Genomic DNA, 71,650 nt, shown 5'->3' on the forward strand with positions numbered 1-71,650 from the left:
TTCGCACCAAGCCAACCGAGAATCTTAGCTCAACTCTAGCATAGTACATGGCAGATCTGGCGTATGTTGGTTGTCAAATGCGAACACACACAAATCCGTGGGGTGTTTTTCCCTGATAGCGTGGATCCAGTCGCCATCTTCGTTGGCAAATTTGTAATTTCAAATTTCTGGCCAGAAGAAGGACGAGAAACAGGAGATCGGAGATTCACCTGTTTTTAGCTGGTCGTCTTAAAGGGCGGGGTTGGGGGTGGTTAGCGGTGGGAAGGCGCTGTGGATCTGCTCTGATTGCCATGGCAACCAGAGAAGAAAGGCGATGGAGGTAGGGGATCGAGAGGTAGGAGAAGATGGCGGCGGGTCGGACTGGGGATCGAAAGGAGGGCGGGATGACTGGCGTGCTGGGTCGTGCGGGCAGTGCGGTCGTTTGCCCGGACATGTGGGCGATTTTGCCACACACCGGACGTGCGGCCTGTGGCTGCGCGCGCCCGGACGCGGTCGTGCGGGCGGGATCGTCTCCGTACCACACATGGCGTGCGGCACAACCACCCGATACACCACACGTGTGGCAGTTATCGGTGTCCTAGTAATAAAAGGCAGAGACAATATAGGAGTGAAATACAAGTATGTGGGCGGCTCCATCTTTTCGCGGCGGCGTGTTCACGGCTGAGTACCCCGGTTGCTCTTGTAGTGCTTGGAATGATGTTGTTGCGCTCAACGCTTACGTATCATGTCTTGGATGTGCGTTGTGGTGCCGTGTGTCTATTTCAAATTATTGATGATCGTTGCTTTATATATAAAACGGGGTGAAATTCTTTTTCAGTATAGAAGCATGTTGGAATTTATCATGTCACAGGGTGGGTATCACGATCAGCGGGAAAGAGATCAAAGTAGCGGGCTCTCACCTTCTTCACCGCGAGACAGATGTACAATTTTGATTTTCTGTTTGTTTCTTTGGGTTTTTTCGTTTTTTATCTGTTTTCTATGTTTTCACCGTGTTTCTTTGGGTTTTTTTTTTCATTTTCTGTTTTATTGTGTTTCTTTACTCTAGTTTCTTTGGTTTTCTGTTCTTTTGGCATTTCCTCTCAGGTTTTCTTCGGATTTTTTCATTATATCTTTTCCTTTTTCTAGTACATGTCTACTTTTCTAAAAACACATTGTACATTTCATATACATGTGAAACTTTTTTGATACACATTGAGTATTTTTCAAATATAAGATGTACATATTATTTCAAATACATGCTTCGAGCATTTTTTTTCTATACATGTTAAACATTTTTCAAATACATATTGATTTTTTAAGTTGGCATGAAACATTTTTTAAACCACACGAAAAATTCTTTACATTATAATTTTTTAAATTTCATGGCCAGCTTTTTGAAAATGCGAGAATATTTGTTTAGAATGTAATGTACATTTTTTTTTGAATGGTACAAAATATTTTTTATACTATGCAAACTTTTTTTACATTGTATAAACATTCCTAAAAATGCCACGTACATAATTTTAAAATATGTGAATATTTTTATAAAATATCAAATAATTTTTTAATGGTATGAAACATTTTTTTGTATAACACAAACATTTTGTAAGTTCCCCATAAATTGTTTTTAAACTAGGGACATTTTTTGTTTTCACGATTTTTTTATGCTATCAACAATATCTTAACACCGCGTTAACATTTTTGGAATTTGTAGTGAGAATTTGTATAATTTAATAAAAATTATTTCCATTTTTGTTATATAAATAAATTTCATCAGAGAAAAAAAAAGGTAAAGAGAAAAAAAAATCATGGAGCACAGGTGTTGCTCCTCCCGCGCACTGGGCCGGCCATTTACGGAGTACTGTAGGCGACACTGTGTTGTGTATCGCAGCAAGCGATACATAGCCACGGTCCTTCTTCGCGTCTGGAGCTCCATGTTCCCCGAAAGGCACCAAAAAGTGTTTGTATCGTGTAGCATTTTTTTTAAAGGTCTATTATAAAAGTTCATCGAAAGTATAAAACGCGTGTTTTATACTTATAATGAACTTTTCTAATAGACCTGAATCCTTTAAAAAAAATGCACCCCGATCATAATAAAATTTATATCAAGGTCTCTAGACCATCGAATGACCACTACCGCCGTTAGAATGAGTCACTGACACATCGTTGTCGCCGCTCCTCTACGGAAGCCGGCTTAACCTTGTTGATGAAAACTAGAAAATCTTCGTGCACGTGCCACTAAGGACCAGCACCCTGGAGCCGATGTCATCGTCATTGAACCCTTAAATAGAACTGAAGCATCTGGCATCAAATCTCACCTTCGTGTATGCACGACGAGAAACCCTAATCTCGCTGACCCAAGAAAATGACATGATTCTATGTCGAGGCTTCGTCGACTACATCCAGATGGACGAATGCGGGAAGGATTGAAACTCATAAGACAAATTCAAATAAGAAGCACCGCCATCCGCCTGGGTGCGTCACTTGGACTAAAAAAACCCTACTAACCTAAAATACTAGCTGGAGCGAAGGCATCGGAATCCCCTTCCCCACCACCTGTCGCCAGAGCAGCAGGTAGAGGGAAGCGAATCCTTGGGCTCAACAGCAAAGCCTGGAGGCACATTTTTAGTAGCCAACAACTACTATCATATTCAGATGAAATTTACAACGAGTAGACCATTTTTTAGAACGAGCTCCTTGGAGCCTTAATTTTGAAAAATTCAAAATTCAAACTTTCCAGTTTAAAAATAGACACGGAGAATTTCACATGTATACAATTTCAAAATAGACATGTATACAAGGATGTAAATGTGTATGTGTGTAAAATTTCAGGGTGAAATACCTTGAATTGTGAGCAGCACAAAAAAATCATGGACTTTAAGGATGAACAATGTGTATGCTAAAAGCCCTAGTTATTTTTCTTTTTGTGTATCTCTCATTTTAACTTATTTCAACCTGAAAATTTGCACAAGTGTACATTATGTATCCAGGCATATGTGTTTTTCTTTAGAATTTTGTAAGTCTGAGAAGTTTGAATTTTGAAGTTTTTAAATTACAGCCTCCATGAAGCTCGGTCTTCATTTAACATTTTCTATTTACAACGGGATTCAAAGCTGACTAGCTGAGGATATATTATCTACTTTTAAATTGCACAAAACTTGTCTTGGCTGCAAAACAAATAGTAGTAACTTGCACGTTTGACCAGGCACAGTGAACCAAATTTCACCGTATATCGCATTTCACCAGAGTCGTTATATTCCTTAGCGTAAGCTATTAGTATAAGTTTTTATAACCAAATGTGCCAACCAAACATAGGCTGCTACAACAAAATGAAATGGACGGCGGAAAGAAGTAAAGGCCATCACTCCCTCTGACCCAGCACTGACCGACCAAAACCAACTCTCAGATTCCCCACTCGTCTTCCTCTCATTTTCTGTTGCTTGGCCTCCAAGCATCCTTTTTTTTAATGTGACGTGGTTCAAGCGCCCCCTATGCTTTAGCAGCGGACTAATTAAACATCTCACATCCTAATGATTTTTTGATCAAAGCAATGGTAATTAACATGTACCGACATATCCTACATGGGTACTACGTGCTGATTGCTCCGAGGATTGGCGTTTGCTAGCTTTCGGCACGTCGGCTTTTGTTCGCCTTGAGGAGTACACGTAATCAATAACTAATAATTCGCGGGGCAGCTGAAATTCTAGAGAGCACTCCTGCACGAGACGAGCGGTATCGATCAGATCTGCTGATGGAGTATCTAAACGACGTGCGAGTGCAATGCAAGTCGCACGCGATCGACCCGATGCGATGATACGTGTTTGATGGATTGGTATCGTCGCGACCTCAGTCACCAGCTGGTTTAGCAGGCGTGGAGGTGTGGCTGATCTGCATCGTCACCCAATTTTGACCAAGACCATCGACGTGGTGGTGTTTGATTGATTCTTCGGTGACTAGTCTAATTTTAGGAAATACGTAATACTGTAGCACACACAGCCACGTCGAAGTTGAAGAAGCTACCAATATATGCACACCTTGCACGAAAATTTGATGGTAAGACTGAAATAAATCGTAAAATTGGATCTCTAACAGTCGACCAGATTACGCAAACTCTTCAGAGCCCAAGTGGGTAGTGCCAAAAGTAAACCAGAACAGTACTTCCTGGCGAGGAACATTTAGAGCAACAAAACAATAAAGTCATCACCTCTAGCATACGGAAACTCTTGGATTTTTGATCCAGCTCAAATAGTGGAAATTTGCAGGACACGCACGTGCCGGAGCACGCTCCTGTCAAGCTCTACCGGGCCGTTCGATTGCCTCGCGATTCACGAAGTAGCGTGATCACGCGCGAAGGCACAATAAATCTTGAGTTTCAATCGTTGAAACTTGCGATTTTCTCGCTTATTCTTACCAAGTTTCATAGATAAAATTTTAAGACTTTTTTTTTGTCGGTCGTAGGCACAAAAAACATGATTTTATTGCTCGCTCATACTACGTTTCAAGAGTTGACACTTAACATTTATTTTCAAAATTTGTCAAAACGTATTTAAAATGAATCTTGTTTGAAAGCCCTCATCACGGGAAATATGAATACGGAAAATAACTTAATCTAGATTTTTTATTCAAAAGATATAACAGTTTAAAAATAGGAAGCCAAAAATAAAAGCACATGCGAGGGACTCGGTGCCTTAAAACATACGTGCCACAAATCCTTGTGCCTCAAATAAGACACAATATCCTTTCAAACCTAGCATGGACGAGTCCCCCTTATGAGGCAGAAGCCCAAAAAAGTCTTCGCACATGGGCCGAGCATGGCGACAAAGAGGATCCATGTTGTTTCCAAAAACTAGGACCCAATGCAAACCATTGTTATCTTTCCACTCATGTCGTGGATGTGGATAAGGCGGAGGTTCACCGCCACCTCCTACTTAGACTGGAACAACTTTAAGATGGCCTGGTTTTCGGCCACAAGAATGAGATCGGCGACAAGGTTCGCAAAGGTGGTAGCGCCCGCATGCTCGACCTTCAAATGCGTTTCCGCGGCTTGGGTGAGGTGGAACTCTACCTCCACCTCCTCCATGCCCGCCTCCTCCTACACGACGGCCTTGTCCTCTGCTGCCACCACCTCCTCTTCCTCCACAATGCGAGCGGCGCGACATGCATCGATTATGCGCATCTCGGCTACTATCTCTGCCTAGCGCTCCTACTTCAACAGTTTGTAATACATCACCTTTTGATGGACTAGGGTGGCCGGCGAGGTCAGATCGGAAGGGGATGAGGACAAGGAAGCGGTGGCGGCACAGACAATAGGAAGTGGGAGGAGGGCTTGCCCTCGTTGTCTAGCTTAAATAACCGAGTTCTTGACCCCTCGGGCGGCACGCCAGAGCGGCGACATGAATGTGGTCTTCGCACCGATAACCTTCCCGGCGGACCAATGGGTTGTTGCTGGGTCTCGCCCGTCAGTCTGACATGGTGAATGCGTACGAGCACATACAAGCGTCTCGATACCCGTGCCACATATGAGCTGGGTTTGAGAGGTGCCAGATAGCGCGAGCATATTGACTGACTTTAAAGGAGTCGGTTGGGTGACGTTTTTGGTCCTGGGCGGTATCCGATTTGTCTACCCCGATGTTTAGATCTTTGCTAAAAACCACAAAATGAGCCTAACTCAGATGGTTAGGTTTTGGTTTTTTGTGATGGAATCAGCTCATCAGTATTCAAGTACTAGACTCACTACTGCTCGCATTTTTTTAGATTTATTTGAGGCTTTCCGGTGATGTTCGTTTAGCTGAAGGAGACGTTCCCATAGACTCGAGATGCTAGCTCAGTCTCTCAGAGATGCTCATATGGTATGGTGTATGCATATGTATGAGTGCGTCTGCAGTTGTTTTAAGAAAAAAAGATCTTTGCTAAAGGGCGCTCATAACCGGCGAATGTTTGCCGGAGAGGGTGGCACGGGTGGATTGTTTTTTTGTAACATCAGTACAGACACAAGTGCTTATATACACGGACTGGTTTTTTCAGAGCGACATGACAGCTTCTTTGTAAAACTACCGTTGTTTGATTTTATTTTTGACAACTAAAACTGCCGTCAAATGACGTTCGCTTGCGTCCCCTTCCCCAGCTGTTTTTCTCTTCCTTTTTTTTTGCTAAAAGCCTTCGCTCACACTGCTTGTAACCGGGCCCCGCACCAGATCTGCGGCGTGCCGCGGGGAAGGCAGGCAGGCAGACAGCAAAAACAACGCCGCGAAGACGATACGCTACGCGCAATAGTGAAGCAGACGGTTGTTGCGCGCACGACTTCCTTCCTTCCTTCCTCGAGAAGGGGGAGGGGGAGCCCGCCCGCCTGCCTTTGCCTGCCCAGCCCAGCTGCCTGCCTGCGTCGCCGCCACCGCCACCGCCTCCTCCTCCTCCTTCCTCGCCCACTGCCGCCTCCGCTCAGGCGACTCGCCGCGGGGAAGGGAGGCCGACCGGGAGGAGGCTCCGATCCGGCCTCTGTCTCCCCAAGGTATTCATGATCTTCGCGCCAGTATCTCCTGCCTGCTTCGTTGGGTGTGGGTTTGATTCGCGTGCTTCCCCTTCCGCGACCGCTTATCTGGATTCGGCCATGTGTGTGAGTTGAGGTTCGTCGGGGGCTGGTCAGGTCGAGCCAAACGTGTCGCGGGCAAGAGGGGATTTCGCGTTGGAGAAAATATGAACGCGCAATATTTGCATTGACCGGTCTGTCGATCTGTTTCTTCCCGTTTCAGCTCACCCCCTTCCCCCCACGATTACAATGGGAACCTGCAAAACCTATGCTTTCTTCTAGAAAAAAATTTAGATCATCTTCTTCTAGAAAAAATATATATTCTGTTCATTTGCTGATTACACTTAATTCTTCCTAAATTCCCAATTAAGTCGCCCTTGTTCCCAAATTTCGCGGTCGCGAGGAACTGTTTTGCTCCAATGGTCTGATTATTAACTTGCTAATCTTATTACTGTCAAATGCAAGATTACAAGATTCCGTCGAAAAGGTGTCAGACTGTCAGCCACGTTTGAGCTGACCAGCGTAGGTTTCTCTTCTCTCCGTAGGGGTTTTGGTTGGCAGCTTGTGCTTTTTTGTCCTCGCAGTTCCTAGCTGGAAAACAGTGGGGGTGGAACTGTTGGATCTATGCCAGCTTGGCTAGAAAAAAGCTGGTCCTGTTGTTGTTAATGATCAGTAATTGGGTGCGAAACGTTTGATGGGAAGTGGGATCCTGGGGATTTTTATTTCCTTGGAAACATAGGAAGGGGTCTTGGAGGGCAGCTTAAGAATAAGTACAGTAAGATACATATAATCATTGCGTATGGACTTTTTGGTTGTCACTTCTGCTCTTGTATTTGTATAGTATACTGTCATTAATATATTTGGATTCATTCAGTATCAGGCAAGACAGGGGTAGTTGGTTTTTGGAGTTGGATCAACTCTTTTGTTCTACTATTAGACATGGACAGTTGAACTTGTAATTCTTGATTGCCCTTCTGTTATATCAAAGAAATAGGTGTTCTGTCATACTCTGTTCCATTTCCATCATTTCAGTCGTAAGAGCTTGCCAATATCTTTATGATCGTCCTTTTCTTTTCATTTTTATAAAGAAAAAATTCAGTAGTGCAGCTGGTACAATAACAGTTGGTGAGGAAATAAATGATAGTGCAAGCTAGTTGCGAGGATGGGCACTTTATTGTTCTTTATACTCAATTAATATGTGAACAGTGGATATTGACATTATTGATGCCAAAATGACCTTGTCCCCTTGCACTTTCAGGCCTATTATTTTCCTCGGGAATTGGATTTGGATACACTCTTCAACAATTATTGTCAGAGGTGTGAACATCGAACTTCTCGATATCTTCTTTTGGGAGGTAATGCTACCCTGCTACTCATGTGACGGCGTTTTATCTAGGTTGTGCTTAAGACTTTTTTTTCTTTAATCTTTCAGTTTGGCTTCAAACACTTCAACCTTGTAGGAAGAATTTCCATTTGCCTTGTTATGGTACTGTTTGCCCCCAACAACAGCAGCAGCATATCAATTGTCAGGCTATAAATTCTTTTGAAAGTTAATAACTAGGATGAGGTGGAACATGTTTTTTGCATACAAAAAAGTTCGATGCCAGTAAGCGGTTGGGATCAACTCGCACACATGCTATTCAGATGACCATAACTGTAATTTAAGATGATGCATACTTCCTTACTCTAGAGCGTGCAGTGTTCACAGATAAGATTAGGTATCTCAAATTTGTGTGGTTATTTAAGTGATTGGATTTGGTACAGTTCTGTGATGCTAACTTTTTTTTAGAATTACCTTTTTTTCTATTTTTTTGTTGACTCTTTGGATGTGGTTATGCAAGTTCTGATTAATAACACATGCTCTTTATTACAGCAGTCTAGATATTCTCCAATTCAAAAGGAATAACACTCAGCTGAGACAAGCGCTATCTCAGCTACCGGGAGGCCTCGATGTCCAAAGTTTTGGAAAGTAGAAATTCATTTGGTACCACCACTCCTACGAGCTCAGCTTCAGCTTCATATTCTTCAAAAAAGAACGAGAAGACGGTATCACGCTACCTAAGACCTTCTACAGGCTCATGCCATGATTTATGCAAGCATGGACACAGGAATCCTTCTGAAGAAAAGCTTCTGCTTTTAGGAGGGAGAAGAAAGAAACTTCCAACTCATCCAAATAATTTGACACTGCATGGATCAGTTATCTTAGATACACCCAAGGATGTCAGGAACAGAAGAAATGTTTCACTAGTCAAGTCGAGTATATCACTGGGTGAAGCTGATCGTGTTGTTCACAAGATAAAATCAGCAAATTTGAGAGGCACTGAATCATCGGAACACTTGGTCCCACGTATTGCTTTATCAGCTGATCATAAAAATGTGAACTCTGATGGCAGAAAGAAACATCCAATGGTTGCACAGAGGACTTTGGCTAATCCAAGGTATTCCAGCGGAGTACCCAATCTTGATAAAAAAGCAGCAATGCCAGTTAAGGGTTCGAAATTGCCAGAGAAGACACTGCAGGAAAAAGCTAGAACTGTGGAGAAGGACACGACTGTCAAGCAACCGTTAGTTAAGAAACCAGCTTCACTTCCTACTAAACTCAACTCGATTAAGAAAGTTCCTGTGTCATCTCAGGCTTCTAATAATCTTGTATCTTCAAAAGATAAAAGTACTCTGAAAGGAAAGCTTCCTTCTTCACCAGCAATTATTACTGGCAAGCACACAAGCAATACTGGTAAGACTGGAAGAAGTTCGATGAGGTCCAGCAATGCAAGTATCAACGGCAAGGAACGCTCAGATGTGCCCAGAACACCATTCTCCATTGAAGACGAGTTTATTGCCTCTGTTGAATTACAAGAAGATGATGTGCAAAATTCATGTGTTACAAGCTATAATGTGGAGTCAACAGTAGTGGAGCTGTTTCCAGATGCCACAGAATATGGAGACATTTCTCAAACAGCACCAGAAGAAGAAAGCAGAATAAGTTCAGATGATGACTTGGACATGTCCTCATCATCGTCTGTCCAATCTGACTTGACTCCTGTTGAAACAGACGAAGAGGATGTGCAAGGTTCATCTATTACAGGCCATCTGGTGGAGTCAGCGTTAGCAGAACTATCTTCACATGCCACAGAATATGTAGAAGAATCTCGACCAGCACGAAAAGAAACAAGTAGATTCAGTTTAGAGGATGATGTAGTGGGAAGTAATGAAGTGAGCGAACCATTGGTCTCTGAACTCCCCGTTGCTGTTGAATTGCAGCGATCATTTGATAATCAGGCACTCAAGACTATGCTCAGTAAACCTTACCTAGAGCATATGCAACCGGAGAAGAATTCTGCTGATAATCGAGCTTCAACGGATGAAGACATCCGAGCAGATGCTGCAGCTCTCTGCCAGCTACCTAAACAACTGACAGCTGTGCAAAATGCAGATGTATATGATTCTGTATTAGCTGAAAGTACGCCAGAAGTTGAAGCTGATGGAGTGAAAGTCAATGCTAGTGTGGAGTCTGTAATCACTGAAAGTAGGGAGGACATGGGAGCTCATGAAGACCTTCAAGGGCCTCCGGAGTCTTGCCTTGATTGCACTACAGGAAATGTAGCTGAAAATGTCGAGGCTGCTGAAATTGACGATGTTGAGAATATTAATAGTACATCTCATTGCCAATCAATTTTAGAAGCTTCATCAGATGGTGAACTTACGGAGCAATCAAAGTCTGTGCTAACTGATTCTAATCTACAAAATGATGAGTTAGCAAGTGTCCATAACAATGGCTCCTTTCAACAGGATGAACTGAAATCAATGATTGTTGCTCAACAGTTAGTGGAAGAACTATCAGATGATGAAAATTATGAAGAATATGATTATGAGTTAATTGAATTAGATGAGTTTGATGCAGAAGATGAAGGAGAAGCAATCAACCCAAATGATGACTCTTCAAAGGCTAAAGGCCAAAGGCTGCAAAGGATCTCATCACTTCACCCAGATGATGCTAGTACCACACCTTACAAATTGAAGTTTAAAAGGGGTAAAATTGTAGAACTCACCCCAGACAGTAATGGCCCGAGAAGACTCATATTTAGAAGAAGAGCTGCCAATGAAGTTGCAAATGGTGAAGGTCAGCTAGTGAGAAGGATTTTTAAGAGGAATACCAGAAATAATGGTGTTCCTACTGAGCCTGACTTGGAATCTCCTTCAGTGAAACTGAGGCATCAAGATACACAAGACAAGAAAGATGCGCAGGGGCTATTCAACAATGTAATAGAAGAAACTGCAAGCAAGCTTGTGGAGTCTAGGAAAAGCAAGGTAAAAGCTTTGGTTGGTGCTTTTGAAACAGTGATACTTCTCCAGGACGGCAATCCCACTACACCACAGGCAGGTAACTCACCATATTTAGCTCAAGATGAAGATGAAAAGGCACGGGATGAGCCATTGTAGATTATATATGCACATATTACGGAATCGCCAAATTTTCTCATTAATGTTCTGGAATCTTCTTTCTTTTTCCTCCGAAACTGGATTTAGTGAAGAGTATTTTTGTATAGCTTGCGTGTTGCATCTCTTGTGGCGAGAAGTAACATTTGCCCAAAGGTTTGGATTATTACAGTGCATAGCCAAGGGGCTTCATGCAGATAGTGCTTTCAATTATATTTCAATGTAAATCGATTGAGACACCAAGAAAACAAAACCAAGTGTGCTTTTGTTGGCTTGGATTTACGAAGTTCTATAATACAAGAGTGTTGGTTTGAAACTTGTTACAAGCATGCTGCTCTTAATCTTGGGTTTGAATTTGCTATCCTGGTGGGTTTATTTGTATGTTATTGGCCTTGGATGCAGGGGAGCTCCTAAACGTGTGCTGTTGCAATGCTTATTTTCTTACAGTCCCTGCTTCATCTTGAAGATGCATGCACAGATAATTCCATGGTACTTTTCATCATCCACACCCTTCAAACTTTCTTATGTTGATCCTGATACAATGCAATTGCATGTTGGATGCAACTCTACACTCTTATCACTCATCAAACCAAATACATTTTATAATACGATACAGTACATGGCTGTTGTGAGACTTATATCACATTCAAGTCATGCCGTCCATTTCGTTTCAAATTTTGTAGAATGGCAATGTCTCAAAAGCAGCATCCACGGGGAGACTTTCCTGTTGATCGTATCTTCTTGGCCTTCTCTCTGATCTTTTTCTCATCCTCGTATTTCCTTTCCCCTGCCATTGACCTTGCTCCTCCAGCGATTTTGTTGATCCTTGTCATTTCCTGATTGTACTCTGCCAGTTGTTTCGCTCTCTTTCTGTCCAACGCAACCTGCAATTTAGCAAATTCTCAGTTCCTTCAGCCCCGTCATTTTAGTAACTAATTGCATCATGAATCATGATAATGATTTGGTTTTGCACAAAAGGATTATTATACCCCCGCAAATAAAATAATTAATAATAACAATGAAAAACACAGTGCCCTATTCTTCTGAAAAAAGAGAAACATGCTGCTCTGCTCTATCAAATTATGCTTTCGAATCAACAAAAACCTCTTTCTGTTCTTTTTGGCGCTTGGCCTTCACCTTCTTCTCAGTCTCCCACTCGGCTATGGTTTCCATCATCTTTTCGTACCTAAATTCGGCGGTTATGTTAGGTGTAGCTGCATCAAATAATTAGCAAAAACTAAAATATTTATACTCACTCCTCCCTGACTCTAGCAAGCCTTTCCTTCTCCCATGCATCAGCCTTGCTTTGTGTGCCGGCAATAGCAGTTACTCCTGCTGCGCCATCGTCGTTCCGCCTAGACTGATATGATGTTGCTGGCCTGACAGCGGTTGGTACCCTCTGAACTGCCTGCTCCTGCTCAAACCTCTTGCTTCCTTTCTTCTCTGGTGATTTTCTGGAGGATCCTGGAGCCTTTTTTGCTCCCACAGAAGAATCATGCATCTTTGGTGGAAGTGGCAATGGCACCTTCTGGTCTGAACCCGTGCCTCCGGGCTTCCTCTGTTCTGGTTTCAGCGGCCTCCTTACCGATACGTTGGCTGAAACGATAACACGATGCGACATTGTTATAAGAGGTTTTGGTACAGTAGAGGTGACAAGGGATTGTGTTAAGTGGGAAATAGATAAGAATACCTGGTCCCTCGTCAGCATCTTCTGCACGCTCTTTGGCACTGAACCATCTTGAGATCTTGCTGCCTCCTGTAGGCTTTCTTATGCTTTCACCTCTCTTGGATGGCAGCTGAACAGGGCTGGCCTTCTGTTTCTCTTCTTCTGCTGCGATTGCGTATGCCGCTGCGGCAATTGTGGCTGCGAATATAGCGTTGTATTCGTCTCCGCTATCCATTTGCGCTGGAAGGTGGGATGCCAGTCAGATTCTTTGTACCTTTTTTTTTGTTTGTTTGGTTCATCATGATGGATTTGTTTCTTCTAACAAAAATTCAGTTCAGCACGAATTCAATTAGGAAAAACCTATAGCTGGTTTCTGACATGAATATGTTTGAAGAGTAGTTTCCTTGCTCATAGCATCTGAATATCTGACGGTTCCATAATTTATGTTTTACAGTGTGGATTAACTGATTTGATCATAGTGCTATAGGATAGGAATATAAGTGGAATGTACTTCTTACTGAACAAAAATAACATAACAATCTATTATTATTCTTTTGCAAATTGTATGTTTATTAAGCTGAAAGAACAAATCTGGTCACATACCTCTTCCAGGAGCCGAGTTTTCTTGTGGCAGTATTGTAGAAGCTTCCCCACCTTTGTCTCTCTTTTCTACTCCAGAAAACTGAACCCTACAAAAGGATGATTCTAAGAACAAGCAAACTAGTAGAATAAAAGGGAAGGATCAACTAATATGTTGGCCTGGAAAACTTTGAAGCCCTTGAAAAGACGAAGAACATAAAATATTTTTTTGAGAGCAGAAAGACATAAAAGTTATTGTTCCGAGAGGAAATCAAACTTAAGCATGGAGAAGATCAGAAGAAGCTCACAGTTAATCAACCAAGCTTTTAGCAGGCCCGGCTCTAGATGCCGCAGTTCTTTACCTCAGCGCCTTCAAGTCGCCGTCCATGGCGCGCAATGTATTTGTAGAGAAGCAGCAGCTCCAAGGGGCACCAAGCCTTGCATTAACTATGGCTTACTTGTACCTGGAGGTGGTGAAGGGAGGAAGACGAGAGGGGGGAGGAGATGGTTGGAAGAGGGCAAGGGAACTGTTGTCTTGGAGGCAGGCAAAGAGCATATGTATTGGAGCCTTCGAGATGGGATTGCTTTACCTTCATGGAAGCCTTCAAGAATCCATCCCCTTTTGGGTTTGCGCTGCCCTCCAAGAAGAATCCCACCTTCTGCCTTCGGCTCAAGTCAAATATGACAGCTAGCCTGGGAATAACAGCTTTCCTTAATGCAAATTAGCATCTTCTCGTGCATTACCCCTGCCTAATTATGCATGATTCTCGTGCTCTGTACATAGCTAATGGGACACTTTCTTTGGATAATGGATTCTAATTTGCTGGCCAGTTACACGTGTCAGTTCGACGTTGAGCCTGTTCCTTTCAAGTTTCTGTTTTTTTAATTGTTTTATCGTCAGTGCTGGATCTGTTCCATGGATGCTAGATTTGCCACTCTGCTCTTTCTTTAGTGCGGTAGGATCCTTTCTTTAGTACCTTCTGTCCGAAGAAGGGGCTCCGATTTCCAACTTCCAAGATTTTGTTCTCGAAAAAGAGCTACCAGGTTACAAAATGCAGAGCAAACTCTCGTCACCTTTGCACCAGACGATGCACGCACACGACCAGTAGACCAAAAGAAAAGCGACAAGTCACGACAGTTGATGTACCCTTGTAAGTTCTTCATATTTTTACTTTTTAAGTAGGAGATGAAATTAGATTAAGATACACTGCCAATTGTAATCAACAATCTCTAAACTTTGTATAACCGTAGTAAAATATCACACGACAATTCATAGTATAGTCGAAAAACGAGCTCTTTGCAACTCGTCCCAGCAGATTATCTATCTAAACTTATCTGACAAGCAAGTTCGAAGTCTTTGGATTAGGGATGCAGGAGCGGAGCAGCTCTGCTCTGTGCGCTGAGGCCAATGATACCACCTCTCTAGGATCCAAAGGAGTGTCTAGAGGGGGGAGGGGGTGCGGGGGGGGGGGAGGGGTGGGGGGGGCGTGGGGGGGGGTGAATAGACAACTAGCGCGAGCTAGTGACCAATTTTAACATGTTTGGCATTTAGGTAGATTTTGGCAAAGGCTAGGATAGTACAAGCACACCTTACACATGCATTTCTAGAGTATAGACAGTGGAATGTAAAAAATATGCAAGTGCAAGAATGTAAGGAGTAGAGTTTAGGAGATTCGAAACGCAGTGGTGACACGAAAGGTTTTTGACCTGTGGTTCCAATAGATGGTGATATTGTACGTCCACGTTGATGGAAGACTTCGATCTCAAAAGATCACGGTTGTGAGATTCCATGGAGGAATCGAGTCCACGACATTTAATGCCCTTGTAAGTCATTGTGATATTTTTATTTTGCAAGTAGGAGATGAAATTAGCTCATGATACACACTGACAATTGTCATCAACAATTTCTAAACTTTGTACACCATAGTAACATATCATCAAATACCCCCCCCCCCTCCGCATAGCAGAGTTCGAATGCGCGACAGTTCATACTATAGTCGGGAAACGAGCTCTTTGCAACTCGTCCGAGCAGATTACCTATCCAAACTTACCGGAGAAGCAAGTTCAAAGTCCTTGGATTAGGGATGCAGGAGCGGAGCAGCTCTGTACGCTGATGCCAAATCCAAAGATATTGATGCCATGCATGCTACCACCTCTCACCTAGGGTGGAAGTGGAAAGGTGACAACTCCAATGCCCATGAGGAGAAAGAATAGAGAATTTAGCAACTTCTAATTTTGTGGTGAGTCCCATCTAATTTTGACGTTTTTGACTACGTAAAAATTTTAGCAATATATTCTTTTTGCATAAAATTTCCTATCTATTCATCCTCAATCATGACAGTACAAAGAACACTAGAGGTAATAAAAATTTCAACCAGGTCCGTGGACCACTAGCGACGACTACAATCACTGGAGCGAGCAGAAGAGCACCGCCATCATGGCCCCTTCCTCGCTAGAGCCGGGCAAAACTCGTTATAGTAGACAGTAAGTTTTAGCAATATCACACTAGCCTACATATTCTCGTCCAAGATTTCAAGGGTAGTTCAAAATCAGCATGAGTGACTTGGCGTGACGCTAGGCTTCAGGCACTATATAACTTCTTCAAACCACCTTAAGCCAAAGTAAAGGGTCGACGCCCTAGAGCCGTAATCATCGCCGTTGAACCCTTGAATAAATCTGAAGCATTTGACACCAAATCTCGCCATCACACACGTGTGACGAGAAACCCTAACCTCATCACCTCAAGGAGACAATAGGTGTTATGCTATGATCCAAATTCAAGTGTAAAGATAAAGGCTAACTACTGACCAGCAGCGAGGCCCGTCGCCAGTAGGCTTGGGTCTACATATCAGTATTGACTTAGGTCACCTATGTTAAATATATCCTTTGTAAACCGCTGCAGGGGATGAGTTGATCAGTTGTAAATTCGCCGACGTTTGTAACCTCCCCCGATATAGTGAAGTTTTGCTGGTTGGCGCCCGTGGTTTTTTCCTCTTCGTGTTGGAGGAGTTTTCCACGTTAAATCTTGTGTCTCCTGCTTGTTTTCATTCTTCGTTGTGTTGTTTTTCCCATTGTATCCCTAATAATAGGAATCTTCATCGGAGCTTAGTGGACTACATTCACGAGACGAACTTGAGGAGGACCGGAGTTTGGAAGACAAACTCAAAGAAGAAGCGCTAAAAAACCCTAACCCAAACTACTAGAGAAGCGGAGGCGTCGAGATTCCCCTCCCAGCGATGGGATATCAAAGCGTCAAGCAAAGTGGAGGCGAATCCACAGACTTTTCGATGAAGCTTGGAAGGGAGAGTTTCTCTAGCCGTCGAGGGAAAGGTTTGGATACTATATACTATCCAAGGACTTTGAAGTTGTTTGCTGGAGAAGTTCAGATAGGTGGCGTGCTTCAGTGCTTGGACAAGCTGTATAGTTTTTCTTTCATCAAGTATGGTACAAATTGCTATGCATTCAAAGTTTACTAGACGAGGGACATTTATTGGATGATATTTTGTCATGGTTGTACAAGTTTCAAAGTTTGGAATCTTACAATATATATGGAGATATTGGGAGGCTCTTAAATCTATAGGAATAAGCGAAGATGCACAAAGGTTTCAGAGTGATGGGATGTCACCATTGAAGACAAAGCCGGTGTTTTCATAACCACAACTACCAGATAAGGCGGGACGTCGCCGCGATGCAAAGAGGAGCTTTATATTTTCTCAACCCACGCTTGGCTTTGACATACCTTTCGATAGCTCCCACTCGACCTTATCCCATCAATAGTCTTCCTCGGTCGTGGTGAACAACATGGCAACCTCTCGTCATCCTTTTCCTACCTAAGTTGTAGCCATCGTTGGTCCTATCTCCGTCCATGGTCATCCCACTTTCGGTGGCCGACAAGTCATCACTTCAATGAGTCTAACCACTCTGAAGATGACATCTACCTTGACCGGCGACTCCGGCTCGCAAACAAATAACATCAGTAATTGCCTCCCTCAGCTTCCGTGCCATTGCCGCTACCACACTGTCCACCTCGTTTCCCTATCCATTCGGGGCAAGCTTCGGTTCGAATTTAATATAATTACAATTGCATGTACTATGGCAGATTCCAAATATCTCAATGTATTTGTTCTGGAGAAATAGTAGATATAAAGCCTTCTTACGCTGCGTTTGGATGTCTGTATTGGAAGCCTTCGTATTGAATTGGTTTCAATACCAATTCAACAAGGAAATTGTAATGGACATGAATACAAATTCGCTTGTTTGGATGCTCATTGAATTGGCTCATGGAATCTTGGTGAGGTTTCAATACCAAATCCTGTTTGGATGGCAAACTATGGAATTACATAGTGCTTTGTTCTTTTTGCATCAAATCAATGTTTGTACAATGTGTGACTATTGAATGAATCGTCCATCTGTACGCGAGCATTTTATCGTCTCTCCACCTGAACTAACCATGACCTCTCGAGTGAGCAATTACAGGAAGTAACTTGTACAGAACTATGTAGAACAGAGTACAAAACAAAAGTTGCAGATTTCACCAAAGAAGAACACTTGTACAAAACAAATTTCAAAAAGGAGTGGGGAAATATGATAAACTCGGGTGCTGACAAACTACTTGAATTGTCTGGGAAAGAAAGAGGGAGAAGTGGAGCAATGGAAGGGGAAGAAGGAGAGGGCATAGGAAGGGATCTGGCGGCAGAGGAGATGGCAACGAGCATAGGAGATGGGAACTGAAGGCTGAGGAGGAGAGGGCCTGGTGGCATGGGAGGGACGCCGGAGCAGGGGTAGAGGAGGAGGAGCGGCGGCAGAAGACTAGGACTAGGTCGTGGCGTCCATGGAGGAGCTGGGGCGACAGAGGAGATGGGACAACCAAAGGGATGAAGAGAACGAGCTGCGGCAGCGGGGATGCATGTGCCGGAGTAGTAGTAGTAGGAGGAGGAGGAGGAGGAGGAGGAGGAGGGCCGACGAGGAGAGGTCCCAAGGCGCCGTCGCCGGCTGGCTTGGCGCCTCCTCTTTTCCAGGTCAAGCGGCGGAGCGGGGGAAAAGAAGGAGCGAAGCATTACCTTTTGCGGAAGGGGAGATTTTCAGCCAAGTCAAAGCCGAAGGGCTCGGAAACTCCGTGCGTGCAAACGATTTCGTCCCTGTATTCGTGTGATTTCCGGCGACTGTTTCAGTGCGCATGCCATACAACCGAATTGGAATTTAGGGGATACCAAATCCAATTCAGAACCTCGTTTGAAATGGAACCAAACGCAGTGTTAGAGAACTTCAAATTCTACTCCTATGTTTGAAATGGAATCAAAAGAAACCCGAGGTAAAAGGAAGATATATGTTCGGGGGGGCCCACTGTAAAGCGAGATAGAGAAACGGAAAAGGGGATAAGGCACACTCCCCCTTCTCCGCCTCCTCACCGGAGGCGCCTCGCGCGCGAGCTTCTCTGTTGGGACGGCGAGGCCTCGGCTTCGATTGATTCCCCTCCATTCCCGCAGCTTCATCTCCACCCATCACCCCAGCTACGCGCATCGACGTCAACCTTTTCTCTGAGCCCTAGCGCGGATTCATTCTCGGCGCGGCGGCGCTGCGAGCCCTTCCGGCCGGAGGTTCGCCAGCGCGGCGGGCGCGGCTGCCGGGTCTGCCCAAGGTGCTCCGTCCACTGCTCGAGTCTGGTGATTGGAAGCCCTGTATCCCATTTGCATTTGGCGCGGGTATGGCTGCGGTTTGGAGCGGCTGCAGCACAAGCTGCGGTTCCTTCAGCCAGGAGCTGCCTCGCCGTAGCGTGAAGGGCGGCCAGGGCACGAGAGTCCGTCCAGCGACCGGCGGCCGGAGCAGAGGTGACGCCCGTCCGGTAAGCGGCGGCACGGTGACGGCGAGAGGGGCGTGTGTTTGCAGAGCGGCCCCGTGCGTCCTCGAATCTGATGTCACCGGCAAGGAAGAGGCCGGCCTGGGGATCCGGGGCGTGGAGGACGAGCGACCTGGTGCTGCTGGTTTCGATTACCACCAGAGGCACGGGCTCCGGCGGCGTCCGGCGAGGCCGGCTGCCGTGGAGAAGGACCCTGTGGGCGCGAGAAGCGTGCCATCAGCGTCAGCTTCAGAGCCGGCGGATAAATTCGAGCGTGAGGGATCAAGGCTGCACTTCCTAGAAGAGAGGGACGAGGAACTGCTGTCCAGAAGGCTGATGAAGCTGAGCCAATCCAACAAGGTCAGGAGTGCCATAGAGCTGTTTGATTCAATGCTTGCGTCAGGCCTTCAGCCCAACGCGCACGCCTGTAACTCCCTTTTGGCCAGTTTTGTCCGCAGAGGTTCCTCCGTGGACGCAATGAAGATGTATGAGTTCATGAAGGGGAAAGGGTTGGCAACTGGCCATACATACACCTTGATACTCAAGGCTGTTGCCAGGACCGAGGGCTATATCTCTGCCTTGCAAATGTTCAGTGAGATTGAAGAGTGCAATGAATCGAGGGAAACCCTTGATGTGATTGTTTACAACACTATGATATCTGCGTGCGGAAGAGCGAAAGACTGGAGGCAAGTGGAGAAACTGTGGGGAAGGCTAGCGGAGAACTCTTTGAGTGGAACCTTGATGACTTACGATCTGTTGGTTAGCACATTTGTGCAATGTGGACAGTCTGAGTTAGCAATTGCTGCTTATGAGGAAATGCTCCGCGGGGGGCTTGATCCAAGTGAAGACATAATGAAGGCCATCATTGCCTCGTGCACCAAAGAAGGGAGGTGGGAGTTTGCGCTGGCCACATTTAGGAGAATGTTGAGTGCTGGCATGAAGCCCAATATCATTGTGTTTAATTCGGTTATCAACTCACTTGGGAAGGCTGGTGAAGACGAGCTCGCCTTTAGGATGTACCATCTTCTAACATCTTCAGGACTTGAGCCTGATCAATATACATGGAGCGCATTGCTGTCAGCACTGTATAGGTCTGGTCGATGCTGGGACGCCCTAGAGCTTTTCCAAGGAATTAAATCCAAGAATCCGTCTGTCTTAAACAGTCATCTCTACAACATAGCTTTGATGTCTTGTGAAAGACTTGGTCAGTGGGAGCATGCTTTGCAATTGCTGTGGATGATGGAAAAAAGCGGACTGCAAATTTCAGCGGTCTCTTACAATCACGTGATACGTGCTTGTGAGGTTGCTTGTGAGCCAAAAGTCGCTCTGAAAGTGTACCGGCGTATGACTCATGAGAGGTGCTCACCGGACACATTCACGCATTTATCTGTTATAAGAGCTTGCATTTGGGGATCTCTTTGGGACGAAGTAGAGGATATACTGGAGGTACTATTTTGTTCTTTGTTGTTTTATTTCTGTTGAGCTAGCTGGTAATGATTTTGAATTTTCCATAGCATTACTATGGACTACTCTAGTGTTCTAGTATCTAAACATTTGGTGCTTCGATTCTCAATTCTTCAAAGCTACATTACCATTATGGAAAAGTTGCAATCTCCAGGGTCAATTGACTAAGAAAATCAACACTGTTAAGCTGAGATATAAGTCTGTTGTCTGCTGTAGTAAGGTTCTTCCATACTGAGAGTGAGCAGCAAGTTTCAGGAGTATGGGTTATATCAAATGAAAATCTTAAATAGCTTCTTGCCTAGGCTTTGATTTTCTTAGTCTTCATTCGCAATATGAAAGGAAGTCCTCTCGCACATAACTGTGTGAGTGCTTATATTTCTGAATTTGTTGTTCCAAGTGGACTTCTGTTCTTTGCACAAATGAAATTCACTTCGGCACACATGGCTTTATTTTCTACTTGACTTTTTGGCATTCACATTTGCTAGCCTAAAAGAACTGATAGATTGCATGGTCGTAAGCTACAATTGAATTAAACCTTTAATGAAGTTTAGACTCGACATTTTGGCTATGCATACTGGATATCAGCAGTAACTGTCATATATGTAACCATTTAAGCTAACTGTTTGAGATTTGGCGCTCATGTTTTTGATTTTGTCAAACTTGGTTCTTTAGAATCACCATTCATTTCCATACTGAAAGTTTCTGAACATTGCAGGAGGTCGCTCCAGATTCTTCGATCTACAACACGGTCATACACGGGCTTTGTTTGCGTGGCAAGATCAGATTAGCCAGGAGGGTGTACACAAAAATGCGGAGCATTGGGCTAACACCAGATGGCAAGACAAGGTCGTTCATGCTGCAACACATCGCGTCAGCAGAGTAGCCCTAGCACTAGCTTGTTGCTGTACATATCTGAACGTGCAATGCAATCACAGATGTAACCTACCTACTGTCACTACACTTAAACAAGCATTTTCTTAATGTGTTTGAAAGAATGCTGGCACATTTTATGTTCACTGTAATGTGACCAATATGGTCAAACAAATGCGAGGAATATGCTGTTTGATATCAACAGCCAATGGGTCGGTAGAATTCTGTTATAGTGCTCTATGCTTCTGTCTTGACTATCCCAATGATTTCAGTCGAACGAAGCAGTGAACCCAATGTGTGCTCTGTAGTCGGAAAATGTACTGTCCACCTAACTGGTTTTTTTTTGAACAAAAAGTGGTTGCTTTTGTTCGCTTTCATATTTTGGGAAACTACGAATTTCTTTTACATGTACATCGGTGTACGAAGTGTGTGTCTGTAATTTTTGTTCTAACCTTATATAGATTACTATGATGTGCAGAAAAAAGGAAAAATTAGGTTTGTGCCACTATCCATCTCCTGTTCAAATTATGGATGTACCACCAACTCCAGCGAAGAAATTGGACTAAAGCCCCTGCGCGACGATAGCCTAAGTATTTGTCAAGTCTTCACCTCGTTGTCGCCTCCCATGGCTCATTTCTTTCTATGTGCGACCTGTCACTTTGCCACATCATCAACAATGGGGAGGAGACTTGTTTGGCCCAATTCTATCCATGCGGGCCTTACCAATTGGGGGTGGTTGAAAGAAAACTCACTCACGTCCATTCCATCAAGTCCATTGAGGCGCATGGTGACATTAATTAACAAAATCCATCTAGGGGATCAGGATGCACTTTCAATCTTCCTCATTTTGGTAATCGATTACAATATAGATCAAATCTTCGCACAAAATGTAATCATGATCTTGAGAATCATGTGCTATACAAGAGCTCCCTTTAAATTTGTGCATTATTAATAATTTTCTTGTGGAATGTAAATGCATGATCATTTGGGTATATTAGAAACTCTTCTATAGTGTGCAAATCCGGTGGAGTGCATAGAGAATAAAAAAATGGGTTTTTATCATTTATGCCACTAGTTATGTCTCACTATTCAGTTTTGCCATTAGAAATTACAACTGCTCAAAAATGCCATCGTTCCGTGAGATGTTTTCTCAAAAATGCCATTAGATGTCTCAAACATGTCATCGTTCCATTAGAAGTTTGCTCAGAAATGCTATTAGACATCGTCATTGTCAGGTCAAACTCGTTGACCATGTTATATGACAAAAATACCCCTATACCCACATGTCAGCTCTCTCTATCCCACAATGACAAGTGTGGACCCCATTTGTTAGGAGTAAGCAAGCGAATAATTTTAGAGAAAATAAGAACGCTGTTGGGATCAAGTGGGACCCACACTTTATTGTACTGAGATAAGAGGGGGAGCCGACATGTTGGTCTATAGGTATTTTGGTCATTATGACATGGCAAACGAGATTTGAGCTGACAATCATGGTGTCGAGTGGCATTTTTGAGCATCACCTAACGAAGATGGCATTTTTGAGCAGTTGAAATTCCTAGTGACAAAACTGAGTAGTGAGATACAACCAGTGGCATAAATAATAAAAACCATAAAATAATATATATGCTCATTACTAACGCACAAACAATCGCAATGTACATGTCAATGACCTCAAAAGATGCAGTAAATCATAAACATGAAACGTAAATGCAAAAGTAGCATACATGTTTAGGTGACCACATGAGACTTATATATTACATGCCAATAAGATAGGAAGCAAAGTAGTTGGTCAATGTAACACAAGAAAATACACTCCTGGCGCAAAGCTAGTCTAGACCCATACACCCCCCGGCATCAAGATACCAAAAAGCGAGAGGTCTACCATCTCCCAAGACTAATTGTGGTTGATGGGTGGCGACAAAGAAGTCTTGGCGGCGGTGTCATTATAGACCGTTAAGAAGGGAGCCCCCATTGTTGGGGATCGTAGCAATAATTCAAAAATTTCCTACGTGTCACCAAGATCAATCTAGGAGATAGTAGAAACGAGAGAGGGGGAGTGCATCTTCATACCCTTGAAGATCGCGAAACGGAAGCGTTACAAGAACGCGGATGAAGGAGTCATACTCGCAGCGATTTAGATCGCGGTTGATTCCGATCTAAGCGCCGAACAACGGCGCCTCCGCGTTCAACACACGTACAGCCCGGGGACGTCTCCTCTTTCTTGATCCAGCAAGGGGAGAGGAGAAGTTGAGGAAGAGCTCTGGTAGCACGATGGCATGGTGGTGGAGCTTGCGGTTCTCCGGCAGGGCTTCGCCAAGCGCTACAGAGGAGGAGGAGGTGTAGGAGAGGGGGAGGGGCTGTGCCAGGGGAAGGGTGCGGCTGCCCTCTCTCTCCCTCACTATATATAGGGGAAGGGGGTGGAGGAGGTGCCCTAGGGTTCCCTAGGGGAGGGGCGGCGGCCACAGGGGAAACCCTAGATGGGTTTGGGCGCCCCCACCCCTTGGAAACTTGCCCCCCAAGCCGGGAGGGGTGGCTGCCCTAGGGGAGGTGCCCCCACCTCTCCAGGTTACGTGAGATGGGGTGGGAGGGGTGCTCGGCCCCTTAGTGGGCTGATGTGCCCCTCCCCTTGGCCCATAAGCCCCCCCAACGCTTGTCGGGGCCTCCGAAACCCCTTTCGGACACGCTGGTCGTCACCCGGTACGCTCGGGACAATTCCGGACTCCAATACTCTTTGTCCAATATATCGATCTTCACCTGCGGACCATTCCGGAACTCCTCGTCACGTCCGGGATCTCATCCGGGACTCCGAACAACCTTCGGTAACCACATACTATTTCTCATAACAACTCTAGCGTCACCGAACCTTAAGTGTGTAGACCCTACGGGTTCGGGAACCATGTAGACATGACCGAGACATCTCTCTGACCAATAACCAGTAGCGGGATCTGGATACCCATATTGGCTCCCACATGTTCCACGATGATCTCATCGGATGAACCACGATGTCGGGGATTCAATCAATCCCGTATACAATTCCCTTTGTCCATCGGTATGTTACTTGCCCGAGATTCGACCGTCGGTATCCCCATACCTCGTTCAATCTCGTTACCGGCAAGTCTCTTTACTCGTTCCGTAACGCATGATCCCGTGACCAACTCCTTAGTCACATTGAGCTCATTATGATGATGCATTAACGAGTGGGCCCAGAGATACCTCTCCGTCATACGGAGCGAAAAATCTCAGTCTCGATTCGTGCCAACCCGACAGACACTTTCGGAGATACCTGTAATGCACCTTTATAGCCACCCAGTTACGTTGTGACGTTTGGTACACCCAAAGCATTCCTACGGTATCCGGGAGTTGCACAATCTCATGGTCTAAGGAAATGATACTTGACATTAGAAAAGCTTTAGCAAACGAACTTCACGATCTTGTGCTACGCTTAAGATTGGGTCTTGTCTATCACATCATTCTCCTAATGATGTGATCCCGTTATCAATGACATCCAATGTCCATGGTTAGGAAACCATAACCATCTATTGATCAACGAGCTAGTCAACTAGAGGCTTACTAGGGACATGTTGTGGTCTATGTATTCACACATGTATTATGGTTTCCGGTTAATACAATTATAGGATGAACAATAGACAATTATCATGAACAAGGAAATATAATAATAACCATTTTATTATTGCCTCTAGGGCATATTTCCAACACTCATGAGGCATTAGCTTTGACTTCGGTGGTGGCTAATGAGGTGGTGAGATCTCTTCATTCACACAAACTTCAAAAAAATTGTGAGTAGGCCAGTCCATAAAATATGAAAAGAGGACTTATAGAACAAGACAATTCTAAATTTTTTGTACATATTAGAGAACCTATAATGTTAGATTGTACGATTTTTTATGATTCTATCATGTTCGGTTGATTTTTGATAAACAAAACATTAGCAACATGCAAAACTATTATTTCAGCACAACACCACAAATACTTGCAAATTGAACATGCTAAAGGTAAATCTTGACATATTATTTTTATAATATATTGATTTATAAGGGGGAAAATTATTTTTATGAGAAGCTTCCATGATAAAATATTTACATTGTTTCCATGGGCAAAATGTTCAAGGTCAACCCCCATTTCTATGATGCCCATCTTTCCAATAACTTCTATTTTGAAAGAGTTTTTAGTTTTCCTCTTTATTTTAAATTTTTGGAAACTTTATAGAGTGAAAATGACTCTCTAAAGCTTCCGAGTTGCCTATCTGGCAGCTCTTTCTTCAAAGTCATATAGCTAGGCATAAAGTGCTCATTTAGCCATTCCACCTGGATCTCAAGATATATCAAATCCAATTATAATTAATAAAGATTCGGATCTAAGTAGAGAACACAAAGTAACATAGAGCATGTAATATTGAATTCTAACCCTCACCCTATGCATTCGCATGGCATACAGTAACAAACATTAACATAGAGTGAAGTTCAATGCATGGTAGAAGCAATTGCTTGCAATTTTAGTGTATTAGAGACATAAAGTGGGTCCTTATTCCTTCCTCTCTCATAATAATGGCAAGTAGTAGCAACAAGGTCAACAATGTAATTTTCATTAGAATCACCATGAGCACAAGTAAATTTCAAACCACAAACATACTCCTTAATATAAACAAATTTCACCTCTAAAAGCGTAGTTGAGAGAGCTCGAGAACAAGATAGGACTATCAAATGTGTGAGCAACTTTATCAATTGTATTCTTACCATAAACCATAATATCATATTCATCTCCATAAGTTTCTTCTATAGGTGCATCATAATATTCATCACCTCAAGCAACAAAGTCATCAAAAAGGGATTTTTCATCAAATGACTTCAAAGGATCTTGTATTTTAGTAACATAGTCATCCTCTAATAAGCATGGAGGGTGATAAAGCATAGCTTAAGTTAGAGAGTTACTATCATTATGAGGTGGTCATGGGTAACTAATACGGTCTTACTCATTTTGTTCTTCACTCTCCTCATCTTTTTCATCTAATGAGCACATCTTTTCAAAATTTTCTTCCTTGATCTCACTTCTTGGTTTCTAAAAAACATTAATCTCTTCATGGGAGGCAGCGACTCTCTCTTTGATCAACAATGTAAGCATTGCCACTTACTTTTTTAAATGTTCAAGACTCTCATAATTAGAAGAGTTAATAACACTAGAAACATCATCAATTTCAACTTTATCAACCATAAAAGCAATTAGAGGGTGATGCGTGCTTTGCCGCCCCGGTCCTTTGTAGTGAGTTACGTCTTCTTTTTCAAGCTATTTCAGTTAGAGGTGAGAATTTTTACATTGAAAATCAAAGAACCAAACTGAATTGAGTTGACTGATATTCTTGGTTCATTATTTATGGAGTTCAGTGTTATTTTTCCAAGACTAATTGATTGTGTTAGGGTCTATCGTCAATTTTCATCCTGCATAAACCGACTTAGCCATCAGACTATATACATTGAAATAGACCCTTTTTCTCCAACTTCCCTACTTTGTTGGCATGTGTAGGCATGGCACCAGGCGCATGTTCGATGCACACAAACACACAACCCCATTCATTCATGCTGCCGCCTCTCAGAATCACTCTCCTTGCACTGGTTTTTATCTCCAAAAGAACTCCAATCTCTCAACCTATTGACCTCCCAACCTTGAGGTTAGGTCTACTGTCACGGAGCTTAGCTACAATAACTCTTCAATGTGTGCTCATGTTGGTTTGGATCTCCAACATGTGGTATTTCTGTTATTATCTCTCCCCCAACGCTAGCACGGCGTTGGTCTTCCACAGTGAATCGACCACCCGAGGAGCAAAATAGGAAAACGAACATAGCGGCGACCCGGTAGCTCGGCATAGAACCAACAAGTTGGCTGACACCCCGTCACGAACGCATGAAGTAGAAAACCAGTTTACCCTTCCCCGACTGTGAAATAACCCACATGCGGGGGAGGTTCTATTGAGCGCGCAATGCATCGAAAGACGACCAAACTCGCACGCCCAGGACGCTCACTTCAGTTGGCTGGCCAGCCACCCTATTGGTCCTTAGCCATCCGGGGAAGTGATGAAAAAAAAACATAAAGGAAAGGGATTTTAAAAAGCGGAGGGAATATTTGAACGTGTAGAAAAAATAAAAAATCTTCACAAATTTTAAAGACATTTTAAATAATAAAATTGTTTACATATTTGAACAAAAAATGTTCATGAAATTCGAAAATGTCAGCAAAATTTAAAAATCATCATGAATTTAGAAAATATTTGCAAAATTCAAAAAAATGTGAATTTCAAAATATGTTTGGTAATTTAAGTAATCTTCATGATTTATAAAATGTCTTCGAATCTCGAAAGAAGTTCCTCGAATTTCAGAATCTGATAAGCAGTCATAAGGAGAACAAATTCTTCAATTCATTCTATACCATACCATAGTATCATAATATCCCTAACATGTGATGCTAGTGTGTCAGTACATTCGTGCGAACATTGGAATGCAAAGTGCTCAACACGTTTTCAAGAGCAACAAGTTATATCATACTTTCAAACGAAACACTAGGATGGTCATCCAATTCTCTTAGCAAATCCTGTAAGTGTTTTATTTTCGAGACAAGCGGTGTTTTACAAAAAAAATCATGCTCTCCCATTTATTTTATCGTACTAAGCTAGTTGGAGTTTTAGCACAAGCACAAATTGACTCAAGATAATGCAAGTAGTAACTTTCTTCAACAGTGAGGATTTAGGAGGTTCCTCAACTCTTTTATTGGTAAGTACAACTTTTTTGTGTGCTTCTACCCATATTGGAAGATAGAAAGCAAAGCAAGAAATAAAGAATACTAAAAACTACTTAGTGATAAAGCAAACAAATGCACAAGAGAATATTCAACCTAGCGCTATGCTTCCTGGGAACAACACCAGAAAAGAGCTTGATCATCCCCAAGTGTAGGGAACTATGTAGCACTTTCCAATGTGGAGGTGGAAGTATCGAGCATCGATATCCCAAGGGAGCTAAAGGTAAGAACCTTATTCTCTTAGCCTCGATCTGCCCTGATATAACCTTTCGTACACCAAGCGTTTGCTTTACCTAGACTCTAAAAAAAGATAATTTGCAAGAAAAAAGATAATTTGCAATGCAAAATAGGCAGTGTGCAAGATTATGAAGTGCAGGTAAATAAGCTTTAGGTACTAAAATTTAAAGTTGCGAACAAAATAAAAGAGAGCAAGTGTGGAAGTAGTGGTGATAGGTGGTGTGGAATTGATCCTAGGCCATTGGCTATGATAAAATAATAGATAGCCACACATGCGGTTTTATATGCTAAGATGCTTAAAAATTCATTGACTAACATGTACTTATGATTGAAACCATTGTAAGCATCCCCAAGTACTAAGAATTTATTAAGGTAAACCTAACCATAGCATTAAGTTCGATGAGTCCTTTTTTATCCCGTATGCTTGACTCATATACTTAGGCCCCGTTTGGTTCGATTGTGGATTTCTAAAAGCAGCTGTGAAAAAGCTGCTGTGGAAAAACAGCTGTGGAAAATCTGATGTGAAAAAGATGTAGGTCATTTGGCAAACCAGCTGATACAGCCTTTTCAAATTTTGGCCCGCAGCGGAATCAGATTTTAGAAAGCACGTCCTGGGTTGCTTCCGCTTTTGGTTCAGATTTTGGCAGCGGATTTCTGAAATCGGATTCTGTTGGGTTTGCCCTTTGGTTCAGATTCTGCTGCACGGCAGCGGAATCCGTCGATAAAAGCTGAACCAAACAGGGCCTTAGATGCGATAATATCTATCACTCCAGCCACCCTATGTATATATTCATCGCAACACATTACTAACCCTCAAGTGTGATCCAACATACATGCATGCTTATACATTAGCACAATAGCATAACACTCACATGCAATTCATATCAATCATAATAGATCACCAGTGCCATAGGACAAAAGACAAAACACAGACATAGCGACAACAAATCTTTGGATAAAAATTCATCAGATAAAACACCATCTTCAAGTAGGGGGCTACAGTGATTTTTGGGTGAGTGGACCACTTTGTAGATGAGGGATTTTGCGGAAGATGATGGTTCAGTCAATGAAGACGATGACGGTGATGGTTCCCCCAGCAGTGCTCTCGCGCCACCGAAAGAGAGGGGAAGACAACCGTCCTCCTTCTTATTCTTCCTCCCCCTAGGTGGGGGAATGGTTTCTTCTATGGTTTTTGGTGGCCATGGATATGAAGGACGAGAGTCTCCCTCACATTGGATATATAAATCTCGGTGGAGCAATTTCTAGGTGTTGTTTTCTGAGTCTCGGACAATTTATTTATTCCCGGAGACCCATAACTCCAAAATAAAATAAAATTTAAGGCGGTGGAGAAAACTTTGATAAACGTTTGCATTAAAAGGAGAGGTACAGAGGCTGCTCTAGGTGCCAATCTAACCAAGGCCAAGGATGCATGTTTCCATTGCATGGAGCCCTAGTGGCCCCCTCTAGGTGCCCTTATAGTGCAGAGTCTCCTATGGTACATGTATCAACATTGTATTTCTTTTAAAAAAATTGCCCCCCCCAAAATGGATGTTTCTGCTGCACCAAAAACATTAAAACAATAGCTGACGCTTACCATTGGATTAATATGTAGCCTAACAAGAAATTATGCCAAAATTATGTATAAATAATATGAATTAGCATGAACATAACCAAAATTATAGATAAATCATTGATGTATTATGTGGCATTAATGTGGTATGTGCGTCCCCACGGGTTGATTCGACACCGTCGTGTAGGGCAGCGCACAGGCGGCCTCAACACATGTGTGCTTTCAGGAGACAATGTGAGGGCAGGTGACAATGTCAGCGTGTGTGTTACCTATCGGGGTAGAAGGGTGATTCGCTCTCCTAGGACCGGCAATGACACCCTCTCCGAGGACGAGAACGTTAGCATGTTCAACTTTTTTTAGTTGTTATAGGTTGTGTCTTAGTTGCCATAGTTTGCTATACTTTATGTTTGAGTAAGTTTTTACAGGTAATGATACTTATTTGCTATAGTAATATGAACTTAATTAAAGTTGCTAATATTTGATACAGGTGTGTTTTAGTTGCTATAGAATAAATATGCCTATAGTTTGCTATAAGCCATAGTTCAAGAGATAATAATTGCTATTGTAAAAAAATTGTTATAAGATACACTACTATTTAGTAATGATACTTAATACTATAGTTATTACCTACTATTTCAGTAATGATAGTTAACACTAAAGCTATAAGCTACTATTTTAGTAAAGATACTTGATATTAAAGATATTCATAAGTGCTACAGTTTTTGGCGAAAATAATAATCTTTGTTCGGTTGATCGCTTCCGATTTGGGAGGTGTCATTTCCTGAGCTACCATTCAAATGAGAACCTTTAGTTGCGTGTTGCACCTAGCTTATCTCTTTGCCTTCAGTGGTGGTGGGGGGAGGGTAGAGTTAAGGTTTCGGTCGATCCCTTTTCCTTCAACTAGCAACATCGGTCTAGTCATAGTGGGTGCCTAAAGCGTGCTGATAATGTGAAGAGAGGTCAGGGTAGACTGAACTTGATATGGAAGAAGTCCCTAAAGAGACATCTGAAGGACTAGAATATCACCAAAGAACTAGCAATAGAGAGGGGTGCATGGAAGCTCGCTATCCATGTGTCAGAATCATGAGTTGGTTACGAGATCTTATGGGTTTCACCTCTAGCCTACCCCAACTTGTTTGGGACTAAAGGCTTTGTTGTAGTTGTTGATGAAATGGAATGAAGTTTTTATCTGTGTAGTTTTGATAAAATAGAGTGAAATTTGCATTTATGTTGTTTTGTGCTCTTAAGTTTACCTACACATTGTTCCAAACAAAAACAGAGTGACAAGTGTGAATGTAGGCGCACATCAGAGGTAAGGCCAGTAGGCTTAGCATGGCACGAGAACCAACGACGGGTGCCTTTAGTCCACGCGTCATAGCTATTGCGTTATTAGTGATGAGCAGCTTGTCTGCTAGTAAATACTCCCTCCGTTCCTAAATATAAGATTTTTTTAGAGATTTCAATATGGGGGAAAAGGCATATTGGCTTGCTTCAGCGTTATTTCCTTATTGAACGTGGAGACATATTTCATTGTAGTTACATTACATAATGGCAAAGGTGGGTAATTTTTTTCTCACTTAAACCATATCGATGGTTATGAAAGTTTAGCTCATTAAATAAAGGGTTGGATGTTTCTGATTTTTGTCGTAATTTTTAGCATAATTCTCTTTTTTCTGGTTAACCCCTCAAATATTTTTTTATATATAATAAGCGCGTCCTTTATTTGGAAAAGTTCAGGAATTTTAAAAAAAATCGCAAACTTAAGAAAATCACGCAGATTTCAAAATGTCTGCGAACTTGAAATAAGTACATTGATATGGAAAAAATTACGCGAATATGAAGAAAGTATGTGGGTTTGAAAAAATTCCATAAACTTGAGAAAAGTGCACCAATTTGAAAAAATCGCACTGTAAACAGATTTAAAAAAAGTTCACATATTTTTAAAAAGTGTGCGGATTTAAAAAATTACATGAATTTGAGAAAATTATGCAAACTTGAATAAAGTGTGTGAACTTGAAGAAAGTACATGAATTTCAAAAGGAAGCTTACAGATTTGAAAAAGGCACGCTAATTTGAGTGAGCATCAGTCAAAACCAGGGTGAGTTAGCACCAAAATGGGTCAAAACCGAGACCAAGGACGAACCCTGTCCAATTCGTTGATGGGTTCTAATTGTTCGGTTTCAGAGTTGGGGGATCAAATCTAGACTCCCCCAAAAAATGAGGTACGGAAAGTATACTTTTCTCTTTAATGAGTCCTCATTTTCCCCTAATTTTTTTCACTCCCATATGTTATTATGAAGTATTGTATGCAAAACAAATTGAACATGGCTAAAGATGTGTACCTCAAAACTACTCCCTCCGTTCTAAAATAAGTGTCTCAACTCTATACTAGCTCTAGTATAAATTTATACTAAGCTCAAGACACTCATTTTGAGACGGAGGGAGTATATCTCTACCTAATATTAAAGGAATGATTATTTCTCCAATTTTTTTTCGTTCATGGTGGGACCCACATAATTTTCGTACGTCCCAGGCTTCATACGTCGCAGGCGTTTCTTTTCTGTCCAAAAAAATCACAGGGCGCACATAGCCGCATTGGATCGGCCCATTAGCGTACAAACAACTCGCGTCAGTAAAAGAATTTTCATAAAAAAATACCGCAACGCGAGGAATCGAACCTAGCCGCTCATGCTAGACCACTCAAATGATAAGAGCATCTCCAGCCGTTGAGCCTCCTAGGAGGCATTTTTTTTGCCTCCTGGGGGGGCTGCCGGCGAGAACTTTAGCCCGGGGGTGAAAGAATATCCAGTCGTTGCCCCCCCCCCCCCAGCGCACGTACCCAGGTGAGCGAGAGGAGCAAGGTAGCCCGGCGGCAAGTAGGCAGCGCGGCGAGAGGAGCAGGCAGCGCAGCGAGGCCGGCCGGGTGAGGCGGCGAGCGGGCAGAGCCGGCACGCGGGCGCACCCACTTCTGGCCATACTTGGCGACGCAGTACGCACCGTTGCCGGCAAGCAGCTCGAGCTGCAGAGCGTCGTGACGGACGCGAGCCGGGCCGCCGCCGTGGCCCCTCTACGTGTCCTCCGTGTCCGTCGCCCCTGCACCCCGGTGTCCCGCAAGGTCTCGGCTACGACGAGCGGCGCGGCCCTCCGGCGCGAGCTCATGCAGGTCTCGACGGAGATCGCGTTGACCGTGGAGCCCGTGAAGCGCTGGCGCACGAGCAACAACGCGAAGGCGGCCGTGAAGGCCAGTTGCATGGAGATGAGGATGGAGGAGGTGGACACCGGGAGGTAGGCCTGGCTGTATGCGTAGAGGAAGTTGTCGGCGCCGGTCATGAGGTCGACGACGGCGGACGCGGCCAGGAGGCGGGGCATCATGAGGAAGGCGCCGCTGCTGGCCGTGGCGTCGTCGCCTTGGCGGGGGCCGCGCCGGCGGCGGAAGGAGTAGGAGAAGCCGAGCGGCACGAGGAGGAGCAGGCAGCCGGCGTTCTGGAGCAGGCCGGAGAGCCACTTGCGGGAGCCGCCGCGCAGGAAGTAGAGGCGGAGGAGGAGCGGGCCGCAGGGCGGCGAGGCTGAGGCGGCCGGGCGGCTGGGCATGGGCGGCCCTCCGGCGACGGACACGAGAGCAGAGCGACGTGCCAGGCAGTGGGGACGGGAGCGAAGGGCTTCCATGCCGTGTCTGTGTGTGTGCGTGGAGGGAGAAAGAGAGGAGGAAGCACGTGGGTGGGTGGGCCAGTGAGGAAAGTGAGGGGACAGGAGGGAGACGCTGGCAGGTGGGCCAGCGCCTAAAACGGCGAAATTAGGCCCCCCAGGAGCCCTCCGGCGCGCTGGGTGTTGCATGGGGCAGCCGACGCTATTTTTTATTTTTGCCGGCGAAAAACGAGCACTTGGAGGCATGAGTGGGGCGTTTTTTGCCCGCCGGCACCTAAAAAGTGGCTTCGGGAGGCTTCTTGGGGGCCCTAGTAGAGATGCTCTAATCACTAGATTAAACAAGACTAGGTGTTTAATTTGCACCATGAAATTTTAAATTAAGTACATAGCCACGCTAGATACTGAGAGGAATTTAGTTTTAAAGTTAATATATTTTAGAACGCGAAAATTTTGCAAAGTTGTTAATAAAAAGTTTAAAGCTGAATATTTTTTTAAAGAACAATATTTGTCTTTTTTCTGAAACCTGAGTATTTTTTTAAAACATAAACAATTTTTAAAACTAGGAGGTATTGTTGTGATTATTTCTCAAAATTGCAAACATTTTAAAAACATAATTATTTTTTGAACTTCAAATTTGAAAAGGCAAACATTTTTGTCAACATGTTTTTTTAACTGGAAGACATTGTAGCTATATTGTTTTAATCTGTACCAATATTAATAAAACTTGGCAAAATTTTGAAATATGCCCACATGATGAACCCAGCCGCTCACGCTAGACCACTCAAATGATAACCACTAGACTAAACAGGACTAGGTGTTTAATTAGCACCATGAAATTTTAAATTAAGTACACAGCCACGGCAGATACTGAGAGGAATTTATTTTAATGTGAATATATTTTAGAACGTGAAATTTTTGCAAAGTTGTTAAGAAAAAGTTCAAAGCCGAATATTGTTTTAAAGAACAATATTTGTCTTTTTTTAAACCTGAGTATTTTTTAAAACACAAACAATTTTTAAAACTAGGAGATATTGTTGTGATTATTTCTTGAATTTGCAAACATTTTAAAAACACAAATATTTTTTGAACTTTAAATTTGAAAAGGCAAACATTTTTGTCAACATGTTTTTTAAACTGGGAGGCACTGTAGCTATATTGTTTTAATCTATACCAATATTAATAAAACTTGGGTGAATTTTTGAAATATGCCCACATGATGCTTTATTTTACTTCATTTTGTTAACCGGCAACGAGGGCGGCAAAGACGACAAGCGGAAACATGTGTTTGGTGTTATATTGAAATGGAGGATGTGGACCTGAGGATGAGGTATTAGTCATGTTTATTATGTTATGGGCATGTGGGTGAGGTCTTTAGCCATGATCAGTGGGTAAGGGCGTGTGAGGGCTGTTTTCTCCCGTTGCAACGCACGGGCATGTTTCCTAGTCACTTCAAAACTATCGACTGCTGATCTGTTACCATCATTCGGAAAAAAAGTTTCTACGATAATTCTTTGTAGGAATTCACATACTTGTCTCATTACACCTTACTGAAATATTTGTTTCTTTCAATGAAGATGAAATAGTAACCATTGCCCATTCATTTACTTCGTACAATAAAACATGTTTTGCATGCACTTATCATAGCTATGAATAACATCTTGGGTCAAACTAAAACTGGCCAAATAGCCAAGTCCTCTTTCTTCTTCATACTATTCATGTAAAACCGGTCAATTTTCGCCCAATGGAAAGATAATAATTGTAACACGTAACCATTTGCCTAAATAGAGCACTAACACTTTTCTCTATAGAAATAACAATCCTTTTTGTTCATGAATATACAGAAGCACCTCAAAGATTATTTTTAAAATATTTTTATTTTTTAAAATTTAAATATTTTTATTTTTCAGATTTAATTTTCCATTGTGTGTGAACATGTGGTTGGACACTTTATACTTGCCCTTGACCTTGGTAGACTACACTTCTAGCGGTGTTGTTCATTATTGCACGTTTTATCCTTTTTTTGCGAAATGCTAATTGCATGTAGTACGCATGTACCCCTCTCTATTGAAGTTTTTGTTAGTCCTCGTAGTTCAATGCCTGACCGAATATGCTATTTTTTAAAATATTACATTTTTTCATTAATTTGAGAAATAATATGTGGTTTTGAAAAATTTCAAAAATAATACACCCTCGACTTAGGTGAAGCCGATTGGATCCAGTCGGACACGGCGAAACCGAATAGGATCTAGTCGGCTTTGGGTAAGCCGATTAGGATCCAGTGGGCATTGCCAAAGCCGACAACTACTAATCGGTTTCGCTGAAACCAATTAGTGCCGACGGCTGCATGCGACCATATTTTGCACTGTAATTTTATCCTCCCACCCTCTCCCGCGTCCCTCCATGCACAAGTAAAGTACCAGCCGCGTCCCTCCATGCACCAGCAAGCACCCACACAACACCGACATCAGCCACGTCCATGTCTAGCAGAGCAGCTGACGACCAAGCACACCCACAACAACAGGGTCCCACATCAGGCTTCGTGTTGCAGCCATAGCTTCCGGGTATGTCTCTTCATATTTATTCTTGTCAATATCAATTGGGACTACGTATTTCTTCAGTACTTATGCCCCCCCCCCCCCCCCCCCCCCCCCCCCCCAGGAGCTTACGGATATCAGGCGTCTATGTCCGGACGCGGTTGATGTCGGTGCTGTGTGGGTTCTTGCTTGTGCGTGGAGGGACGTGGGATAAAATTATAGAGCAAAATATGGTTGCATGCAGCTGTCGGCTTTGGCAATGCCGACTGGACCCCAATCGGCTTCGCCATGTCCGACTGGATCCAATCGGCTTCACCTAAGCCGGCAGTGTATTATTTTTTGAAAATTTTCAAAACCGCGTATTATTTCTCGAATTAATGAAAAAATGTATTATTAAAAAAATCAGCACCAAATAATAGCCTATTAAGAAAAATAATATGAATCAACGTGATTTGAATTTTCAGAAAAAAATTCACAATTCATTTTGGTAATATTAACGACATAGTGATATATTTTGGGTCTGTCTAGGAGACATATAGATATGACATAGTTATGTCTATGTCACATCTAAGCTGATGTCCACTCTGTTTGTAGTCTATTTTTTGTTTTAGTTTTTTTTTGTTTCTTGTTGCTGCATTATATATTTGTGGAAGCTTAATGTGACATCCTTAAAAAACATCTAGATGTGAATTAGGAAAATTGATATATCTTATATAGAAATGTATCAATATCCAAAATGTCATGTATTATGCAAGGAAGACAGTAAATAGGATTAAAAATATCTACATGGTGTCCTAAAAAAAATCTACATGGTAAAAAAAGTACGTAAGTACTTAGAACAATCTATGCACTCAGGATGATGCCCTCGCAACTCTCTGCTAGATAAACAAAAGAACATATATACAAGGGCAATGGTGATGATGATATATATTAAACATGACCGATTTACAACATGATCAGTTCGAGGTACATTATCTCCAAGAAATTACATTGCTAGATGGAGAAGGGTGACGACAAGCCCTTTCCAAAATAACAAGGAGTGCAAGGTTACAAAAGGTCAGCGGAAAGACAACCGTACGTGGAGTTCTTCATGCTTCGATTTGCACCGTGAAGCACATATGCTAGCAAGCATCTAGCTAGCTACACTACATGGCCTTGTTCCACATCGCAAGTGGTATTCTGAGCACGTTCTTCATCTGTGGTGTCGCCGGTGGGATGACCTTGATCCGCTGCAGCAGGCTCTCCTTCGTTCCTGGCGTCGCCGGTGGGATGACCTTGATCCGCCGCAGGTTCTTCTTTTTGGGTGCCGCCGCCGCAGTGAACTTGATCCGCAGCACGTTCTTCTTCTTGAGTGTCCCCGCCGGGACGATCTTGATCCGCAGAACGTTCCTTACTGGCGGCAACGACTTTGACACGTCGTCGGTGGGGGTGGGGAGCTTGGGCGCGAACCACGGGAGCTGGAGCGCGGCGGCCGTCGTCAGCCGCCTAGCTGGGTTGCACTCGAGAAGCCCTTTCAAGACTTGGAACCCGTCGTGGGACAAGGTCTCCCGGGGGAAGAGGTTTCCCAGCGTGTTGTGCTGCTGTGCGTTGTAGAACACTCGCGGCACCTCGGCCGCGGCGAACTCGGGCCACGTCGTCTCGTCCGGGAAGCCGAGGACGCGGAAGATGGCCGAGAGCTGGGAGGTCCTGTCGTCCTTTTTGTCGGCCTTGAACAGCGTCTCGCCGGTGAGCAGCTCGGCCATGACGCATCCCAGCGACCACACGTCGACGCCCGCGTCGTAGTCCGGCTTCCCCAGGAGCATCTCCGGCGCCATGTAGGGCATGGTGCCGGCATAGTCGTAAGGCTTCCTCGCGGTCTTCAAGGACATGGCCAGCCCGAGGTCGCACAACTTGAGGATCTTCCCTCCTTCCCCGACCAGGATGTTTTGCGGCTTGATATCTCGGTGGACGATGCGGTCCTTGCCGTGCATCTTGTTGGCGCCGGTGAGGAGCTGCCACATGTAGGCTTTCACTATGGCCTCTGGCAGCGGCGGCCTCTCGACAGGAAAGCGTGGAGGTTGGGGCCGACGTAGTCCATGGCGAGGCAGAGGTTGTAGGTCTCAGGGTCGCGGAAGAGGCCATGGGAGCCGACGACGTAAGGGTTCGGGCTGCAGGCCTCGAGGAAGCCGGCCTCGTCCTGGATCTCTTTGTTGGCGGCGGCAAGATCGCCGTTGAAGCGGAGGACCTTGATGGCGACGGTCTTGCCCGTGACGCGGTGGCGCGCCTTGAGGACGGCGCCGAAGCTGCCCTCGCCGAGGCAGGGCATGTCATCGAACTCGAAGGCCGCGGTGGTGCCGATGCGGACGCGCCTCCTCTTGCAGCAGGAGATTTCTGGTTCTTGATCCGTCCCGTGGCCGGCAGCTGGTCGCTTGCCGACAGCCATGGCGCTCGAGCTGGACTGCTTCTCGCTTCTCGTCGACTGGTTGCCGGGGTGCGCTGCGCAATGGATCGGAGGTGGAAGCAGACGATCGAGGAAAGGGGGAAGGAAGCTAGGGTTGAGATCTAGCTAGATAAACATTTCTCTGTATGGATCGTGCGTACGGTTGTGCTAATTCTCAGTCGACTGAGAATTAGGGAAAAAGAATCCATGCATACCGGTTGCAAACCTCATCCTTTGCAATCCGGACGTCATCTGCTGCCACGTGTACAGCTGGACAATCGCACGGCGTCCTCAATTTTGTCCAAGTGATACGCAGCTCGGCTCCAATCGGCACACCAGCGCCGCCTTAGGGAAAAAGAATCCATGCATACCGGTTGCAAAACCTCATCCTTTGCAATCCGGACGTCATCTGCTGCCACGTGTACAGCTGGACAATCGCACGGCGTCCTCAATTTTGTCCAAGTGATACGCAGCTCGGCTCCAATCGGCACACCAGCGCCGCCCTCTCGACTCGCGCGGCTCGGCTCCTTCCCTCTACAGCGGCTCGATTCGCACAGAACAGAGCATTCGATCCCGACTCCTAGACTCTGCGCACATAGCCGCCGCCGGTCCCTGGAGTCGCATCCGCCAAGGCCGCCCGTGGCCCAAACTCGCGTACGCAAGATGTAATTTTCCCGGCCAGCTCTCCTCCTTCCGTGCAGTGCTTTGGTACATCTTTATGCCAAGCAACCTAGTAGTAGTAGACGTAGATCGTTGCCCCCGCCGGTCCCTGGAGTCGCATCCGCCAAGGCCGCCCGTGGCCCAAACTCGCGTACGCAAGATGTAATTTTCCCGGCCAGCTCTCCTCCTTCCGTGCAGTGCTTTGGTACATCTTTATGCCAAGCAACCTAGTAGTAGTAGACGTAGATTCCCTTAGATAAACTTTGTTCCAAAAATTGTAGCTGATGCTTTGTAGTTTGATTCTAATCCCGATTAATGATCAATAAATCTCTTCAAGTCTGAAAAGAAAAGAGATGGAGTACCTAATTAGCCAATCAATTTAGAATTGTGAACCATTCATAATTTGTAGGCATGATTTTGTCCGTCATCCTACACATGTGTCGTATGGATTGTTGATTTACCGGCTGATGCCATATCAATTGATAGTGTAATCATGTGCCTCCTTTTTGACATGATGATTTACATGTACTGAATTGTTTTGTCAGCCTTGTATGGATAATTGCTAATGCAGGGTCTTGGACTTGTGATTAATCCAGGTAGTTGTATCTCTTTGCTACAATCCGAAGAAGTGGAGGGCAAGGAAATTGAATCTTATTTACTGTCTGTACAAGACTAGAGTCAATTGGATTGCTGCTGAGAGAGCTCCAGTCAAGATGGCGTTGCACAACATTGGTGCTTCGAACAAGGATGATGCCTTGTACAGGTGCAAGATGCCCAGAATCTTAACCGAAATGCAAAGTTGTGTTAGGCATCAACATGAGGGAACGAAGAGCAAACAGGAGGCCACCTACTCACGCAACAGCCACACTCCACCGTCGTTCTTCTATCCGAAGACCCTCAAGTATACTGCTGGAACAACACAGCTGCTGAGAAAACTGTTGAAGAAGACGCAATGGTTGCTGATGGAGTATACTTAGACTAGGAATGTCAAATCTTGCAAATTTGATGTTGAATTCATGACAACTATTGTACCAACCTATAGCTGATTGCTCTCCCTGACAATGTACTAATTAGTATACAATGTATCTTTTGCTATCAAATTCATATGGATAATATAAAATCTTCATTTTGCTGGATGTGTTTAAAAAAATCTGAATATTTCTCCATGTTTCTTTGATTTGCTATATACTGTAGCGAAGGTGCTATTTTTTTCTACTGTCCTTGAGTAGGCCTAAACTTCAGTGTGAGACTCATTTTTTAGTATGAAATCTGACAACCATTTAGACAGGCAATTGGAAAGTACTTGTATTCTAATACATCAGTTCATAAATTCTATAACTTCTTTAGAAAATAGGCGTACAAACTCATCAAACCTTGCAACTGGCACAATACTCAAACATTGTAAATGAAGACAAAATCCAGTGTGCTGCAGTACATCAATTAAAATTCATGGTGCACCAGATTACATAAAAAAGATCATACTCCTTATATGTTGCGCCAAATACTATTCATCAAAATGTAACTTTTTAGCAGACGAGGACATTGTGGCATCCTGATGAACTCCAAGCAAAAGACTTATGAATTCGCCTTGGATGAAACGAGCGTACATAGCTGAAGGTTGCCCGTACGCATCATTTGCAAAGGTTGGAATTGCGGCATTAGTAAATCCACCTTGGATCAACGGAGCAGCCATGGACGAAGACTGCCCATACACATCATTTCGAAAGTTTGGCACTGTACTAGAAACGTCAATGCTACCAGTCCCAACATCCTGTGTCATATAATTTAAAATTGTTCATATAAATATGTAAGGAAAATATGAAAAGTGAATACTGAGTCCAAGTCATATGTTTTACCATCAATTCATGTGGATGAATGCCTTCATCCCTATTTCGTACTGCATTTTTTGGATCTTCTCCTATTTTCAGACAAGAGTTGAAAGATAAATTAAACACTAACTATAAAAGTATATAATAGAAAAGGCTTGCTAGAATGTGTAGGATCAGTATCTTTCTTTTTAGTACTATTCTTTTTCTTCCCTTTCTTCTTCTCAAAGGAGAGTTTTGACCGTTTAGTCTTTGCACCTTCTACCACCGGAGGAACTCTAATTGATATTGTACCTTTTAGTGTGTCGGTAGAAAGGTCAGTCGAAACTAGCGGAACCTCATTTGATTTTTCCTCCATCTTGCTGAGAGAGTTATCTGCTTGTACGTCAAACTTATCTATAACTTTCTCGAAATCAATAAGAAGTTCCTTTAATCGGGTACACTTCAATGCAACGGACGTGGCCTTCCGTGAGACACGTGCATCATGCGTTTTCAAACTTTCCTCCTCAGTTCCTAGTTTTTCAACATAATATCCTCTCTTTGCATATTTTGTCCATCTTTTTAGTATATATTGTGATGGCAAAATGAAAACATCATTCACACTAAAAACTTTAAAAGCATGCTTGCACAATATACTTGTAAAATACGGATACTATATTTCATCAATTTGTATTAGAAACTAGTATATTGGAAATTAAATAAAGCATACATACCTATGGATTCATACTTTCTGCAACAACATGTAATGGTAGTATCCGCAGTATTGAATATAACTTTTGTTCCATACTCACTATTCATATGTGTAACCATGTATGTCAACACTGACCCCTCAGTTTGTAACAATTTACAAGACATCGAAAATTGTCCTGTAAATTCTTCCTCGAACTCTGAATACATCCTCCTTGTATATGATTCGGATGCGGTCTTCAGCAAAGGTAACTTAGATGAGTAAGTAATCGGGTTCTTTCGGCGCGAACTAAAATCTGCATCCAACTCATTTTCCCGAAGACTATGAGAAACCTTCTCACATTCTACAAGGAGTTCGGAGAGACCAAGTCTCCTACGAAATCTTTGCTTGAAGACATTATTCATACCTTCACTCCTTTGAGTCGAGTTCATATCAGCTGTAAACGAGTCACGATAGACAGCAGCCCACTTTTCCCTCAACTCATATAACTTTGCCATCCATTCGTTGTCCTGGAGGTTGTACCGATCCAACAATTCATGCCACTTCTTGTTGAACTTATACTCTGATCTATCTTCATAGACACATCTCTTAAAATCAGGTAGAAACTTCTCAGGATGCTCATGAATTACATGTCCAAGATGTTTAGCAGCATTAAGATAAATGTGCCATAGACAAAGTTGATGACTTGTATTTCGAAACACATATGCAACTGCTCCTGCCATGGCCGCATCCTGATCAGTGAAAATTGTGCTTGGATGCTTACCTGACATTGCTGTTAGAAAGGTTTCAAACAACCAAACAAATGACTCAATGGTCTCATTATATAACAACGCTGCCCCAAAAATTATAGTCTGCTTGTGATGGTTGGTTCCTAGGATTGGAGCAAAAGGCATTTCAAACTTATTAGTTTGAAACGTAGTGTCAAATGATATAGCATCTCCCAAACATGCGTAATCCATGATAGACTGTCCGTCTTCCCAAAAGAAATTAGCAATCCGACCATCTTTCTCATCTACTTGAATGGCATAAAAAAATGTTGGATCCTCTCTCTGCTTATTTTTCAAGTATTCTAGAAGTGTTTGTGAATCATTTGATTCTAAGTACTTTTTGCGCTCACGACCAATCTCGTTATTGCAGTCCATCTTTGCGAATGGCACTTTGTCTGGTCCTCCGTAAAACGCTACCATGAAGTCATACACCTGGGATGGCTTCATTCCGGCTTCCCGTATATGGCCAATTAGATGTCTGTCTGCTTCTATAACACGTCGTTGGGACCTCAGTTTGTGCACCTTATTGGGACTAGCAAGATAATGATTATGATCGGTTACAACCTTTTGCACCGTCCAAATCCCCTCTCTGCTAACACTGAACTGAATACGAGCATTGCAATCCGTCCTTGTAGTGTCCTTCGACGACTCGGTTTCTCGATGGCCTTGGTTACTGCAAACAATTCTTTTTTGATATATAGTACCATCATGTCGACGCTTTGTCTGGTTCTTTCTAATAATAAATCCAACTTTGCCAGCATATGTGTTATACATGTCATAGGCGTCTTTCTCTGACTCAAACATTTTTCCAACTTCAGAAACCTGCAGTACACATAGTTCAAAGTTAAATTTTCTATTACCACAATGCGATGTGAAAAGATAAATTTCGCTTGAATTTGAGCCGAGAGATCGCCGTACCTGAATTGTTTGCTCTCCATTTTCTCCACGACCATCCGTAACTGCGTCATCTTGCTGGCCTCCTCCTTACATGACTTGTGGCGGCGGCAAGTCCATGGTGCATGTCGTGGCTTCTGACATCGTATATGACGGACGGTACAATTTGGAGCAGCGACTGTTGTCATCAACAAGGTTTACATGGTGCAAGCCAGAGGTAGAACCACCATGGTCGTCGTTCCAGGCGACGGTGTGAGATTCCGGCATGGCCACTCCCGACCTTCTCGACGACAGCTCTGCTTCAGATTGCGGCAGCACGGCCAGTGGCGGCCGTGGCTGTCCTTCCAGCCCGATCCCGTCATGCAAGGGAGAGGGCGTGTTTCGACGGCCGACGGACATGGCTATCGTTCCTCCTGCTGCAGTGAGCGTCGGGCCAGGGAACTGGCGGCTAGTCGCATCGCCTGGAGGACACCGTTCCGGTCGCTCAGCCATCAGAAATTCTCGATTGGATTGATGGAGGATTGGAGGCGGACAAGGCTGCAGCTACGCATCTGATCGGGGTTATGATCTGATCGGAAGCAATCACGTAACTATGGGAGCCAATATCGCACGTACAGGTTTAGTTTTGGAGCCGAGCCATACGCATGCGTGCAGCGATTGGAGCCGAGCTGCGTATCGCTTGGACAAAATTGAGGACGCCGTGCAATTGTCCAGCTATACACGTGGCAGCAGATGACGTCCGGGTTGCAAAGGATGAGGTTTGCAACCGGTATGTCTCAGTCGACGAGTTTTTTTATACAATTTGATTGATCTGTGATTTGTGGCTGAGGTAGGTATTCCTCTCGTCCAAAAACATACTGGGCTTTGTCCACTGGGCAGAGTGTACCTTCAGGGGCTTTGCTTCTGTATCTAGCCGTGGGCTGCGGCTTGAGGTCCTTTCCAAATTCTCTTTTTTATTTTTTTATTTTCTCACTCATAGGTCACCCATGCGAACATTTTGTATTTTTCTTTTTTGATGTTGGGCTTGAGTGTATAGTACGAATCACATTAGTGCAGCTCACTGTGTGTATACACGTACCTTTTTCTTTTTTATATTTCCTTTTTCCTTTTGTATTTTAGTGTTTTATTTATCATTTTATTTGTATAAAAATGTTTTCACTTGTATTTCTATTTTTATTTTTTAATTTCTTATTTTATAAAAAATGGAAGATCTCATTTCTTTTAGAATGGACATTTTGACACGCATTTTGCATTTTTTAAGTTTCAGTACTGTTAAATCTCAAACGACTTAGACTTCACAAAGTCATCAACCGTCTGTGTTACTTGCTTTAAGAATCACATTGGATTGTGAGTTTTCTCATTTCGACATGCTAAGGCGTGTGACCAGCTCGCTTTTTTTCTGTTTCTTTTCGGCTTGGGCTCTTTCTTTTTTGTTCTTTTAGATTCTTTTTTTTTTCTGTCGGGCCTGTTGTTGGTTGGGGCGTGCTGGACGGGTCCAAAGTTTTTTTTTGCCTTGTGTTCCTTCCATTTTTGCATTTTTCCCTTTATTTGTTGTTGACTTCCTTTTGTAGTAAACCGGGGTTGTTTGACTGCAAGGAGTTAGGGGGCTGGGGGTATATCCTTCCTCCATACACTTTTTTTAATTTGTTTTGTTCATATCGTTTGACATGATATTTTTTAAAATATTCGTTTTTGTTCGTTACTGTTGTCAATTCATCTTCCCTATTTTTCATATTCATTTATTTTGTTCCCTTTTATATTCCGTTTTCGCTTATTCTTATTTTTATTCCATTTATATGTTCCTTTTATTTTCTTCGCATTTTTTTCTTTTTTGTGATAGTTTTCTCCATTTTATGTAAAACCATTTTTTATTTTGTCATCTTCTCGTAGATGGAGAATTAGTGATATCTCGGTTGATTCGGTAGCCATGCATTCTAGACACTAAGTTCGCGTGTCGTCGTGTGTATTTGTTTTTATGTTCATGTTTGTCTTTGTATACACTATTACCTCTTTCTTTTATTATCTTTTAGTCAAACTGAAAAGGATATTGTTGTCTCCTCGGGGACATGTGATAAAATTGAAACAATATAGAGAAGTTTAATATGGCCCCTGTGTAAGGATGACACACGCAAATTTGGAAAGAAAGAAAAAGATATTTGGACTAGTAGGGGGGTGTCGGCTAGTTGCATGTTCATCACTATACACGCAACTGCAAGTGTTGGAATTGGACTGCAACTGCATGCCCCCCAAGGCGACTGTAACTAGACTAGTAGGGGATGTCGGCCAATTGCATGTCCATCACCAGACATGCAACTGCAAGTATTGGAACCAAACTGCATGTGCGTGGCCCCAACGCGACTGCAACTAGGCTAGTTAGGGGGTTGTCGGCTAGTTGCATGCCCATCACTAGACATATAACTACAAGTATTAGAACCGGATCACAACTGCATGCCTCCAACCCGACTTCAACTAGACTAGTAGGGGTTGTTGACCAATTGCATGTCCATCACTACACATGCAACTGCAAGTGTGAACCAGATTGCAACTGCATGGCCCCAATCTGACTGCATCCAGGCTAGTAGGGAGGGGGGTTGTCGGCCAGTTGCATGTCCATCACAAGACACACAATTACAAGCATTGAAACATGACAGTGACCGCATGCCCCTCAAGGCATCTGCAACTCGGCTAGTAGGGGGTTATCGTCCAGTTGCATGTCCATCACTAGTCATGGAACTACAAGTGTTGGGACCGGACTCAACTACATGGCCCCCAAGGCGACTGCAACTGAGCTAGTAGGGGGTTATCGGCCAGTTGCATGCCAATCACTGGACATGCAACTGCATGGACCCCAATGCGGTTGCAACTAGGCTAGTAGGGGAGTTCTCGACCAGTTGCATGTCCATCACTAGACATGCAACTGCAAGTGTTGGAACCCAATTGCAACCGCATGCCCCCAACGTGACTGCAAATGGGCTAGTAGGGGGGTTGTTGACCAGTTGATGTCCATCACTAGGCGATGCAAATTCAAGTGTTGAAACCCGGCTACAACTGCATGGCCCTCAATGTGACTCTAACTGAGCTAGTAGGGGGTTGTCGGCCAGTTGCATGTCCAACATGAGACATGCAACTGCATGACCCTAGTGCGACAGCAACTGCGTGTCCCATAATGTGACAACAACTAGGTCGATATGTGGTTTATCAGCCAATTGCATGTCCATCCCTAGACATGCAACTAAAAGTGTTGTAACTCGACAACAATTGTATGACTCCCAACGCAACTGCAACTCATGGTGAGAGGGGATTGTCTTCAGTTACCTTTTCACAACATTTATAAATATTCATGTGTTTTCTTTCTTTTTTTATTTTCATTTTTTGTTCTTAATTTTTTAAGACAAAAACATGAATTTTATTTAAATTATGATCTTTTAAAAAACATGTAATATTTGTCAAAATTTAAAAATTGTGAACTCTCTTCAAATTTGCGACCAACTTTTGAATTCATGAGCAATTTTTCAAATTCATAAATATTCCTTAACTTTTGTGTGCAATCAGTACATACAAACACCACATACACCATGCGTGCAATATGTCTTCTAGTTTTTTTATACATCTTATTTTTTAAAGTATCACCACCCGGTTACGCGTGCGCGCACACACACATACACATAGACTAACCCACGTTGTTGCATTTCCATTGTTAGGGCGCAACTTAATTTAGAAAAACAGTGTACATGGTTTTCTTTTTTACTATCTATTGTTTTTTTATTCGTTTGTTAGATAAATGATTTTTTAATGATACAGAATGATTCAACTCGTACATCCTTTCCTCTAGCTTTTTCTCCATTGTTTACCTTTTTCTTCAGCTTCTATGTACAAGTGAGCGAATATTTTGTGGTCCTCCGATGGCTTGTCAACAAAATAAGAAAAATCACAAATAAAAATACAAGAAAACCCAACAAATAGAAAAAACAGCCTAAAGAAACTATGCAGCGAGACAAGTTCATTGAAAAAATAAAAGAAGAAAAAGATAGAGAGAAAGAGAGACGGGACCAGCTCAAGACAAGAATTGAAAGCAACAGGCCAGTACACGTGCATGAATAATACGCTGCTTACAAAGGTGGAGGGCGCTGCTATGAAAAAAAAAGATGGATGATGTCATCGACTTAGACTTCGCGAAGTCTTAAGTCGACTGAGATCTAGACACACCCTCGTGCAGAGGCGGAGGACGGAAAAAAATTAAGGTGTGGCAAAGTCTTAAGGAAATAATTCTTTTGATGCAAATCGAAAGAGTCAATACACATTACAACTCAAAATGAAATACACTGAAAATGTAGGCATATTTCAATAGGAAAACAACCTAAAACATACCGATAATGATGCTTTCAATGGCGTCTAGAAGACCCAGGCAATAACAATATACTAGCATGAATGAATATAAACAAATCTGAAGTTCTGGAGTTCTGATTCAGAAACTTTAGATCATGAAGAACTGACAGAAGAAAAAACGCCAATGCCCCAACAAAGTTCAGAGTTCAGACCTAGCCCCTAGGGATTACCAGAAAAATCCCCGACCCCGACTGTGGCCGTCGCCTGCTGAAGCCGCCGGTGAAGCCCCCGCGCCGCTGAAGCCGTCGCCGGAGCCGCCGCTTGCTGCGCCGCCGGAGCCGCCGCTGCAAGCGCCGCTGTGCAGCAGCCCTCCAAGCCCCCAGCCCGCTGACGTCGTCGACTGCCCCGTCGTCGCGCCCGCCTGGACCTCGCGACCTGGCCAGCCGCCGCCGCCGCGCTAGGTTTGGTCGCGTCTGGGTGGGTGGAGTTGGTCGCGTTCGCGTCGCGGCGTCGGTGTGTGCGGCCGTTCATTTCTTTCTGTTTTTCTAGGTATACACTAGTGGGCGCTCGATGCAGAGCCCCATCTGGCCACGATCGATGCTTCAACCGATGTCTAGGCACTACAAAAATGATAGATACGTAGACATAAATATTTTTTTGGCCAAAAATCAAGGTATGGCGGGAGCCATACCCTGCCCACCGGAGCCCTCCGCCAGCGCCCTCGTGCATATGTATATATTGAGATAAGAGAGCTCGTTTTCGACTAGGCCGCGTATTGGGTATTGACCGGCACCATGCATAACCTGTTTCCTTGTCGCTTGCGTACGTGTATACGAACCCACCCGGATTACATCGACCAGCCATGCACAACCGATGGAGTTAGCTATGCTATCCCGATTTTGATTCTACTCGGAGTAAATCGAGTCAATTGCATGGCTTGCATGTTGTGCTAGCTTGCACTACGAGTCAAAGGATGTTGTTGCCCTACCTACAGGTTTAGTCAAAGTTTTTTTTTTGCAGGTACAGGTTTGGCCAAAGTTGGATTGGCTGTCGTGTGCATATCCGAGTAGGTCTGTGTGTGCATGTACATATATGTGGGCCTGACTATACTATATCAAGCATGCGGCTGACCCGACTATACTATATCAAGCATGCGGCTGATGATTTTTGTCTGCTTTCAGTCCAACTAGAGGGCGAGGTAGGCTTTGCCGTGCCATTTCTCGGACATGAGTTAACTTTTTATTTGCGGGCTATTATGGTTAGAGGTGAATTCTTTTATCTAGATGATTAAGTGTCATATGTGTGACATGAAATAACACTGTCCTGACTTTTTTACACTATAAAGTTGTCATCCGAAAAAAAATCAAAAAAAACTGAAACTTGCAATCCAAACAGAAAGTTGCCACGGATAACTAAACTTGCCATAAAAGAAGTCAGGACAGAATTGCTTCATGCCATACGTGTGTCACTTATCAGGATCATACTTTTCTACCGAAAAACAAAGAACTAGATTGTATTAGTTGGCTGATATTTCTGGTTTATTTGATTTATGGTGTTTGAATCGTGTTTTCATCCCTAGTTGTTTGTGTTCACGTGTATCGCCTGTTTTCATCATGCATGAACTAAATTGACCATTAGCCCATATCCATTAAAATCGGCCTATCTTCTTTTTCTTCTAATTTCCCTACTTTGATGGCACGTCTAGACATGGCATTAAGCCCATGTACAATGCTCACCCCATGCAATCCAATTCACTCGTGCCTCTGCCTCCTAAAATCACTCTCTTTGTATATAGATTTTCGTCCTCAAAAGGGCTTCCATCTCTCAACCTAGTCACTTCCCAACCTTTAGGTTAGATCTACTACCACATAGCCTAGCTACAACAAGCTCTTCAATAGGTGTTCATAATGACTTGAAGATCTCTAGCGTCTGGTCTTTCCATTCAAAGGATGTTGCCCCTAGTTTGCTGCGGTGTGCATGTCCGAGTAGGTCTACATGTGTGCATGCATGTCCGTGTAAGCATGCACCTGATTTTCTTCGGTTTTACTATTTCTCAGGTACCTGAATTTCTTTTTCACCAGACACTTTTTCCTTCTTCCTTCCTTCTTCCCGAGTGCACGAGATGGGGAGGCCGCACCTCACCGAAGAAGCAGCCCCGCTATCTATCTTATGGGGAAGTCATAGCCTCATTATCTATCTTACGGAGAAGCCACACAACCCCATTATCTATCTTATGAGGGGCGGTGATGCAAGGGATTGCCGGCGGTGGGAGGAGGTTGAGGGGAGAGCGGTGCGGCAAGGTGGTGCGTGGTAGCGCCCGCCAGCCGTGAGTGGTGGAGGCCATCAATGAGGAAGAAGAAAAATAGTGATTTATAAAGGTTAAAAAGAAGTCGACAATGCTGCTTAATGTGTATAAAACAACCTAGTTAGTGTCTTTCTGATTCATCTTGTAGCAAGATAATTTGATTTCCACTCTAAGCAAAACCTGCACGTACGTCCGTTTTTTTTCCATGGAGCACGGAAGTGTAAGCTGCATGCATGCGGCCGTTTTCTCTCTAGACTACACACATCTCTAGGCGTGAGTTACTCCATGTGCCTGCCCTTAACATGTACTAGATCCGATGACTATTGTAGACTGATTTAGTATATCCAACGGCTAAATAATTTTGATGATGTGGCTCAAGAAGAAGGTACATAATTCCTTATACAGGGGCTAGCTATTTAGACATAGCAGATTTCCATTGCACAAAGAATGTGCTGCACTACCTGCAAAAGATCATCAAGATCTACCAAATTCTGTAGAAGCATTTTTCTTCAAAACATTGGTATTCTGATTACTACACACTATATTCAGATAACTTCCCATGTTTGGCGTGTCTGGTTAGCACGGAGTATTAAAATGGATGGACCATGTTTGATATAGAACATATGAGCTTGGCCAAAGTTGGAGTTGGCTGTCGTGTGCATATCCGAGTAGGTCTGTGTGTGCATGTACATATGTGTGGGCCCGGCTATACTATATCAAGCATGCGGCTGACCCGACTATACTATATCAAGCATGCGGCTGATGATTTTCGTCTGCTTTCAGTCCAACTAGAGGGCGAGGTAGGCTTTGCCATGCCATTTCTCGGACATGAATTAACTTTTTATTTGCGGGCTATTATGGTTCGAGGTGAATTCTTTTATCCAGATGATTAAGTGTCACATGTGTGACACGAAGTAACACTGTCCTGACATTTTTTACACTAAAGTTATCATCCGAAAAAAAACAAAAAAAAACTGAAACTTGCAATCCAAACAGAAAGTTGCCACGGGTAACTAAACTTGCCATAAAAGAAGTCAGGACAGAATTGCTTCATGCCATACGTGTGTCACTTGATCAGGGTCATACTTTTATACCGGAAAACAAAGAACTAAATTGAATTAGTTGGCTGATATTTCTGGTTTATTTGATTTATGGTGTTCGAATCGTGTTTTCATCCCTAGTTGTTTGTGTTCACGTGTATCGCCTGTTTTCATCATGCATGAACTAAATTGACCATTAGCCCATATCCACTAAAATCGGCCTATCTTTTTCTTCTTCTAATTTCCCTACTTTGATGGCACGTCTAGACATGGCATTAAGCCCATGTACAATGCACACCCCATGCAATCCAATTCACTCGTGCCTCTACCTCCTAAAATCACTCTCTTTTGTATATAGATTTTCGTCCTCAAAAGGGCTTCCATCTCTCAACCTAGTCACTTCCCAACCTTCGGGTTAGATCTTCAAATTATTCTAGAAACTCAGGATGCGTTTCTTTTTCTATTTTACTTGGTATTGGTGTGATTTGATTGCTGCTAGGTGCTTGTACTTTTTCTCAGCTATGTGGTTGTGTTTTCAGATTCCTTACCCAACGTTGTTGTATGGGTCAGGACTGAATGGCCTCTTGTCTGTGATCACTGGGACCATTGCCGTTGTGATATCATATAAGAGCAAACCATTGATTTGTTTGCCATGACTTATTCTTGTTTGGGAGTAGTAATTAGCATTCTTTCATCTATCATAAATCTAGGTACATTACCTAAGTAAGTTTCAGTCAAGATTAGTTTACCACTCATAGAAAGCATAGTCCCTTGCCAAGAAGCTGCTTTCTTTCCCACTTTCTCTTTGACAGGTTCCAATCACTATTATTAAGTTTCCTATAATGCAGAGGGATGCCCAGGTATGAGGTATAAAAATCTGAGCATCAATGTCTTTCTTAACCAGTGCCTCCCAAAATAGAGAACTTCATTTTTCAGGAAGTTGATTTTAAGTCCAGTCAAATGCTCAAAAACACACAGAGAATATTCAACCTAGCGCTATGCTTCCTGGAAACAACACTAGAAAAGATCTTGATCATCCCCAAGTGTAGGGAACTATGTAGCACTTTCCAATGTGGAGGTGGAAGTATCGAGCATCGATATCCCGAGGGAGCTAAAGGTAAGAACCTTATTCTCTTAGCCTCGATCTGCCCTGATATAACCTTTCGTACACCAAGCGTTTGCTTTACCTAGACTCTAAAAAAGATAATTTGCAGGAAAAAAGATAATTTGCAATGCAAAATAGGCAGTGTGCAAGATTATGAAGTGCAGGTAAATAAGCTTCAGGTACTAAAATTTAAAGTTGCGAACAAAATAAAAGAGAGCAAGTGTGGAAGTAGTGGTGATAGGTGGTGTGGAATTGATCCTAGTCCATTGGCTATGATAAAATAATAGATAGACACACATGCGGTTTTATATGCTAAGATGCTTAAAAATTCATTGAATAACATGTACTTATGATTGAAACCATTGTAAGCATCCCCAAGCACTAAGAATTTGTTAAGGTAAACCTAACCATAGCATTAAGTTCGATGAGTCTTTTTTATCCTATATGCTTGACTCATATACTTAGATGCGATAATATCTATCACTCCAGCCATCCTATGTATATATTCATCGCAACACATTACTAACCCTCAAGTGTGATCCAACATACATGCATGCTTATACATTAGCACAAAGCATAACACTTACATGCAATTCATATCAATCATACTAGATCACCAATGCCATAGGACAAAAGACAAAACACACACATAGCGACAACAAATCTTTGGATAAAAATTCATCAGATAAAACACCATCTTCAAGTAGGGGGCTACAGAGATTTTTTTGGGTGAGTGGACCACTTTGTAGATGAGGGATTTTGCAGAAGATGATGGTTCAGTCAATTCATCAGATAAAACACACACGAAGCAATTTCTAGGTGTTGTTTTCTGAGTCTCGGACAATTTATTTATTCCCGGAGACCCATAACTCCAAAATAAAATAAAATTTAAGGCGGTGGAGAAAACTTTGATAAAAGTTTGCATTAAAAGAAGAGGTACATAGGCTGCTCTAGGTGCCAATTTAACCAAGGCCAAGGATGCATGGTTCCATTGCATGGAGCCCTAGTGGCCCCCTCTAGGTGCCCTTACAGTGCAGAGTCTCCTATGGTACATGTATCAACATTGTATTTCTTTTTAAAAAATTACACCCCCCCCCCAAATGGATGTTTCTGCTGCACCAAAAACATTAAAACAACAGCTGACGCTTACCATTGGATTAGTATGTAGCCTAAAAAGAAATTATGCCAAAATTATGTATAAATAATATGAATTAGCATGAACATAACCAAAATTATAGATAAATCATTGATGTATTATGGGGTGTTAATGTGGTATGTGCGTCCCCACGGGTTGATTCGACACCGTCGTGTAGGGCAGCGCACAGGCGGCCTCAACACATGTGTGCTTTCAGGAGACAATGTGAGGGCAGGTGACAATGTCAGCGTGTGTGTTACCTATCGGGGTAGAAGGGTGATGCGCTCTCCTAGGACCGGCAATGACACCCTCTCCGAGGACGAGAAAGTTAGCATGTTCAACTTTTTTTAGTTGTTATATCTTGTGTCTTAGTTGCCATAGTTTGCTATACTTTATGTTTGAGTAAGTTTTTACAGGTAACGATACTTATTTGCTATAGTAATATGAACTTAATTAAAGTTGCTAATATTTGATATAGGTGTGTTTTAGTTGCTATAGAATAAATATGCCTATAGTTTGCTATAAGCCACAGTTCAAGAGATAATAATTGCTATTGTAAAAAAATTGTTATAAGATACAGTACTATTTAGTAATGATACTTAATACTATAGTTATTAGCTACTATTTCAGTAATGATAGTTAATACTAAAGCTACAAGCTACTATTTTAGTAAAGATACTTGATATTAAAGATACTTCATAAGTGCTATAGTTTTTGGCGAAAATAATAATCTTAGTTCGGTTGATCGCTTCCGATTTGGGAGGTGTCATTTCCTGAGCTACCATTCAAATGAGAACCTTTAGTAGTGTGTTGCACCTAGCTTACTTTGCCTTCCGTGGTGGTGGTGGTGGGGGGGGGGAGGGTAGAGTTAAGGTTTCGGTCGATCCCGTTTCCTTCAACTAGCAACGTCGGTCTAGTCATAGTGGGCACCTAAAGCGTGCTGATAATGTGAAGAGGTCGGGGTAGACCGAACTTGATATGGGAGGAGTCCCTAAAGAGAGATCTGAAGGACTAGAGTATCACCAAAGAACTAGCAATAGACAGGGGTGCATGGAAGCTCGCTATCCATGTGTCAGAACCATGAGTTGGTTGCAAGATCTTATGGGTTTCACCTCTAGCCTACCCTAACTTGTTTGGGACTAAAGGCTTTGTTGTAGTTGTTGATGAAATGGAATGAAGTTTCTATCAAAAATGGAGTGAAATTTGCATTTATGATGTTTTGTGCTCTTAAGTTTACCTATACATTGTTCCAAACAAAAACAGAGTGACAAGTGTGAATGTAGGCACACATCAGAGGTAAGGCTAATAGGCTTAGCATGGCAGGAGAACCAACGACGGGTGCCTTTAGTCCGCGCGTCATAGCTATTGCGTTACTAGTGATGAGCAGCTTGTCTGCTAGTAAGTACTCCCTCCGTTCCTAAATATAAGTTTTTTTAGAGATTCCAATATGGGGAAAAGGCATATTGGCTTGCTTCAGCGTTATTTCCTTATTGAACGTGGAGACATATTTCATTGTAGTTACATTACATAATGGCAAATGTGGGTAATTTTTTTTCACTTAAACCATATCGATGGTTATGAAAGTTTAGCTTATTAAATAAAGGGTCAGATGTTTCTGACTTTTGTCATAATTTTTAGCATAATTCTCTTTTTTGTGGTTAACCCATCAAATATTTTTTTATATAATAAGCGTGTCCTTTATTTGGAAAAGTTCAGGAATTTTAAACAAAATCGCAAACTTAAGAAAATCACACAGATTTTAAAACGTTTGCGAACTTGAAATAAGTACATTGATATGGAAAAAATTACGCGAATATGAAGAAAGTATGTGGGTTTGAAAAAATACCATAAACTTGAGAAAAGTGCACCAATTTGAAAAAATTGCGCTAATTTGAAAAAAGTACACGGATTTAAAAAAAGTTCACATATTTTTAAAAAGTGTGCGGATTTAAAAAATTACATGAATTTGAGAAAATTACGCAAACTTGAATAAAGTGTGCGAACTTGAAGAAAGTACATGAATTTCAAAAGGAAGCTTACAGATTTGAAAAAGGCACGCTAATTTGAGTGAGCATCAATCAAAACCAGGGTGGGTTAGCATCAAAACGGGTCAAAACCGAGACCAGGGACGAACCCTGTCCAGTTTGTTGATGGGTGCAAATTGTTCGGTTTCAGAGTTGAGGGATCAAATCTGGACTCCACCAAGAAATGAGGGGCGGAAAGTATACCTTTCTCTTTAATGAGTCCTCATTTTCCCCTAATTTTTTTTCACTCCCATATGTTATTATGAAGTATTGTATGCAAAACAAATTGAACATGGCTAAAGATATGTACCTCAAAACTACTCCCTCCGTCCCAAAATAAGTGTCTCAACTTTATACTAACTCTAGTACAAATTTATACTAAGCTTAAGACACTTATTTTGAGACGGAGGGAGTATATCTCTACCTAATATTAAAGGAATGATTGTTTCTCCAGATTTTTTCGTTCACGATAGGACCCACATAATTTTCGTACGTCCCAGGCTTCGTATGTCGCAGGCGTTTCATTTCTATCCAAAAAAATCACAGGGCGCACAGAGCCGCATTGGGTCGGCCCATTAGCGTACAAACAACTCGCGTCAGTAAAAGAATTTTCATAAAAAATACTGCAACGCGAGGAATCGAACCTAGCCGCTCACACTTGACCACTCAAATGATAATCACTAGACTAAACAATACTAGGTGTTTAATTAGCACCACAAAATTTTAAATTAAGTACATAGCCACGCTAGATACTGAGAGGAATTTATTTTAAAGTTAATATATTTTAGAACGCGAAAATTTTGCAAATTCGTTAATAAAAAGTTTAAAGCTGAATATTTTTTTTAAAGAACAATATTTGTCTTTTTTCTGAAACCTGAGTATTTTTTTAAAACACAAACAATTTTTAAAACTAGGAGGTATTGTTGTGATTATTTCTCGAAATTGCAAACATTTTAAAAACACAAATATTTTTTGAACTTTAAATTTGAAAAGGCAAACATTTTTGTCAACATGTTTTTTTACTTGGGAGGCATTGTAGTTATATTGTTTTAATCTATACCTATATTAATTAAACTTGGCAAAATTTTGAAATATGCCCACATGATGGACCCAGCCGCTCACGCTAGACCACTCAAATGGTAACCACTAGACTAAACAGGACTAGGTGTTTATTAGCACCACGAAATTTTAAATTAAATACACAGCCACGGAAGATACTGAGAGGAATTTATTTTAATGTGAATATATCTTAGAACATGAAAATTTTGCAAAGTTGTTAATAAAAAGTTCAAAGCCGAATGTTGTTTTAAAGAACAATATTTGCCTTTTTTTAAACCTGAGTATTTTTTAAACACAAACAATTTTTAAAACTAGGAGGTATTGTTGTGATTATTTCTTGAATTTGCAAACATTTTAAAAACACAAATATTTTTTGAACTTTAAATTTGAAAAGGCAAACATTTTTGTCAACATGTTTTTTTAAACTGGGAGGCACTGTAGCTATATTGTTTTACGCTATACCAATATTAATAAAACTTCGTCCACCCGAGCTCGCTCTGTTCTTCCCCTTTCCCCTCTCCTCTCTGTTCTTTTCCCTCTTCCTCTCAAGCTCATCACACATTTTGCCCAAAATTTGTCAAGATTTGAAGGCCCCCATCCATTCAAATGATCACAAAGGTTAGCAACTTTTTGCTTTCATCTCTCATTGCTAGATTAGCTCGTGCAATGCTTTATATAGTGATTGATTTTTGAGTTTAGTAATTTGGGAGGAATTATATATGTGTGCTACTATTTGATTTATATGCAATTTGAGGTCAAAAATAACACTTAGTTTGCATATGTAGGTGTGGTTTACTTAGTACCTTCTAAATCTCCGTCGTAACCACCGTCGATCGCTCGCAACGTCCCGTCGCCGGCACCACCTTGTGGTGAGCCTCTTGTTCATGAAGTTTTATATAAAAAATTGATGTTTATGTGATTTGGATATATAGTTACTCGTATAATTATCTTACCCATACGTTGTTTGTTATACATAGTGCCATGCATGGTTTTGATATCTGTCCCCGTCGACCCTCGTCCGGGTTATGATTTGGATGTGGTATATTCTTTTTTTAAACTATTCATTGCATTTCGTGTTTATGACAAATTATGCCCATTAAGTTGACATAGATATTTGTATGTAGGAGGTAGTTGAACCGGAAATTCCAACCGACCCTATTGTCGAGAGGTTAAATTTAGTTGAAAGAGAAAACGATGATTTGAAGGAAAAATTGAAAAGAATTGAGGGGGAGAAGATGGAATTGGAGTTGCATGTTGCCGATGTCGTCGATGATCACAAGATTAAGATGGAGAAAATGCGCTTGAAGATTAGAAAGATTAGAAAATATGCCATTCATAGTGAGGCTTGGTATCATTATGCTGTTGGATCAATTGTTACCTTAGTTGCGATCTTGATCGCATTTGTTGTTGCATTTAAATTCTTTAGCTAGAGAGTTATTTGTTTGTTGCATTTAAGTTTTGTATGATCTTTATGTATTGTATTAATTTGATGTTTTCGGTGCTGTGTATTGAAGATGAGCCGGCAATGGATGTACGATGACCGATGCTCTCCCGAGTTCATTAATGGCGTGCGTACTTTTCTGCTTGCGGCTGAGGCAAACAAGCGAGCAGATGGTTTTATGCCTTGTCCATGTGCTGGCTGTAAGAATGGTCACAATTACTCTACGTCAAAAACCATTCACGTCCACCTGTTTGAGTCCGGTTTCATGCCCCACTATAATGTTTGGACCAAGCATGGAGAAAGAGGGGTTATGATGGAAGACAATGAAGAAGAAGAGGACGACGACAGCTATCCTGGCCATGGGTTCCCTGAATACGATGATACAACAATGAGGGAAGAAGCTGAGCCGGTAATGCGGGAAGAAGCTGAGCCGGCAATGCGGGAAGAAGCTGAAGAAGAGGCATCGGATGAGCCCGTTGATGATCTAGGTCGGGCCATTGCAGATGCAAAGAGAAACTGCGTAAGTGATTTGGAGAAGAAGAAGTTACAGCGCATATTAGAGGATCACAAAAAATTGTTGTACCCGAATTGCGTAGGTGACAAGAAAAAGCTGGGCACCACACTGGAATTGCTGCAATGGAAGGCAGAGAATGGTGTATCTGACAAGGGATTTGGAAAGTTGCTGGTAATGATAAAGGATATGATTCCAAAGGACAACGAATTGCTCGAGAGTATGTACGAAGCAAAGAAGGCTGTCTGCCCTCTAGGGTTAGAGGTGCAGAAGATACATGCATGCCCTAATGATTGCATCCTCTACCGCGGTGAGTACGAGGATTTGAACGCTTGCCCGGTATGCGGTGCATTGCGCTATAAGATCAGCCGCGATGACCCTGGTGATGTCGAGGGCGAGCGCCCCAGGAAGAAGATTCCTGCCAAGGTGATGTGGTATGCTCCTATAATACCACGGTTGAAATGTTTGTTCCAAAACAAAGAGCATGCCAAGGCGATGCGATGGCACAGAGAAGACCGTAAGAAAGACGGAAAGTTGAGAGTACCCGCTGACGGGTCGCAGTGGAGAAAAATCGAAAGAAAGTATGGGAAGGAGTTTGCAGATGACGCAAGGAACGTATGGTTTGGTCTAAGCGCAGATGGCATTAATTCTTTTGGGGAGCAGAGCAGCAACCATAGCACCTGGCCTGTGACTCTATGTTTGTATAACCTTCCTCCTTGGTTGTGCATGAAGCGGAAGTTCATTATGATGCCAATGCTCATCCAAGGCCCTAAGCAACCCGGCAACGACATTGATGTGTACCTAAGGCCATTAGTTGAAGAACTCTTACAACTGTGGAATGGAACAGGTGTACGTGTGTGGGATGAGCACATGGGGGAAGAATTTGACCTAAAGGTGTTGCTGTTCGTGACCATCAATGATTGGCCTGCTCTCAGTAACCTTTCAGGACAGACAAACAAGGGATACCGCGCATGCACGCACTGTTTGGACGATACCGACAGTATATATTTGGCTAATTGTAAGAAGAATGTGTACCTGGGACATCGTCGATTTCTTCCGAGCAGGCATCCCGTAAGAAAGAAAGGCAAGCATTTCAAAGGTGAGGCGGATCACCGGACGAAGCCTCGCCACTGTACTGGTGCTGATGTACATGATATGGTCAAGGATTTGAAGGTGGTCTTTGGAAAGGGTCCTGGTGGACAACCTGTTCCGAATGACGCTGACGGACGCGCACCCATGTGGAAGAAGAAATCTATATTTTGGAACCTGCCCTATTGGAAAGACCTAGAGGTCCGCTCCGCAATCGACGTGATGCACGTGACGAAGAATCTTTGTGTGACCTGCTTGGCTTCTTGGGCGTGTATGGGAAGACAAAAGATACACCTGAGGCACGGGAGGACCAGCAACGTATGCACGGAAAAGACGGCATACATCAAGGTCATGCAAGCTACGCTCTTACCAAAGAAGAGAAGGAAATCTTCTTTGAATGCCTGCTCAGTATTAAGGCACTGTCTGGCTTCTCGTCGAATATAAAGGGAATAATAAACATGGCAGAGAAAAAGTTCCGGAACCTAAAGTCTCATGACTGCCACGTGATTATGACGCAACTGCTTCCGGTTGCATCGAGGGGGCTTCTACCAGAAAATGTTCGATTAGCCATTGTGAAGCTATGTGCATTTCTCAATGCAATCTCTCAGAAGGTAATCAATCCAGAAATCATACCAAGGTTAGAGAATGATTTGGTGCAATGTCTTGTCAGTTTCGAGTTGGTGTTCCCACCGTCCTAGTTCACCTATGCAAAGAGATTAACGTTTTGGGTCCTGTATTTCTACACAATATGTTCCCCTTTGAGAGGTTCATGGGAGTCTTAAAGAAATATGTTCATAACCGTGCTAGGCCAGAAGGAAGCATCTCCAAGGGCCATGAAAATGAGGAGGTCATTGAGTTTTGTATTGACTTTATTCCTGACCTTAAGCCGATTGGTGTTCCTGAATCGTGGCATAAGGCAGACTGGATGGAAAAGGCACGCTAGGAGGGGAACAAATAATATGTATGGACGGACATTCTCTCACTGAAGCACACTACACAGTTCTACAGAATTCCGCCTTCGTGGCTCTGTATATGGATGAACACAAGAATTTGCTACGCTCCAAACACCCGGAGCAGTCTGATGACTGGATTACACGTGAACAAACCAGGAGTTTCGCCAGCTGGTTGCAGACACGTACCATGCATGACGCCTCTATTCAAGATGACATGTACTTGCTATCCCAATTACCATCTTCGAATATAATGAGTTTCAAAGGGTACGAGATAAATGGTAATACATTTTACACGATCGCCCAAGATAAGAAGAGCACCAACCAAAACAGTGGTGTCCGCTTTGATGCAGAAACCAAGACGGGAAAGGAAACATATTATGGTTATATACAGGACATATGGGAACTTGACTATCGACGTGGTTTGAAGGTCCCTTTGTTTCGGTGCAAATGGGTCAATATGACACGAGGCGGGGTAATGGAAGACCCGCAGTACGGAATGACAACAGTGGATCTCAACAATCTTGCGTATGCAGACGAACCATTCGTCCTAGCCAATGATGTGGCACAGGTTTTCTATGTGAAGGACATGTCTACCAAGTCGAGAAAAAGAAAAGATAAGGAAGCGAATGCATCGTACGATGAGCCAAAGCGGCACATAGTTCTTTCTGGGAAGAGAAACATCGTGGGAGTGGATGACAAGACAGACATGTCAGAAAATTATGAAAAGTTTGATGAAATTGCTCCATTCACAGTGAATATTGACCCGAGCATCCCGTTAAATGATGAAGATTTTCCATGGTTACGGCGCAAAGGGATACACGCGAAGAAAAAGTTTCACACCCAAAGATATGGGATGTGATCGGCTTCACTATCATCACTTTCTTCTGTGTTTCACACCCAGGAGGGAATCTCTGTAATAGTTAGGGTAGTTATGTGTTTTGGCATTTGAAACGCGAAGAAATTTTATGTGCAAACAAATTCTTTCATGCCTTTACTGATTTTTAAAGTTAAGTTATTCACAAACTAAGGATTCGCACTAATTTCAAATAATTCAAAATTTAAACTATTCAAATTTGAAAACTACGGGCACTAACAGAAAGTTTGTAATTTTTTTGTACCTAAAGCAAAAATATTCATAAAGAAACTCTAAATACACAAAAAAACAACTCAAAAATAAATAAAGCAAAAAAAAAATAAAAAAAAGCCCGCCTACTGGGCCAGAGCGGCCTGCATACGACTAGAAATCCAACCTGTTGTTGGGCCAGGATCCAGACCCGCAAAGGCCCAGTAGGCCCATAGGGCAGCACAGAACATGTAGGCCCAGTAGGCCTGCTTTGGAGAGGAGCTCGAGAGAGCTACCGCATGGGGGGTTATAAACCAGTGCGGACGCCCCTCGGCTAGCGAGGTGGGACTAAACTTCCCGTACCGCACCTGCACCAGCGCACCCCCTTTAGTACCGGGTGGTGGCACCAACCGGTACTAAAGGGGGGGCCTTTAGTACCGGTTGGAGCCACCACCCGGTACTAAAGGGGGTGCGCTTCCCGCCGCTTGGGCTGGCCAAAACAGGCCTTTAGTACCGGTTGGTGGCTCCAACCGGTACTAAAGGTCCATCCTATATAACTAAACACTTCAAAAATTTCAGTTTCTCATCTGCTTCTTCTCCTCTGCCCCGTCGCCCGCCGCCCCCGTCTCCATATCCCTCGTCGCCGCCCCGTCGTCCCCGTCGTCACCGCCGCCCCGTCCCGGCCTGTCCCACATTGTCCCCGTCCCCGTCATCGCCGCCCCATCCCCGTCGTCGTCGCCCCGGCCCGTACGTCCCCGTCCCCATCGTCGCCGCCCCGTCTCTGTCCCCGTCGTCGTCGCGCCCGTCGCCGTCCCCGTCGCCGCCCCCCGTCGCCTGTCGCCTCACCGGTGAGCACACACACATACATTTTTTTAGTTTTTTAGTTATAGAAATAGTTATAAAAATGTTAGAATTTTTTCTTTTTTAGTTATAGGAATAGTTAGTTATATAGCATTGTTAGAAATGTTATAGAAATGTTAGAATTGTTAGAAATTTTTCTGTTTTTTAGTTATAGAAATAGTTATAGAAAAGTTAGAATTGTTAGAAATTTTTCTGTTTTTTAGTTATAGAAATAGTTATAAAAAAGTTAGAAATTTTTCTTTTTTTTAGTTATAGAAATATTAGAAATGTTATACAAATGATAGTTATATATATAGAAATGTTATAATTTTTTTTCTGTTTTATAGTTATAGAAATATTAGAAATGTTATAGAAATGTTAGTTATATAGCATTGTTAGAAATGTTATAGGAATGTTAGTTATATAGAAATGTTAGAAATTTTAGTTATCAAAATCCAATCATTAAAAAATGTTACTTTTTGCGGGCATATAGCTAGTATGTTCTCGACGATGCCCGGCCTGCATCCTCGCCGTCGACCTGTCCGCGACGACGTCCGGCTGACCCATGTCCAGGACTGGGCTCCGCCGGGCTGGCACTGGGAGGTGCTGCCTGGAGGGGCGCGCCGCTTGATGAGGAACCCGGCCCCGGGTCCCGTCGTCGACCCTGATCTCGTTTGGTGGCGTTCGCGTGGGCCAGTTTCGGTGTGGAGGGAGCCGACCTTGCCGGAGGTGGTACGTCGCCGTGTCAGGGAGGAGGACGAGCACGTCCATCGCTACATGGTTGCGTTAGAGGGTGGCAGGTTCTCCAATACCTGGCAGTTTCTTCAGGGATCTCACTTCAGCTATGATCCTGTGAGGGTTCCTTCTCTTTGGGTGTCCGCCGCCCGCGCCGCAGGAACCGCGAGTGTCCTAGATTCTTCTGTAGTATTTGATCTTTATTAGCTACCTAGCCAGTGATGTATTCGATATATAATATTCGAGATGATGTATTCGAGATTATATATTATTCGAGACGATGTATTCGAGATTATATATATTATTCGAGATGATGTATTCGAGATTATATCTATTATTCGAGACGATGTATTCGAGATTATATCTATTATTCGAGACGATGTATTCGAGATTATATCTATTATTCGAGACGACGTATTCGAGATTATATTCGATGATGCTTATTATGTACTATGATTGATTCAGTTTTTCCTTATTAATTGATTGCATCCATGCATTGTAATTTGAATATATTTCTTTTGGATTAGTTAAACAAAACCTATGGCGGACAATACCGGCAGAGAGGGAGAAGAGGCCCTGTTCAATATCATACGTAATCCTCGCGGGCCAGATGATATCAGAATGAAGAAGATTATGACGGCTCCGAATATCTAAACAACACCGGGGAGGGTGATATGATATTCGATCGCGACGACTGAATTGATGAAGTCATGAACTATAAACATGACGAAGAAAATGTTGATATTGAAACAACAAAGACCGGCGAGGTATATATATTTATATAAGCAGGCATCTGGTGATCATCACATGTTTTAAATGACTTGAAGATATATTAACGAATTGATCTTTCTTCTTTCAGCCATCCGGATCGAGCAAATCTTCAGGCAACAGGACGAAACGAGGCCCGAACAAAAGTTGAAGGAGGGCGTAAAGTACAATATCGAGGCAATCAGACCTAATGGCGAACCATTAGCGCCTAAGAAGATTGCGGACAAGTTCATTTGTCAGTGCGGAGTTCTTGTGAAGGACCAACTCCCAATCTCCCTTCAAGAATGGAGAGAGCCAGCAAAGCCACGTCCAGGAGTTACTTTTGTCGACGACAGACAAAAACTTCTGCTTTGGGAAACGCTCATGGAACATTTCACCCTACCAGGTCATTTCATAGATGCATATGTGGAGAAAGTCAAGGACGCTGCTCTTAGGAAGATGGCGGTTACATTCAAGAACCACAAGATTCGTGAATGGGCCAAGTACGTCAACAGAGGAAGGAAGACTCCAGTATTCGAGGGAACACTAGAGAACCAAAGTGCTCATTGGGACGATTTCGTGAAATTCAAGGATTCGGAATTATCTAAGGAACGGTCGAGAATAAACAAGGCCAATGCCGCAAAAAAGGATAAGTTCCATAAGCTTGGGCCAGGTGGCTATGCGGTGGGAATGCCTAAGTGGGATAAGTCTGAGAAACAGATGCGGGATGCAGGTGTCACTCCAGAAACATTGAGCTGGCCCCCCAGGTGCAGGACTTGGTTCTATGCGCATGGGGGGGAGTTAGACCCGAAGACAGGCAAAGTTTCGAAGAAGGCATGTCTAGACGGAGCCGAAGATAAGCTACTTGTTGCAATAGAAGAGGCTCGATCGGGGTTGTTCGAGCCCAACAGAGAGAACGACAAGCTTACGCGTGCCCTGGGAAATCCTGAACACCCGGGAAGAACACGAGGCATGGGCGCTATTCCGTGGTATGAGGGGTTTTCGGACTGGAACGCCGACTACAGAACCCGTGCAAGAAAGAATATTGCGGAGGAGAAGAAGAGGAAGATGGAGGAGGAGCAGAGGAAGCTAGACTATGAACGCCTTCAAGGCCTAGAATCAGCGCACGCGGACTTGGCAGTCAAATTCCAGCAGCAGCAGGAGCAGATCGACTCACTTAGGCAGCAAAGGGGGTCTCAGCAGCTAGCGGATGATCCACCATTGGATAGCACCGTCCCATCCATGCCGAGAAGCAGCGTGGGTTCCGCCCCGGGCGACGCATTGCTGGATAGCTACCCAGTGGATGACATTATGGAGAACACTAACTGCGAGCTACACTTCAAAATGAAGAACATATCCATGAAGGTGGCGGATGCCCTTGCTTTTACAAATCCCCCCGAGGCAACCTTCTATTGCAACCCGATTCCAACGGGCTATGCTCGTGTCTTGGTTGATGAGGTGGTGGACCAATATTCAGGGCTAGAGCTTGACATTCCTGGAGGTGACGATGAGCACACACTAGGAGAGGCCAACCATCGTATCATCCTATGGAGAAAGGATTGCATCATCTTTCGAAGGCCACCGACACCGCGTCATCCGACTCCTCGTCGCAGTCTGCCACCGAGTCAGCAGACTCCCGCTCCTCCAAGTCCACCAACGCGTCAGGCCACTCCTCCTCCAAGTCCGGCACAGCTTCAGGCCACTCCTCCTCCTCCAAGTCCGGCAAAGCGTCAGGCCACTCCTCCTCCAAGTCCGGCACAGCTTCAGGCCACTCCTCCTCCAAGTCCGGCACAGCTTCAGGCCACTCCTCCTCCTCCAACTCAGCCACGTCAGCCGTCTTTGCCGCCTCAGCAATCACGGAAGAGAGCCGCCTCAGCTATGGTGCGTAGCGGTACAAGTCGAGGTAGTACTGGAGGTATAGGCGGAGGCAAGCGATTTCAATATGGTCCAAGCCTCGTGCCTCTTCCGCAGAGGCCTTACGACAAGTCCGAGGAGGAAAACGTAGCCATATCAAAGGCCGAGGTGGAAGCCCATTTTGCACCGAAACCGCCACCGCCACCAAGGGAGAAAGTGCCTGTGGAAAAGATTGACCACTTCATTCGTATGGCTAGAGCACCAGCTCCCAAGCCTGTTGACACAGACTATGAGCGTCACATCAAGAAGTTAAATCGAGCATGTCTACAGAAAGAGGCGAGCTCGAGCTCGAGCAAATCAGTTGGCAAAAGGAGCGGTAAAACCGTTCCCCAGCTGGGAGAACAGGCGGCGCAGTCAATCCCCCCGCTTGTTGTGCCAACAACACATGAGAGTAGGCGCGTCCAATATTATTGTGGGCAAACCGTTAACGTTCCCAAGGTGGGCGATGTGGTAATAACCAAGGAGCATATTGCGCAGGCTTAATCGATCGGGATCACTGTAGGACAACTCCTCGATATCGAGCCCATGTCTTCGACTAGAGAGGAGGAAATAAAACGGAAATATGCCCGGGGCCAACCTTTGGTCGAGCCAGAGGAGGTCAATAAGCGATTGTTGTACTCAGACAATCTGAGCACAAGCTCAACAATTGAGCTTTTCTCCCTTAGTTTGCAGGCTTAAAAAAACTTGTCAGAGGTCTCATACCTCTTGACGTGGGCATTAGTCTGAAATCCCAATTTCAGTCTTTGGAACATCTCATATGTTCTGCTATGTTTCAAAAATGTCTTTGGTGCCTCAATTCTAAACCATTTAGCATTACGCACTGAACTATCATGTAGTCATCAAAACGTGTATGTCAGATGTTCGCAACATCCACAGACGACGTTCGAGGTTCAGCACACTGAGCGGTGCATTAAGGACATAAGCCTTCTATGAAGCAATGAGGACGATCCTCAGTTTACGGACCTAGTCCGCATAATTTCTACTATCAACTTTCAACTAAATTTTCTCTAGGAACATATCTAAACAGTAGAACAGAAACGTGAGCCACGACATAATTTGCGAAGACCTTTTGACTATGTTCAGGATAATTAAGTTCATCTTATGAACTCCCACTCAGATAGACATCCCTCTAGTCATCTAAGTGATTACATGATCCGAGTCAACTAGGCCGTGTCCGATCATCACGTGAGACGGACTAGTCAACATCGGTGAACATCTTCATGTTGATCGTATCTTTTATACGACTCATGCTCGACCTTTCGGTCTCTTGTGTTCCGAGGCCATGTCTGTACATGCTAGGCTCGTCAAGTTAACCTAAGTGTTTCGCATGTGTTCCGAGGCCATGTCTGTACATGCTAGGCTCGTCAACACCCGTTGTATTCGAACGTAAGAATCTATCACACCCGATCATCACGTGGTGCTTCGAAACGACGAACTTTCGCAACGGTGCACAGTTAGGGGGAACACCTTCTTGAAATTTTAGTGAGGGATCATCTTATTTACTACCATCGTTCTAAGCAAATAAGATGTATAAACATGATAAACATCACATGCAATCAAATAGTGACATGATATGGCCAATATCATATTGCTCCTTTTGATCTTCATCTTCGGGGATCCATGATCATCATCGTCACCGGCATGACACCATGATCTCCATCATCATGATCTCCATCATCGTGTCTCCATGAAGTTGCCTCGCCAACTATTACTTCTACTACTACAGCTAACGGTTAGCAATAAAGTAAAGTAATTACATGACGTTTATGTTGACACGCAGGTCATAAATAAATTAAGACAACTCCTATGGCTCCTGCCGGTTGGCATACTCATCGACATGCAAGTTGTGATTCCTATTACAAGAACATGATCAATCTCATACATCACATATCATTCATCACATTCTTCTTGGCCATATCACATCACATAGCATACCCTGCAAAAACAAGTTAGACGTTCTCTAATTGTTGTTTGCATGTTTTACGTGGCTGCTATGGGTTTCTAGCAAGAACATTTCTTACCTACGCAAAAACCACAACGTGATATGCCAATTGCTATTTACCCTTCATAAGGACCCTTTTCATCGAATTCGATCCGACTAAAGTGGGAGAGACAGACACCCGCTAGCCACCTTATGCAACTAGTGTTGGGGAACGTAGCATAAATTCAAAATTTTCCTACATATCACCAAGATCTATCTATGGAGTCATCTAGCAACGAGGGAGGAGTGGATCTACATACCCTTGTAGATCACGCGCGGAAGCGTTCAAGAGAACGGGGTTGATGGAGTCGTACTCGTCGTGATCCAAATCACCGATGATCCTAGCGCCGAACGGACGGCACCTCCGCGTTCAACACACGTACGGAGCAGCGACGTCTCCTCCTTCTTGATCTAGCAAGGGGGGAGGAGAGGTTGATGGAGATCCAGCAGCACGACGGCGTGGTGGTGGAAGTAGCGGGATTCCAACAGGGCTTCGCCAAGCGCTGCGGGAAGAGGGAGATGTGTCACGGGAGGGAGAGGGAGGCGCCAGGGCTTAGATGTCATTGCCCTCCCTTCCCCCCACTATATATAGGGCCAAGGGAGAGGGGGGAGGCACAGCCTTGGCCCTTCCTCCAAGGAAGGGTGCGGCCAGGGAGGAGTCCCTCCTCCCCAAGGCACCTCGGAGGTGCCTTCCCCCTTTAGGACTCTTCCTTTTCCCCTTCTCTTGGCGCATGGGCCTCTTGGGGCTGGTGCCCTTGGCCTACGCACCCCCTACAGCCCATGTGCCCCCCCGGGGCAGGTGGCCCCACCCGGTGGACCCCCAGGACCCTTCCGGTGGTCCCGGTACAATACCGGTGACCCCAAAACTTGTCCCGATGGCCGAAATAGCACTTCCTATATATAATTCTTTACCTCCGGACCATTCCGGAACTCCTCGTGACGTCCGGGATCTCATCCGGGACTCCGAACAACTTTCGGGTTACCGCATACTAATATCTCTATAACCCTAGCGTCATCGAACCTTAAGTGTGTAGACCCTACGGGTTCGGGGGACATGCAGACATGACCGAGATGACTCTCCGGTCAATAACCAACAGCAGGATCTAGACACCCATGTTGGCTCCCACATGTTCCACGATGATCTCATCGGATGAACCACGATGTCAAGGACTTAATCAATCCCGTATACAATTCCCTTTGTCTAGCGGTACGATACTTGCCCGAGATTCGATCGTCGGTATCCCGATACCTTGTTCAATCTCGTTACCGGCAAGTCTCTTTACTCGTTCCGTAACACATCATCCCGTGATCAACTCCTTGATCACATTGTGCACATTATGATGATGTCCTACCGAGTGGGCCCAGAGATACCTCTCCGTCACGCGGAGTGACAAATCCCAGTCTCGATTCGTGCCAACCCAACAGACACTTTCGGAGATACCTGTAGTGTACCTTTATAGCCACCCAGTTACGTTGTGACGTTTGGCACACCCAAAGCACTCCTACCGTATCCGGGAGTTGCACAATCTCATGGTCTAAGGAAATGATACTTGACATTAGAAAAGCTTTAGCATACGAACTACATGATCTTGTGCTAGGCTTAGGATTGGGTCTTGTCCATCACATCATTCTCCTAATGATGTGATCCCGTTATCAACGACATCCAATGTCCATGGTCAGGAAACCGTAACCATCTATTGATCAACGAACTAGTCAACTAGAGGCTTACTAGGGACATGGTGTTGTCTATGTATCCACACATGTATCTGAGTTTCCTATCAATACAATTATAGCATGGATAATAAACGATTATCATGAACAAGGAAATATAATAATAACCAATTTATTATTGCCTCTAGGGCATATTTCCAACAACTAGTGCATGTCAGTCGGTGGAACCAGTCTCACGTAAGAGTACGTGTAAGGTCGGTCCGGGCCGCTTCATCCCACGATGCCGCCGAATCAAGATTGGACTAGTAACGGTAAGCATATTGAACAAAATCAACGCCCACAACTACTTTGTGTTCTACTCGTGCATAGTAACTACGCATAGACCTAGCTCATGATGCCACTGTTGGGTAACGTAGCAATAATTCAAAATTTTCTACGTATCACCAAGATCAATCTATGGAGTCATCTAGCAATGAGGGAGGAGTGGATCTACATACCCTTGTAGATCGCGCGCGGAAGCGTTCAAGAGAACGGGGTTGATGGAGTCGTACTCGTCGTGATCCAAATCACCGATGATCCTAGCGCCGAACGGACGGCACCTCCGCGTTCAACACACGTACGGAGCAGCGACGTCTCCTCCTTCTTGATCCAGCAAGGGGGGAGGAGAGGTTGATGGAGATCCAGCAGCACGACGGCGTGGTGGTGGAAGTAGCGGGATTCCAACAGGGCTTCGCCAAGCGCTGCGGGAGGAGGGAGATGTGTCATGAGAGGGAGAGGGAGGCTCCAGGGCTTAGGTTAGGCTGCCCTCCCTTCCCCCCACTATATATAGGGCCAAGGGAGAGGGGGGGCGCAGCCTTGGCCCTTCCTCCAAGGAAGGGTGCGGCCAGGGAGGAGTCCATCCTCCCCAAGGCACCTAGGAGGTGCCTTCCCCCTTTAGGACTCTTCCTTTCCCTTATCTCTTGGCGCATGGGCCTCTTGGGGCTGGTGCCCTTGGCCCATATAGGCCAAGGCGCACACCCCTACAGCCCATGTGCCCCCCGGGGCAGGTGGACCCCCTTGGTGGACCCCCGGACCCCTTTCGGCACTCCCAGTACAATACCGATAATGTGCGGAACTTTTCCGGCGACCAAAACAAGACTTCCCATATATAAATCTTTACCTCCGGACCATTCCGGAACTCCTCGTGACGTCTGGGATCTCATCCGGGACTCCGAAAAACTTTCGGGTTACCGCATACCAATATCTCTATAACCCTAGCGTCACCTAACCTTAAGTGTGTAGACCCTACGGGTTCGGGAGACACGTAGACATGACCGAGACGACTCTCCGACCAATAACCAACATCGGGATCTGCATACCCATGTTGGTTCCCACATGTTCCACGATGATCTCATCGGATGAACCACGATGTCAAGGACTTAATCAATCCCGTATACAATTCCCTTACTCTATCGGTACGATACTTGCCCGAGATTCGATCGTCGGTATCCCGATACCTTGTTCAATCTTGTAACCGGCAAGTCTCTTTACTCATTCCATAACACATCATCCCGTGATCAACTCCTTGATCACATTGTGCACATTATGATGATGTCCTACCGAGTGGGCCCAGAGATACCTCTCCGTTTACACGGAGTGACAAATCCCAGTCTCGATTCGTGCCAACCCAACAGACACTTTCGGAGATACCTGTAGTGTACCTTTATAGCCACCCAGTTACGTTGTGACGTTTGGCACACCCAAAGTATTCCTACGGTATCCGGGAGTTGCACAATCTCATGGTCTAAGGAAATGATACTTGACATTAGAAAAGCTTTAGCATACGAACTACATGATCTTGTGCTAGGCTTAGGATTGGGTCTTGTCCATCACATCATTCTCCTAATGATGTGATCCCGTTATCAATGACATCCAATGTCCATGGTCAGGAAACCGTAACCATCTATTGATCAACGAGCTAGTCAACTAGAGGTTTACTAGGGACATGGTGTTGTCTATGTATCCACACATGTATCTGAGTTTCCTATCAATACAATTCTAGCATGGATAATAAACGATTATCATGAACAAGGAAATATAATAATAACTAATTTATTATTGCCTCTAGGGCATATTTCCAACACAATGAAGATATACTACTTCCTTATAACTTCCAGTGAGTCACACTGTCTTGTACTACAAATTCTGTTTTTCCCTACTAGCTAGCTACATGTTTTTGCTTACATATGCCCGCTTAATTAAGAAATGCAAACGTGTGTGCATGCAGATTTCACCGGATCTTGTTTATCATTAAAGTTGATGAAGGAACAG

At 43.5% G+C, this 71,650-nt stretch overlaps 3 protein-coding genes, 1 non-coding gene and 1 pseudogene across 9 annotated transcripts; 3 read left to right on the forward strand and 2 right to left on the reverse strand.

Annotated features, from left to right (window-relative positions):
• The first annotated feature begins 6,189 nt into the window (after nt 1-6,189).
• Nucleotides 6,190-16,677, forward strand: LOC125552514. Of its 3 annotated transcripts, none has more exons than XM_048716102.1 (5): nt 6,190-6,487; nt 7,764-7,860; nt 8,379-10,886; nt 11,345-11,431; nt 16,277-16,677. In XM_048716102.1, the coding sequence occupies exons 3-4, from the start codon at nt 8,456-8,458 to the stop codon at nt 11,404-11,406; spliced, it is 2,493 nt and encodes an 830-aa protein (XP_048572059.1). In that variant the 5' UTR covers nt 6,190-6,487; nt 7,764-7,860; nt 8,379-8,455; the 3' UTR covers nt 11,407-11,431; nt 16,277-16,677. The 3 variants fall into 3 exon arrangements, with proteins under 3 accessions (XP_048572059.1, XP_048572058.1, XP_048572060.1); XM_048716101.1 differs by lacking the exon at nt 16,277-16,677 and adding an exon at nt 13,221-13,476; XM_048716103.1 differs by lacking the exons at nt 11,345-11,431; nt 16,277-16,677 and having other exon boundaries at nt 6,191-6,487; nt 8,379-11,264.
• Nucleotides 11,433-14,042, reverse strand: LOC125552516 (remorin 1.4-like). Of its 4 annotated transcripts, none has more exons than XM_048716107.1 (6): nt 13,550-14,042; nt 13,212-13,297; nt 12,633-12,848; nt 12,199-12,538; nt 12,080-12,128; nt 11,433-11,826 (listed from the first exon to the last, which is right to left on the reverse strand). In XM_048716107.1, exons 1-6 carry the CDS (start codon nt 13,573-13,575, stop codon nt 11,638-11,640), a joined length of 906 nt encoding a protein of 301 aa, XP_048572064.1. In that variant the 5' UTR covers nt 13,576-14,042; the 3' UTR covers nt 11,433-11,637. The 4 variants fall into 4 exon arrangements, with proteins under 4 accessions (XP_048572064.1, XP_048572066.1, XP_048572063.1 ...); XM_048716109.1 differs by having other exon boundaries at nt 12,047-12,128; nt 13,212-13,290; nt 13,496-14,033; XM_048716106.1 differs by having other exon boundaries at nt 12,047-12,128; nt 13,550-14,032.
• A 1,864-nt stretch (nt 16,678-18,541) lies between the features above and the next one.
• On the forward strand, nt 18,542-21,587 carry LOC125552515 (pentatricopeptide repeat-containing protein At3g29290). Its single transcript, XM_048716104.1, has 2 exons — nt 18,542-20,469; nt 21,203-21,587. Exons 1-2 carry the CDS (start codon nt 18,892-18,894, stop codon nt 21,368-21,370), a joined length of 1,746 nt encoding a protein of 581 aa, XP_048572061.1. The 5' UTR covers nt 18,542-18,891; the 3' UTR covers nt 21,371-21,587.
• A 15,700-nt stretch (nt 21,588-37,287) lies between these two features.
• LOC125554074 lies at nt 37,288-38,569 on the reverse strand (annotated as a pseudogene).
• A 6,884-nt stretch (nt 38,570-45,453) lies between these two features.
• On the forward strand, nt 45,454-45,559 carry LOC125555054. The gene has a single exon (XR_007304511.1). It is a non-coding gene; the product is annotated as a U6 spliceosomal RNA (small nuclear RNA).
• The last annotated feature ends 26,091 nt before the right edge of the window (nt 45,560-71,650 follow it).

The sequence above is a fragment of the Triticum urartu genome, chromosome 4 (assembly GCF_003073215.2).
Source record: "Triticum urartu cultivar G1812 chromosome 4, Tu2.1, whole genome shotgun sequence".
Lineage (NCBI taxonomy): Eukaryota > Viridiplantae > Streptophyta > Magnoliopsida > Poales > Poaceae > Triticum > Triticum urartu.

Excerpts from the sequence above, each read along its gene's own strand:
- LOC125552514 (XM_048716102.1), top strand. The coding sequence starts at position 8,456 with ATGTCCAAAGTTTTGGAAAGTAGAAATTCATTTGGTACCACCACTCCT. Across the intron at positions 10,887-11,344 it reads TCCCACTACACCACAGGCAG|GGGAGCTCCTAAACGTGTGC; the intron begins GTAACTCACCAT and ends CCTTGGATGCAG.
- LOC125552516 (XM_048716106.1), bottom strand. The coding sequence starts at position 13,575 with ATGGACGGCGACTTGAAGGCGCTGAG. Across the intron at positions 13,298-13,549 it reads GGCGACTTGAAGGCGCTGAG|GGTTCAGTTTTCTGGAGTAG; the intron begins GTAAAGAACTGC and ends ATCCTTTTGTAG. Across the intron at positions 12,129-12,198 it reads CTTGCTAGAGTCAGGGAGGA|GTACGAAAAGATGATGGAAA; the intron begins GTGAGTATAAAT and ends CGCCGAATTTAG.
- LOC125552515 (XM_048716104.1), top strand. The coding sequence starts at position 18,892 with ATGGCTGCGGTTTGGAGCGGCTGCAGCACAAGCTGCGGTTCCTTCAGC. Across the intron at positions 20,470-21,202 it reads AAGTAGAGGATATACTGGAG|GAGGTCGCTCCAGATTCTTC; the intron begins GTACTATTTTGT and ends TGAACATTGCAG.